The sequence below is a fragment of the Sipha flava genome, unplaced genomic scaffold, assembly GCF_003268045.1.
Source record: "Sipha flava isolate LNK unplaced genomic scaffold, YSA_version1 86_pilon_pilon, whole genome shotgun sequence".
NCBI lineage: Eukaryota > Metazoa > Arthropoda > Insecta > Hemiptera > Aphididae > Sipha > Sipha flava.
Genome location: NW_020273628.1, coordinates 162,608 through 214,004, shown reverse-complemented (window position 1 = coordinate 214,004; position 51,397 = coordinate 162,608). Strand labels below are relative to the sequence as shown.

The 51,397-nt window shown below is 28.1% G+C and overlaps 8 protein-coding genes across 9 annotated transcripts; 5 read left to right on the top strand and 3 right to left on the bottom strand.

Moving 5' to 3' along the window:
* The first annotated feature begins 2,427 nt into the window (after positions 1–2,427).
* On the top strand, positions 2,428–10,372 carry LOC112693418 (polycystic kidney disease and receptor for egg jelly-related protein-like). Its single transcript, XM_025568477.1, has 14 exons — positions 2,428–2,526; positions 2,583–2,723; positions 2,791–3,116; positions 3,563–3,666; positions 3,754–3,862; positions 4,878–4,942; positions 6,198–6,315; positions 6,371–6,554; positions 6,621–6,770; positions 7,230–7,435; positions 7,509–7,606; positions 7,859–8,068; positions 8,130–8,353; positions 9,507–10,372. The coding sequence occupies exons 1-14, from the start codon at positions 2,434–2,436 to the stop codon at positions 10,266–10,268; spliced, it is 2,790 nt and encodes a 929-aa protein (XP_025424262.1). The 5' UTR covers positions 2,428–2,433; the 3' UTR covers positions 10,269–10,372.
* Positions 10,373–11,708: 1,336 nt separating this feature from the next.
* Positions 11,709–12,996, top strand: LOC112693405 (metallo-beta-lactamase domain-containing protein 1). The gene has a single exon (XM_025568456.1). The coding sequence runs from the start codon at positions 12,050–12,052 to the stop codon at positions 12,644–12,646; it is 597 nt and encodes a 198-aa protein (XP_025424241.1). The 5' UTR covers positions 11,709–12,049; the 3' UTR covers positions 12,647–12,996.
* Positions 12,997–13,115: 119 nt separating this feature from the next.
* Positions 13,116–15,064, bottom strand: LOC112693411. Its single transcript, XM_025568466.1, has 3 exons — positions 14,800–15,064; positions 13,348–13,480; positions 13,116–13,264 (listed from the first exon to the last, which is right to left on the bottom strand). The coding sequence occupies exons 1-3, from the start codon at positions 14,936–14,938 to the stop codon at positions 13,129–13,131; spliced, it is 408 nt and encodes a 135-aa protein (XP_025424251.1). The 5' UTR covers positions 14,939–15,064; the 3' UTR covers positions 13,116–13,128.
* Positions 15,065–16,928: 1,864 nt separating this feature from the next.
* Positions 16,929–27,287, top strand: LOC112693387. The gene is made up of 5 exons (XM_025568426.1): positions 16,929–17,125; positions 18,289–18,372; positions 20,647–20,769; positions 20,922–21,156; positions 22,121–27,287. Exons 1-5 carry the CDS (start codon positions 17,033–17,035, stop codon positions 27,118–27,120), a joined length of 5,535 nt encoding a protein of 1,844 aa, XP_025424211.1. The 5' UTR covers positions 16,929–17,032; the 3' UTR covers positions 27,121–27,287.
* A 317-nt stretch (positions 27,288–27,604) lies between these two features.
* On the bottom strand, positions 27,605–30,700 carry LOC112693389 (coiled-coil domain-containing protein 102A). The gene is made up of 7 exons (XM_025568429.1): positions 30,145–30,700; positions 29,894–30,068; positions 29,434–29,825; positions 29,170–29,376; positions 28,904–29,100; positions 28,138–28,215; positions 27,605–27,786 (listed from the first exon to the last, which is right to left on the bottom strand). The coding sequence occupies exons 1-7, from the start codon at positions 30,319–30,321 to the stop codon at positions 27,696–27,698; spliced, it is 1,317 nt and encodes a 438-aa protein (XP_025424214.1). The 5' UTR covers positions 30,322–30,700; the 3' UTR covers positions 27,605–27,695.
* Positions 30,701–30,774: 74 nt separating this feature from the next.
* On the top strand, positions 30,775–33,035 carry LOC112693391 (ubiquitin-conjugating enzyme E2 G2). 2 transcript variants are annotated; one of them, XM_025568432.1, is made up of 5 exons: positions 30,776–30,994; positions 31,098–31,179; positions 31,239–31,357; positions 32,551–32,691; positions 32,761–33,013. In XM_025568432.1, the coding sequence occupies exons 1-5, from the start codon at positions 30,952–30,954 to the stop codon at positions 32,883–32,885; spliced, it is 510 nt and encodes a 169-aa protein (XP_025424217.1). In that variant the 5' UTR covers positions 30,776–30,951; the 3' UTR covers positions 32,886–33,013. The 2 variants fall into 2 exon arrangements, with proteins under 2 accessions (XP_025424216.1, XP_025424217.1); XM_025568431.1 differs by having other exon boundaries at positions 30,775–31,179; positions 32,761–33,035.
* A 1,218-nt stretch (positions 33,036–34,253) lies between these two features.
* Positions 34,254–37,997, bottom strand: LOC112693388. The gene is made up of 7 exons (XM_025568428.1): positions 37,484–37,997; positions 36,588–36,928; positions 36,223–36,525; positions 35,585–36,164; positions 35,353–35,521; positions 35,078–35,276; positions 34,254–34,803 (listed from the first exon to the last, which is right to left on the bottom strand). The coding sequence occupies exons 1-7, from the start codon at positions 37,604–37,606 to the stop codon at positions 34,626–34,628; spliced, it is 1,893 nt and encodes a 630-aa protein (XP_025424213.1). The 5' UTR covers positions 37,607–37,997; the 3' UTR covers positions 34,254–34,625.
* A 130-nt stretch (positions 37,998–38,127) lies between these two features.
* LOC112693390 (GDP-mannose 4,6 dehydratase) lies at positions 38,128–44,185 on the top strand. Its single transcript, XM_025568430.1, has 7 exons — positions 38,128–38,561; positions 38,628–38,870; positions 38,926–39,118; positions 39,229–39,461; positions 39,520–39,735; positions 43,667–43,735; positions 43,792–44,185. The coding sequence occupies exons 1-7, from the start codon at positions 38,493–38,495 to the stop codon at positions 43,852–43,854; spliced, it is 1,086 nt and encodes a 361-aa protein (XP_025424215.1). The 5' UTR covers positions 38,128–38,492; the 3' UTR covers positions 43,855–44,185.
* Positions 44,186–51,397: the final 7,212 nt, after the last annotated feature.

Sequence of the window (51,397 nt, the reverse complement as noted above, 5' to 3'; positions counted from 1 at the left end):
TAAATATATTTTTTCGTTAACCATTAATCATATTTAGATATCAGAATGTAATACACATTTAATGAGCAAATTATTTCATACATTAAAATCTTGTATGAAAAAGAAAAAGAATTCAAGTATTATTATTTATTTTATTAAAAAAATGTTTGGATACATTAATATTGATCATCAATTATTTTGTAATACAGGAGCTGTCTCGTTAATAGCAATTTTGAGTGACGTACTTCATGATAACCACATTAATAAATTTCATAAATTGTTTAAAACATTGAAAAATTTAAAATTCAACAAGGTATTTTAAGTTTAAAATTATGTATATCAATATCAAGAATACTTTATACTTATAATAATCAACTTACTTTTATATTTTTTAAATATTACACTTAATATTTCTAATATGAGTTAAAAGAGACCCTCATATGTAAAAAAATATTCTTCTAAACGCGATAGCTATAACAAATTAAAACATACATCTACACATTAACTACCTATCATCTGCAAAATAAATGTGCGCATTATACAGTGTTGTATTAATTAGATTTTACTTTATTACATTTTCAGATACCTCTTAACAATTATATTTTTTCTATTGAACAATTTGTACTAATTCTTCAAAAGGTTATAAATGATTACTATAAATTCAATGGCAATAAGTTTGAAGCAACTGATCTTTTAAAAATATCTAAACAATTGCTTAGAGCTTCCAGTGCATTATTTGATTATGTAATAACATCCAATGATGACGATAAATTTATAGAAATTAACAGAATTGAACGAATAAAGAAGTATACATTATTTCAATCAATAGTTAATGATATCCTTAAATGCTATTTTAAAATCGTTATTTCTTTATAACAGGGAACTTAAAAAAAATATGAATTTGGTACAAATTAATATGAACAACTATGAAAAGCCAATTATTGATAATACTAGTCGTTATTTTTGGTCGTCGTTTGACAAAGTAATATCATTATGTTTATATCATAACTATGTGTTATTAATTTTATTGTAATTTATTCATATGTATATAATCTGCACGTAGTTAAAGATAATGACACAAAATATAGAAGACTTCATTAAAACATTTGGCAAATCTATTATTAATGAACTATTGCCTTATGAAAGACCAATAGTATGCGATGATGAGATTAACGATTTCAAAGCATGCGTATAGAAACAAATAAAAAAGTATAAAATACACTCTATACAAGATAATTAATTACAGATTTTAACACCAAAATGGGTTATAAACCCGTCCTCTCAATGGAATTCACATCCAATTTTGTTTGATACTATCGGGGAATCGTTGTCGAATGAAATTCGATTAAAAGGAGGAAATTGGGGAATAACGGTACCAAACTTTATTTTTTCCAGTAACTAATGAGTTATTATTAGTTTTATTGATTATAAATATCAAACTGATAAATCTAGAAACATAATATAAAGAATAATTTAATGCAATCATTCTATCAAGTCAATGGAAGCCAGATCATCATGCCAATTATATCGTTGAATATTTTAAATGTCGATAATTCAAATTTAAAAAATATAGAAACATTCAATCAATTTGAAAACAATATAGATTTTATCTTAAAAACTAACAATACTATAAAAAGACCATATAAACACTATACAATATCAATTAATACCGGACAAAATAATAGTATTGAATTAGATAAATCAATATTGGTGTATAAAATAGATATGCAAAATATCGGAGAATTGTTTGTTACGCTAAGTGATTCTACACATGACTTACGCGCAAGTTATTATAATGAAAACAATTATTTCAAATCATTCATTAAACTAATTTTTTATTTTCATTATATAGTTTACGTGGATAAGAGATAGTAGACCAGATAAGGCAATAATGGAAAACGAAACCTATTCGATTAAATTAGAAGCCGGTTCGACGAATGAATTTACTTTAAAAACACTGGGTAAACATCGAGATGAAATACATTATATTGGTGTAGCAGCTAATATGGTAATAGAAATACAATTTAAAAACTAATTCAGCAACTAAAACAAAAAAAAAATATACATATATACATAAATATTTACAAAGAAAATATTTAAACTTTAATAGTTGTAATTTGAAAATATATTATATTGGTTTTAGAACGAACAAATGATACACAATTTTAGTGTAAATTTCTCAATGGATATAATTAGTCAAAAGTGCTTGTATTGGACTGGAGCAAAATGGGCCACAGTCGGGATAACTGTATAAGCATGCAAATTGTTATTTATAGTTGTACACGTTTTGTTTTTTATAAATTATGTTCCGTACAGGTTGGTCCCAAAACTACCGAAAATAATATTCAGTGTCTAGTTAACCACACGTCGTTGTTTAGTGGTTTGATATATACGTTACCCGATGTAGTAAATCCTATTGAGGAATTTTCTCAAGTCGGAGCTATTGAAAACAATATGGTTTGTCTATTAGTAGTTGCAACGGTCTTTTTAGCTTATGCGATATTACTCATTTGGTCAAAATATCAGGATAATAAAGACATTTTAAGGGTAAAATATAAGATATTATAATGACCTAAGGTTTACTCAAAATTGTCACATTTTAGGGTGAAATCATAATTCTCCAAGACAACTATCCCGGGGAAGATGAAGTATACCTAGTAACTGTCTATACAGGTCACTATTCTGAAGCGGGAACCACTGCTAATGTATGTATACAACTGCACGGAGATGTTAGTTCCAGTCGGGTGAATTTTAAATGAGTTGTTTCAACGACGACTTTTATAACTCATATTGAATTTTCAATCACTTTAGGCTCATTGGTTGTATAATTATAACTACAAAGCTTTGCAGCGTTTTAATGATGATTGGTTTATTATTTTTACAACGAAGAATCTTGGTGAATTACAATTTATTCGTATTTGGTCTGATAATTATGGAAATAATCCTAGCTGGTATTGTAAACGAATAGAAGTTATTGATGTGCGGAGAAATAAATCATGGAATTTCAATTTGGAAAGATGGTTTTCGTTAAAAAATATTGAAAATTCTATTATTCCTCAAAATTTGCAAAAAAGAGCTATAGATGATATAGAATTAACTATACGAGAAGAATATCTATGGGCAAGCGTATTTGTACGGTAATTAGTAATAACAAAATTAAAATATATATTTAGTAAAATTATAAACATTGAATATTAAAAATTAATATTATTTACAATTATTAATTAGTTAGTGAAATGTATAAGATTATGTTTAAATATTATAGATTAAGACAACTAAAAATAATAATTAAACCAAAATCATAAACAATTAATAGCATTCAATATAAAATAATTCGTAATTTGTAATTAGTTGGAATATTTTAAATGATTAAGTAATCAGTGATCGAAAATTCTATACTGAATATAAATATTTCCAAATTTGTATGGGTATTAAAAATAAATAAGTAGATTATAAAGTTTGAAAATATTTTGTTTTAATATCTTTGAAAAAAAAACACATATTTATGTACATTATAGGTCAATATATTTTTTAGATTTTCAAATTTTCAAGCTAATTAAAATGCTGTATTATTTGTTTTTAGGCATCCAAGATCTTTATTAACACGATGTCAAAGATTGAGCAAAATTTTATGTTTATTGTTATGTATCATGTTAATAAGTTTAATATTTTACGATTTTTTAGAAGGTAGATAATAAAAATATTATATTTCAAACTTCAAAACAATAAAAATATAAAATATAATTAATAAAAATCCTTTTAATTAATGAATAGATGAAGAAGATTTTTTAAACTTTGAAGTCACTTTAACCCAAGTTTCTATTGCTATACAAAGTTGTATAATAGAAACAATAATGACATTTGGAACTTCATATTGTTTTAAGTAAGTATTAATGTACATTTTATACTAAATAATGTAATAATGTACGTAGATATATTAAATTTGATTACTTAGGTATCTAAGTAATTTCATTTAAAACATAATTAATTAAATTTAGAAAAATATGGAATTTTGTTATTACGAATTTACCAAGATTTACAATCGAATTTAAATTTGTCAATTCATATAAGTATATAAGTATATTACATTTGGTGCCCTCCCCCCTTGTGAGATTTCTGACTACGCCACTGCGTATTAGTATTATTAGAATATATTAGTTGCGGACTGCGCACGCAAGCTGTCGTCCGTTGTGGCGTAGTGGTTAATTCTATAAACATCCAAATACACATATAAAAATTAATATTATGAGACGACGCGTTGCAGTGTCTCGTTTTTTAAGGCACGGTGTACAGGGGGAATAGGTTATTGAGTGGGGATTATCATTGCGCTATGAGACATGTCTCGCGTTCGTATTTATCATTTCATTATACATTATCGTAATCGTCATTGCTTTTCGCGTTGATGCGTTATCGTTCAACGCAATTTCGTTATCATAGTTATTGGTTGATTTTTATTTTATGATTTATTTATTTCTGGTGTGATATTCGTATCTAAATATGTATTAAAATATTGTTCTATTGTCATTCGCCACTATGCCTGATGATTTAATTAATGAAATGTTGAATGATGGAATAGTAAACTACTCATACGAAAAAAAATATGAAATAAAAAATAAAAGACCGTTTCTTTTTTATCATAAATGGGGGGGGGGGCTGTAACGTATTATTTTAATGTCTCCCCAGCTTAAATACTCGTGCTTCGCCACTGACAGAACCACTGTAAGGTTTATCTAATTAAAATATAGTTTTATTTTACGTTTGATACATTTTTCATTATTCATATTCTAAATATAAATGTATATAATAATTTTTCTATAAGATGCATGATACAAAATATTTATCAGAATAGAACTTATTGTTGCTAACTGTTTAATGGTTTGTTATTATATTTATTTTAGTAAAGGTGCAAAGTTTAAAAAATACATGTTAGTTCCAGATCCATTAGAAATACAGGAGCGCGAAAGTAATAATACAATAACAAAATAATATTAATAATAACAATAATAATGTTCTTATACGTTTCAATTATTACACAATAAAAAAAAAATAGTAAATAACTATTCTTAAACGTGTATTGATTGTTTTAATAAAAACCATGCAAATTGTTAATTATTAAAAAATGGTTATCTTCATATTATATTGATTTTATATAATTTAAAATTTTTCAAAAAAACAACAAGGTTTAAAATAAAATTTAATTGTGTTCAATCTATCATTAAACTAAGTGACAATTGATTTTTAAACATAATTTAATGATACTTTTGTAATAATAAACGTTATTATTAATAATTTTTATTTTATTGTGTTTGGATAGTATTATTTTATTTATAATTAAATAAACATAAACAAGTTATGAAAAATAACAGTATTTTAGTTGTGTCAATGTTTATGAACGGATTTATGTTTATAAATGTACGGTCGCCGGCAGTCAAATGGCGCGGTAATAATGATCAACCATGGTCGCCGGCGGGTATAAAAGTACAACATTTGAACATTTAAACATAACCGGTGGCGGCCATTGTGTTAATTTTTTTAGTATAAACTACTTATAGTTTGGGAGCACGAAAAATGATCGCTGCTCGTCATGTGCCGAGCGGCTGTTTTTCTAAAGTGGTTATCAAATCTACGCTCATCGTTCATGTTATCGCCATAGATACATAAAACTATATAAACTATATATACATATGCCTATATCTGTGGTTATCGTTCATTATTCGTGCCCGTGAATACGATACGTAACAGCAGCGTGACGGTACGAAGTTGAGAACCAATGGTTACAGTGGGTACAAACAACGGGTCGCGGGTACCAACGCTCATTTTTCGTGCTCCCGACTTTAGTTTGTAAATAATTTAGATCTATGCTGAAATCGTTTATTTTTTTTATTTCGACTAATAATCCATTCATAATCATTTGATGACTTATCTAACATTACAATTTATTCCGGTCCCTGTACAACTCACTATTATTATCCAAGTACCAAATAGATACAAAAAAAAAGACAAGTGAACCACTCAACTTTTGTATCAAACAAAAACTTCTAATTTAGCTTCCCTTTGAGATCAAATTCTAAATTTAAATACGTTATTATATCCATTTCAAAAAATGTATGAAATAGTTCATATTAATTCAGTAAAATTATAAATATGAGCATAAAAATAATAAAACACTGTTATAACTTCTTTAAATGTAACTCTATTGTATTATCTATGTGTCTTAGAAACATGGTGGAAAAAATTAGTTTTAATGATTGTGGAAAAAAAAACTTATTTACCTGCTCAGACCGAAAATAAAGTTAAGAAACACAAACAAATAAACTATTGGCTTATATTTGGATGGTATGTCCATTAATTATTTAATTATAATTATAGTATAAATTAAATTTGCCTACAGGACATTTTGCATTCTTATTTACATTTTTTCGGCTTCTTTTATTATTGCTTACGGACTGAAATTAGGACAAGTGAAGAGCTTACACTGGTTAATGACTATATTGATAACGATTATACAAAGTGCATTTTTAGCTGAACCTTTAAAAATAATTGTTTCTAGTTGTATATCGTTTAAATTAAATCAAGTAATACAAAAATATTTATCAATTTCAATTGATTTTATAATAAAATATAAACTTATTGATTGTTAGGAACAAAATATAATAACCAAGTATGAAATAAAATTAGAAGATTACCGTAAAAATACCAAAAATCGCTTACAAAATTTGAGTTTAATACGAGATATCCGAAAAAGTAGAATAAAATACGTATATAATCCATTGACAAGATCCGATGTTCAAGTAAAAACATTTATAATATTTATTATTTAATGAGTTATAATTTTTTAATGCTTTCGTACAGTTTTACAAATATTAATAATTTAAATTAAATGAAAACCCAACGCATCTACTAAAATTGTTGATCATCAACAAACATATAAATATTAAATGTAGTATAATTGGTACATATTTGTTTAAATATTTTAAGGCACATGATTAAATGTTCATATACGCCCAAATAACCACAGTAAATTAATATTATCACTCAGTATTACACATTATCTATATATTAGTATAAAGTAATACCTACTATTTCTTATCAAGAAAGTTATTGTATAATACATCTAGCACGTTCAGTTATTTTATGTCAACATAGTTTACACGAATCCAAAAAAAAAAATAAAAATATATAAAATAATTAACTAATCATAAATTCATAAATAATAATTTACTATGGTAAATTTTAATTGGTTATAACAGATTTTGGAACATAGACAAAGTGGTAAAATAAAGTTTGTACACTTTCGAGAAAATGCTATAACTTGTACATTAATAATATTAACATCATTGTGCTGTATTAGCGCTTTATATTCATTTAACAGTCCAAAGCATATAATACATGCCAATAATGTCAACAAGCTATTTCTCAAAAGTCTATTGCAAACGGATATAATGGATTTGGAAATGTAAGACCACACATTGGTTCTGGTAATGCATAATCACATAACCATTTAATCAATTCTATACTAATAATTTTAGGTTAAAAACATTTTTAACGGAATCACTTGTAAAATTTTTACACACTAAAGAATATTACAATGGAATACCAATAACCAACGAATCAATGAATTATTCCAGTAAGATCTTAAATTTGTATTTTAAAAATCATAATAATTTAATTTACATAATACATTTCTTTAGTTGAATTATTAAATGAACACTAATATGTTTCTCATTTATACCGTAGGTACCGTAGCAGGCGCGCTACTGTGTGTCTATATATGTTATATAAGTCGTGTTTCGCATTTTATATGACTATTTCAAATACCTATATTTTAATGGATAGAGGATAAATAAATTATTTTTAATACAAAATTATTTTTTGACAGATAACATGAGAGGTTGGTATAGTCTATACAACAGTAAAGTAATAAATGGAGGAATTAGACTGAAACAACTTCGTATTAAACGAGAAATCTTAGAATGGAAAAATGATGTGGGTAATTACGAAGAAGGTTGGATACAAACTGCAAAGACTAACGACGATATTACGGCTTGGACGTATAGATCCATACCCGTTGTTAAATATTTCGGTCTATGTATGTATAACAAACTTATTCCGAAATTCAATACCATATGTGAATTGTTTGAATATTTTAGGGTTTCCCGAAACGGACCACTCAGGGTTTATATTGGACCTTACTGGCGATGCATTTGAATACAAGAAAATTTTAAAAACTCACTTAGAAAATGGTTGGTTTGATAATAAAACAAGAAATGTCATCATAGAATTTCAAACTTACACACCGAACATAGATAGCATTACTGTATTCAATATAAAATTACATAGTGTATCAGGATTATTATACACTGTTACTACTGTGGTAAGTATGATAAAATTGAACTAAATAATAATTATAATATCATTCATATTATAACTGTGTAATAATACTGAGTGTGAATGAATTGTACTATAGTTCCCAAGGTGCCTATGGAGTATTAGCCGAGTAGAAACCAGATATCGTATTGACATATATTTTTTTTCAGAACCTTATTCATCCGTAGTTGTGAACATTTTTTTTTCTACTAATCAGACAAGCATAAAATTAAATAAATTATGAAATTAGTCCAAACTTTCATCATTTTTTTTAATTTCAAAGATTTATCGTCTTCTTAAAAATTTGTCCCAAATCGTATTTTAGTATATTTTTGTACTCACATGTGTAATGGAAATCAATATATTTTATAATATACCTGGTATATGCACCCATTTGATAATTTATAATTTAAAATATGCTGAAATCCAAAAATTCGCTTATACGTATTTATTTATCCTCTTAATTGACTAAAACGAACATTATTTAAATCAATACAAAAATGTATTGATAGTTTCGCCATAAATTCGTTCGCCTACTATGTTACATTATTATATAACTACGGGTTTTTAATTTTTGTTCTTAACACTAATAATAACGGGTGTTATCAGAAGCGGTTCCACAGTTAGAGAATTGTGGGTCAAGCTATTTTCAAGAAGTCACTTATTAGGCTTGAAACTGGATTATAAATGTATACCTTGTAAAAAAAAAAAAACACAATAATCTCGTATAATATGTGTTTTTAAGTCTATCCATATTTCTCATTGAAAACATTCCCATTTATTTTTTGTCATGCGAGCCATGGGGTCCGGTTTAGAGACGTTATACTGTACAAAACAATTAAACGAGTGGCGTCATTTTGGGAACGGTAACTGGGGCATTTGTTCCAATCTAGTGCTAACGTCGAACAATAGTCGGCACACATAAAAATTATAATAAAACTTCAATAGGCCAATTTTGTCAATAATTATTAACTGTGGGTCGACTAAACTCCTGACCCCCCTTCCATAGATCCGTCCCTAGGTGCTATACAAATTATGACCGTCGACATAAATAGAACCTGGAAATAAAGATAATCGGTCCGATCTTGTAGTACAACCATAGGTTTAAAAATTGATCAATCAACGTACGACTGATCGCGAGAACCGTTTGCGCAACGCAGGTGTGGACGGTACCTTCGAGTTCGGTGTTTGTCGACTGGACGACGTACGTGTTCACGCTGGTGTTCATGTCCGCGTACGCGGTGACGGCCGTACGGTTGACGAGCTCGGTGGTGCGCGTGACGGTCGGTCGCGGTGACGGCGGTACGACGCCGTACGATCGTTTTTGGACCGCGTACGAGTGCGCGCTGCTGGCGATCGTGGTGGCCACGTCGTTGGCGGTAACCGGCCGCTGGCGGCTAATGGACGAGGCCGGCGCGCAGTACTCGATGGCCAAGGAGACGGTGTACGTGGCCAGCGTGACGGACATGTGTCGGTCGCACGAGCACGTGGCCGCGCTGGCGTCCGTGGCCGTGGCCATGGCGCTGTTCCGGACGTTCCGACTGGTGACGCTCGCGGAACGCAAGCCGCACCTGCAACGAACGTTGGACGCATCCGGCGGCCCGGTGTTGATGGTGGCCGGGTTCTCGATGGTCGCCGCGTACGGCGCGTGGTACAGCACCGTGAGAACCGACGGCGGCGACGGCCACGGGTTCCTGAACGCGTTCGTCGTGGGTCAGCACGCGCTCGGCCGCGGCCGCCCGTCGCCGCCGTGCCTGGCCGTCACCGTGGTCGCCGTGTTCCTGTTCCTCAACGCCGCGGCCGTGGCGATCATTACCAAACGCTACGTCGTATCGAGACTGTACTCGCCGCGCGACCGAACACCCGCGACACCGGCCACCGCACGCGTGCTGACGACCAACACTGCGTCCCGGCCGGTGTAGCCGGTACGCGGCCGAATTCTCGTTCGGTTCGCACGCGTCGCGCGTTGCACTTGTTCACCGATTTTTTCACCTATTCTTAAACGTCTCGACGAGATTTGCCTCTGCATGCGAATAAGTTTCGAGAACTGTTTGTGTACCGTTTTTCTTTGTTTTTTTTCTTTTTCACGGCTTATTCTAATTAATAAAAAAATACTAAATGACAATATTCAATTTTATTTATTTTTTGTCTTTAAAAATATACCGGTTATGATAGTAACAGTGGTCAAAATAAAAATTGAGATTTAATTTAGTTTTAATATATTTAATATGTGTAGTCAGATCAAATTAAGTAATTAATAAAAAATATTTTAGCCCATTAAAGGCATTTTGGCATTTGGTACGTAACGTTTGCACAAGTCTGTTAAATGTGGTGAATGTTTTTATTTTTTACATCATACCATTGATTATAGAATAGATATATATTCTATAATCAATGATCATACCTACGTTATAATTCATGGATATATTTGAACACTTTGTTTTCAATCACTTAAAATATTCGACTAAACCATTAAAAACTTGAAATTTTAATTGCCAAAGGTAACCTGTTGAAAATTCGTCAAATAACCCCCTGAAAGTATTCATTAGATAAAATGTTCTATCAGAAATGTTTTATAACTGTGATGATTTGGGGAAACCTTAAGATCGAAATCGTGTACTCAGACACAAATAAAAAAACATACAAATAAAAAAAAAACCACATATCTTAGTAAAATCAATACATTCCTCGTTTGATATAAAATATAACATGCAGTTATGTAACAAACGGTGTATAATAATTGAGTGAACATTTCAAGTTATTAATTTTTGAGTTACGATGAAAACCAAAATTTGATTTAATAAGAAATTCTATGCCCAGAATTTCCTCAGGTCCCAGTTTAGAAAAATTCAAAGAGAGCTTCCTAAAAGTCTAGATTGATTAGAAATAATTGGAGTTGTCCAATAGAGATTATTGATCTATGTAGATAATTTTTTCGATGAAATATTAAGAAATTTAATTAAATAAAATTAACTTAAATTTATATTTAAGCGCTATGAAACAGGTTAAATTTTCAGTTATTCTAATTTATAAATAGTTATAATTGCAATTTATTATGGTTATTACCGGAGTGTGAAGAATGACAATTTTATCCAAATTTACGTAGAAATGCGTTATCGCAATTATCTATGCTATTACATCAAAGCTCTTATTTTCTACGGCGTTTATAATAATTTATAAACATAAATTATTTAGTAACAAATTTTAATTAAATATGGTGACTGGTAAGAAATCATAGTACGTATAGGAAATTATATAATGGCAAGTTTTGGCGCAAGTTTTCTTTTCTTCCAAGAACGGCCGGCTCTCGTTTTGGAATCATATCGACGTTATCTCGTTATTAGTGTTATCATTAAGCGCGATCAAACGAACATTTCATCAGTCCAAGACTTTTAAAACTTATATTTTCCATTGACTTTACTTAGTATAAGCACATATAAACTAATTATTTTGTGTATTAATGTATTAAGGTTTCTCCCGCCACTTTAAGTACTACTTCACGGTGTTCTCAGATGACGGGTGTATTGCCGAATAAAATAAAAATGGTATGAAGGTTTGAGATGTATCATGTTCTCACAGACTTGTTATCTATTTTGTTTTGCTGATTAAACCGTGAAAAATGTAATTATATCATTGTTTATTGAGTGTTAATGACGTTACGTCGTCTGTATATCCGATTTGGAATGTTATTCCCTCGTCTGATATGTACGAGGTTCACGTTCTTTTCGTTGGTTACTGTCGGCCAACCAATGATGGCATGTTGGCCAATTGTACGTGCACATTAGTTAAAGGCCCTAAAAACATCATTGTTGATACAATGACCCCTTGGGACAAAGCAGCTTTAGTAGAGGCCATCCATGATCACGGTCTTGAAGTTGATGATATTGATTATGTGGTCAGTACTCACGGCCACTCAGACCATATAGGTAACAATAACCTATTTTTAAAAGCCCAACATCTAGTTGGCCGATGTGTTAGTTACAAGCATATATACTACGATGACAGTAAGTTTTTCAACAGTGACGGTGTGTATGAAATCGACAATTGCATTCAGATTGTTTCAACCCCCGGACACACACTGGTAGACGTATCTGTTATTGTTCAGACAACTCAGGAAAGTTTTGGCATTGTAGGTGACTTGTTTGAAAATGAAGATGATTTAATGGATGAATCCATATGGCTAAATGCTGGTAGTGAAAACCCAGATTCACAGAGAAAAAATAGGAAAATGATCATGGAGAAAGTGGATTGGATTATACCAGGTCATGGACCTATGTTTTCTACTAACAAATACAAATGAAAAACTACTGATGTGGTACAAATCTGCATTTATTAAGTTATATTAAGTTTATCTTGTATCATTTCTTAAATAATATCATGTGTGAATAAAATTCAATATTTTAACATTTACATATTGTATAAATAAAAACATATTTTGTAGGAAAGTTATTGTTCATACATGATATCGGTTATGTAGAAATTTACAAGTTATGGCAAACAAGAAAAAACAAATCATTAATTACTTTTTCTTAAATTAATTTTAATCATTGGATTTCAATAAGTAATTCTTGAAAGTTATATTCCTGTTTTATTTATAAATATATGTATAAATATTTAAATATTATGAGTCAATATTTAATAATCAGTACAATAACTAGTTAGAAACATATTTTATAAGACTTCTACTATATTATAATAGTATAATTTTTTTCTGTATTTCAATGTACAGGATTTAATTTTATATGTATATTTTTAAGTAAAATTTGATGTATAAATTATAAACTAATACTTTTTAATGATTTTTTTTTTTTTCAATGGCTTTGGTAAACATAGTGGACAACATTTGGGATAATTTACTCCAACTTTAACTGGTTCGCAAACATTGGTAGATAAATCACAAGTAGTGCATTGTTCACACCTGAAACACATTAATATAGAAATAATTTCAATTAATAGTTTCAATTCTCTATGGTCATTACATTTTATTTTATTTGAACTTACTTCATAGTTTTGATAATAGGTGTTTTTGAATCTCTTTGTCTAGTACAAATTCGTCTTTCACACTTTTCATTTGATAACCAATTAGAGTCTACTTTGTAGGTTGATTTGGTTTCTTCATCATAACATTTATTTACTGTAACATAGTTTTATAAATATTATATAAGTTGTATTTAAATAATACTTAAAATGTTATCTAAAGTTCTCCCTCTTCCCATAGTCCAATGAAAAAAATTATTACTTTTTACTTTTTGTTTTTTATACAAATATTATTTCATAAAAATGTAATAGTACGAGTAAAATACTGACTTAGTACCAGAATTTTCAAAAATAAATATTTAAAAGCAGTCAATAAACTTTCCTTAAAATTTGATATAGTCAAATTTTTTTTTACCGGTGTCAAATTAGTAATTATTTTAATGCAAATAATTTATAAGCTCTCAGGTTTATATTTAACTATATCTTATGTCATCTGTACTTTAGGGTGTGGTAGTATTTTGTTTACATAAACAATTTTTCTTCTGCAAACTTAATCAAATAATCATTTAGTATTTATATGATGTAATAGTACGATTAGCTATATATAAATTTATAATATAAATTTATTAAAAAATGAATAAATATATAATGCTCTGAGTATTTACTCGTTTTTAATACCTAATTAATATTTCTTTATTTTTAGTATTTTAAGCAATTTCTTTAAAGCTAAAGTCTAAAAATTTACGTTTTCCTTTTGTTTGAGTTCGATATCAAAATTGATTAATGATCAGATAATACATTTACGCATATCGATAATTCACTTAATTATTCATTATATAATAATAACAATGATGCTTGAGAAATAATTTGTATTATACGTATGTATTAAATTATTATCAAAGTTGATATGTATAATGCCTATTGTTTTTTGTTCCAAACTTTTACATCAATTGATTGACAATTAAACTCGTATAATACTTACCTACTTTAAACGACCATTTTTTACGTTTTTAACATTCTACAAGATAAAATTATAAAAACTTTTTATTATTTCATTATGATTTGAAAATAATGTATACAACATAAAGTTGCCGACTGTTATTTATTGCAGTATTTTGCTCAATTTTGGAGTTATAGTCGGTTACATAAAAAATTATATTTTATATTGGATATTTAAAAAACTTTCTAAACTATTCTGAATTTACTACAACATTTGTACATAACTCGAAATTGTTTTATACTATTTAGATAAAAAAAAAAAAAAAAATGTTACAGTAAAAAATATAATAATAGCTACAAAGATAATTATTTTCAATCGACCTATTGCTATTAATTGTAGTGAAGCGAGAGTAAAATCAGTACACAAATCGGTATTGGACTAAAAATTCTGGTGGTACATGGATGATATCTTACCAAAACTACGTATGAGTCACGGGGTAAAAAGAAAATAACAAAACAAAAATAATCTTTACTCACGGAGATCATCCTCTTTGGTTTCTTCGTTTCGAAATCCGTCGACTTCCAACACGTTCTCGGAGTCGTGTTGCAGCAGAGCAGCTGCGGACAGAAAGAAGAACGCGGCTGTCAGAAATATGCATACTGTCGGTTTCGACATGATCGGACAGAGTAATATTCGGAGAAAGAACGAAAACTATAAAGGGTTGAACGAACAAAGCGCCTTGTCTACACGAAGGACGTAACGGATCACCGTGAACTGAGACGTTCAAAAAGTATAATATAAATAAACTACAGGTTTACGTATATTATAATATTTCAAATAGCCGAGGCCGTGACTATGATAACCTCGGCGAACTTTAAGGTCTTTGCTATTATTGATACAATACTGCCTAGGTATATTATAACCGTGTATTATACTTTAATTATACAAATACATGATTTATTCAGGAGAAGGAAGTATTATTGCGAGTACGAACTGTGCGTACATAATAATCGATCGAATGAAAACCAACATTATAATTATTTCTATTGCGTATACGCGATCGATTTTTATTAAATAATATAGCTAATAATCAAATAAGATATTAATAATATTATGCACATGTATTGAAACGGATTATAAGTTCACTGATCTTTGAAGTGAGCGCACGGGCGTGATTTATGATATTAACTCTGTGACTACTATTCTCGTAATCTACATGTCGTCGGCGGTAGAGGAGTTGTACAAAATATATGAGGCGAGACGAAAACGAAATTGTTCTTGTCCCTTTTCAGCGAGAACCTAAGCCGAATAATTAAATTCGCACAAGGCTGCAAACGTTATTCGTTTTCGTTCCCGGCTATTTAAATCTACGACAGCGATAATTTCATTTTTTTCGCTTCATTTATTCTTTATTTTATCGGATATACAATTTGGGTCACCTAATACCGTAGTGCAGCCGCATTTGATACGTATGATCAATTCGCCAGATATTTGTACGCGTCCTATAATCTCCGAAAATATTACTATATGTCTCGCTTAACTTATATAGTAAAGTCTGTATTTCCTATAGAGAATTTTGTTATTATACGTGTTAGAAAAACACAAACTTACTATAATAAATAAATGTCCGGCTATACGGTGGTGAACTATTGATGCAGCAAAGTATATTGTGCTTGGTTTTTTTTTTCACAAAATTGTATTGAATTCAAATGTTGAGAAACGACCTTTGATCTTAAACGATTTGACATCAGACTGCCAAAAAAAAATTAGGTTAACGTACGAAAGAACGTAATGATGCGATAAACAGATAAATATATCTATAGGGTGGTTTGAAACAAAATGCATTGTAAAGTTATTTGAATTAACAAATAATTTATTTAATACTGGTTATATTATTTATTACAATAGACTTAGTCGTTTTTTTTAATTTTATTGTAATAAGTTAGAATCCTTTGTTGGTACTCTCGATTGAAATACATTTGCGATAGTACAAATAGTTATACTTGTTCACACCACGGTCGTAAAGAATATCATTTTAAAACCGTATTTTCATTGTCACTATCCTATTTCACTGTTTTATCGACAAGTAAGCAAAACATTTGACCTTTATAGTTGAAAATTTAAGGGTCATATTGATACCATAGTATTACTAATATACCAATAAGTATATAACTTAAACCCTTCATGGGATGCTCAGAAAATTATTATTCACGGTATTACGATAAGAAGAATATATTTAACATTCAATTTTAATACTACGATACAATAATAATTTGCGACTATATTTTATACCCAAACTGATTGATTCGTTAAGGATGGATTTTAAAATTTTATATGCGATTGAATTTATTTATATTTTTGTACAAATTCTTACACAAACGATTAATAATCCATAATTTATATTTAAATCTAATTTTAATTTGTAATTATTTTAACTGATTTAAAACGCTTATAAGGAATAAGTGTCATTATAATTATTTTTTGTTACATTCGTTTTATGGGTTTTCACCAGGCCAAATTTCTACTACCAGTCTTAATTATTTGTTGCAAATAACATTCAAAACACCCTGTATCTACAAGTCTTACTCCCTTCTGCTGAAACTCGCAGATGTTTTAATCATTTTTGAAGACCTCATTTAACGAAAAAAAATCCATACAACTTACCGGACATTCGATCATTTGTCATTCGGTGAGCAAATGAGTCAATGATGATTATGTGGTTTTCGCACAGTTATTTAAGTTATATTTTTTGAAGTTTATTCGACTAACATGACAACATCAGGCTTCTTGTGCGTGTTCGTAACTTTTATCGCTCTTTCCCAGTGTTCTACTCACACTAATAATGATTTTATATCAGTCAAGGTAAGGTTTTAAATATATTGTTTATACTTTTTTATCGTTTTTAATAACTGATATAAATTCATAGTGAAACTGTTAAGTTGGAAAAGTTTATTTTGGTATTTAAATATATAATTTGTTATGTTATTTTCCTATAATATCAGTTTAATAAATTATCATAAACTATATTTTTTAAATTTTACAATACCTATTGAAAAAAATTTATTTTAAATATTTTAGATAATAAATAATTATTTATTGTAATTACATAAATATTTATAATTTGTTCATTTACTTTTTTTAACAACATTTTTGGAAATTTAAGAGCTTAAATAGTTGTTTAAAATAATATTAAAGGTTAATAACTAGAGCTTTCTAATAAATGAATAACGTATTCAAAATGTTAAGCGAAAGTTAATTTTAAAAACTGCAATAACAGCAAATTCGTTTTAGCCCAAGCTTAAATTCATCAATTGCTGAATTCTGTATTGAAATTTTACGTGATTTGATTTTTTTGCTACAAAAATTATAGTTCAAAATTTTAATTTTTATCTGGTTTTTAAATAGTAAAATTTGGAAAATTTTCAATTTTATTCGCCTACATTTTTTTTTCATTTAAGTAAAGGATTTTGGTGAGAAAAATTTTATTGTTATAACTTTTAACTCTATTATTGTTATTTTAAAAATGAAATTAGTGTTTTTTTCCCATTCTTAATAAATATATTTTATAGAATATAATAAGTACTTTTACGAAACAAGATTTATAATGGTAGTTTTAGTATCAAACTGAAAATTTTTAATATGAAATCAATGATAAACTTTATATTTGAAAATTTACTTTGTGCTCGATTTATCATAGTATTTATAGTCGTTATGCCTTCCTAACTAAAATTATAAATGTTATTAAAATAAATCGTTAAGACCACGAATAAGAATTTAAAACAACTATCAAAATGTGTTGAACTTCTTAGATATTTTATCATTTTAATAAATTTCTAACCAAATATTTTACTAAATCATTATTTGAATTATATAACTTAGAGCATATTTTACATTAAAAAGAAACCACTTAAATTAAGTCAAGTAATAATCAAAAATTAAATACAGTAATTAATTTGAATTTAAAATATTTGAATCATATAAATTGACTAAAGTTATCTTATATTTTTTATTCAATATTTTTTCAGAATGATTCAATGCTGCATTCAAATACAAATGATATCAAAGTATCTTCAAAAGTTAATATTACAGAATTTTTCGATCCGGAAAAAGTAAGTTTATCATTTTTTCCATAATGGATTAAAATATTTTCATAGACTGATTCTTGCTAACTATTGGTGTTGGTTAATAACGTTACGGAAACTAGCTAAACGTTATTGAAAAAAAATTAAATTTTTTTAAGCATTATAGTTGTAATCATGTTCTTGAAACAATGTCTTGAAATCACGTACTTTAAAATAGATTTTAAAATAAATAAAATAAATTCGTTATTGACAATAATAGCTATGTATAAAATTTTACCTACTTTATGTAAGTGCCCTTTAACCTACCCGGGTTGACTTATAACCTAGACAGCAGACGTCAAAAGAACAAGTATTAATTTGATAATTTATGTTCACGGATCCAACATCGTAAATCGATGTGTAACAAGCCTTAGATCATAAACTCACCAGTACTATGATGAAAATCAAATATCATAGTCCCGGCACATTTTTGTACACATAAATCATAATCTCAATTTTAAATTTTAATATTAAGATAATTTATCTCAGAATAATGATTCTTCTTATCTTAATCCGTATTTGAATACTACATAATGTATGAACAGTAAATTTAATTTTTAACTATCGTGTAATTTTGAACACTTTTTAACTCAGGCATTAAACCAGATCCTGGCCTAATTTACTTGGCCGATAGTTTTGTTTATGTATTTGAGTATACTCAGTAAGTTATTTTCGGGGATTTCCTAGGTCTAACCCCCCACCCCCTTCCCAAAATAAAATAAAAGATATGTATGAATGAGACATTTTTTTTTAGCTTTTTTCGTGAAATGTTGGTGAAAGTATTTTAGATTGACATAAGGTTTGGAAAATTTAATAGAAAATTCCTTATAAATAATTCTACTGAGTAATGAAAACCCATTGAGCTTTAAAATATATATAAATATATACATATATATTAGCGTTTGAAATTTGAATTTTAAATGTTAAAAAATTCTACAAAAATTTACAAAATGCTTGTATTTAAAAATTCACAAAACTTTTAATTTTAATACTTTCGATTAGTAAATTTGCATACACTGATATGATTATCTTTGGAGCTAGAAAAAATCGCATAAAGTTTAATAAGCGTTAAAAAATGAAATATTGACAATATCGGGTATTTCAACAAATTTTTATTAAATGTAATAAGTTATTAAGTTATTCTATATGTATTAATAGTAACGTCTTGAAAGATTTACTGAGTACTTATATTAGGATTTTATAGATATGTATTTCACAATTTTCGAAATATTGTATAATTTTATGTAATTTATGATGTTTATTAGCACTTGAAATTTCCGATTTTTGCTGAATAATAATCCGTTACATTTTATTAATGCAGAAGTAGTACCTCAATGTTACTTACCTAAACGCCTTTTTTATACAAAAGCTCATTTAAAGTTCAACTTACCCTATTAAGAAATTAAGTTCTTTTACTATTACTATACTATATAAACCATCTTTAGAAATATAAATTAATCCAACCGAACTCTTTCACTCAAAATCGTTTTTCATGAGCATTGATTTCAAATTCAAAATACTAATACAGTTATACCATTCATTCATTGCTGTGGATATCTTGCTTGATTATGGAATATCATTTGTTTTTAGGTCTACAATGTTTTTGTATTTTAAGTATCTACTCGTCATCTCATACTAGTTATATTTAGACGTAATGGATCACTCTACTGGTTGTTAAAATACAGTTAACTTTACTACACATGTTCATGAATGAAAATTGTATTACATATTATAAATATTAAATGATGAACATTAGAAAATATAATATTATTAATATTTGTAAGAAAATACAAATGTTTACATGAAATTTGATTATTAATTTTTAGATTAGGTTATGAACTAAAAAAAACTAAGGAGGTATGTGAATTTAAATCCCCTACGTCATAAACTTACAAAAATATTTGTAGTCACCCAAGGCTCGACTTGAAGGGGTACGTAGTACCCCTTCTAATTTTTAGAAATTTTAGCGTCCCCTACTATTAATATGTTATAATTATAATGCTTAACAAGTTTTAGGGACGCAATTTTTTTTAAGCAAACAGAGTCCCCCTTCTTTAATTTTGCCAAATCAAGTACTATAGCTACCTAATATTTTCAATAAATATACGCTCATGACGTAAACACCAATCATTCAAAAAATTATCATAATTTAATAAAAACCTCTATTCCATTTTCCAGTAATAATATCCACGACTTTGCAATAGCTTGAAAACTAATTTGTATTATTATTAAATATAATTTAATACATGAAAATAATTTCAGAAAATATTTGCACATAAAAATGAAATGGCTGGAGAATGTATTCTTACATATACAGATGATAATCTCAATATTTTAAAATTCAAACATAAATATGATTTAAACATGGAGTTTTCTGGTGATGAAGTAAGAAAATTATTTTAATTCAAAAAGTTATGCTTCTTATATAGGTTCATTCGCTTAATTTTTCTATCTGTTTAGAAATTATTTATTTCAATAACTATTCAATATCATTAATATATTAGGTACTGCTTATATTATATTAAAAATATTTGTAGGTGGTTGAAATAATTGGCGAAAATATAAGAAACTTTTGCAATTCGAAAATCATCATTCTTAACAACTTCGTTAGTAATAAAAAAATTAGATCAAAACGATCGACTAGTAAAAAACGATACCAAGGTCAAACACAAACCCAATTCGTTAGTTTTGGATCAAAAAATTCTAGTCAAGGAACAAAAACCGGACTAGCAGAAGCATTATCACAACCTGATTTATCAAGGGCTACAGTCAGTGAGTATATTAAGTATATATTTTTAACATGAATATAAAAAATATTTATTTATTTATATGTCTATGTAAGGCAAATATAATACAACACCCATAAGTATATAAAGAATGATGATTAATATTATTTTTTCAAAATATAATTAAATATATAATAATATAATAATAACTAAAAATAATACTAAATTCTGAAATAGGCCAACTAATTCGATTTTTTTCATCCATCGGTAAAACCTAAATGTTATACTATTTATTATAAGAATAATAACAGTCCTACATATAATTAATGTTAAAAATCAATGGCTTGCCTATTTGTTAATTTATCTATTTTATTATCGGGTTCTTTTGATTTTAATAACATCAAATTCTCTACATATTAGTTAATAACAAATTTATAGCCATAATAGATATATACTCATAAATAATTGTTATTATAAATCGATGGGTATAGTCAAGTGAATAATTTTGATAAAAACAATTAAATCTCATTGAATTATAATAAAGTTACTGCAGAAGATAGGAAACCACTAGTATTTTTTATATATAATAACTTATTATTAATAAGTTTAATCGTATAAATTATTGTTATATTTTATTATATAAAATATATAAATATTTTATATAAATTTAATAACAACTATTTTTGACCAGTTAAAATTATCGAATAAGTATAATACAATTATAATTATCTAAGAAAGAAAATCTATTGTTAAGTACTTATTATTTTCATGTTCACTTTTTAATAAGAAGATTTTAAAAGCCTGATTAATTATTATTAATGGAAAAAGTAAAGCAACTTTTATTACATTCTTAGAAATTGTACTTTCCAAAATTCGCAAAGGAAAAAAAAAATGTTGACAGGTTAGATTATTAACATTTCAGCTGTAAAAAATTAAAGCTTATAATTGTCGAGTACCACAAATACATTGAAAATTTATTAAAATTACATATTTTAAAAAACTTTTTTAAGGTGGTTTAAACGGAATGGGACAGGCTCAAAGTCAGTCAAGTTTTGGTGACTGCGATGATTGTTCTGGACAAGATAATCCAACACATTCAATGCATGAAGAAATTACAAATTCTAGGAATATTCCATTATTCCAACCTCAAGGTCCTAATTCTCAAAATCAAAATGGACAGTATCCAAGCGCATACCCTCGATTTGATTCAAATAATAGAAAACCTGGTAATGAAAACCAAGGTTCTGGTATAAAATTTTCTAACGGTAGGCAATATCCAAGTACATATCCAGGATCTGGGTCGACTAATAGAGTCCAGAGACCAGAAAATCAAGACCAAGGCTTTGGTATTGGATCTTCTTCCGCTGGACTATATCCAATTACTAATCCGGGATATGGATCAACCAATAGAATAATAGGAAAACAAGACCAAAGGTTTGATACCGGACCTTCTGCCACTGGACAAAATCCTAATTCATTTCCAATATCTGGATTGAACAATAAAGAACAAGAGAATCAAGATCAAGTTTTTGGTATTAAACCTTTAACCACTAGTCAATATCCTATTACACATTCAGAATCTGAATCGAACAATAGAGGAAATCAAGACCAAGGCTTAGGTGTTGGACCGTCTGCTGCTGAAAAATATCCAAGTTCATTTCCAGCATCTGGATCGACCAAAAGAGTACCAGGAAAACAAGATCAAGGTTTTGGTAACAGACCTTCTATCACTGAACAATATCCTAATTCATTTCAAGGATCTGGATTGAATAATAGAGAACAAGGGAAACAAGACCAAGGTTTTGGTGTTGTACCTTCTTCAGTCGCTGAACAATATCCTAATCTATATCCAGGATCTGGATCGAATAACAGAGAATCAGGAAATCAAGACCAAGGCGGAGGTGTTAGATCGTCTGCTGCTGCACAATATCCAAGTTCATATCCAAAATCTGGATCAAACAATGGAGAACCAGGAAATCAAGACCAAGGTTTTGCGGTTGATTCCTCTACCGTTGGACAATATCCTAATTCACTTCCAGGATCTGAATCAAAAAATAGAGAACCAGGAAATCAAGACTTTGGTATGGGATCCTCTACCGATGGACAATATCCAGGTACTCATACAGGATCTGAATCAAACAATAGAGTAATAGGAAAACAAGATCAAGGTTTTGGTATTGGACTCTCTACTGCTGGACAATATCCAGGATTTGGATCTACTAATAGAGTACGTGGAAAAGACAATCAAGGTTTTGGTAACGGACCTCTTATTACTGGACAATATCCTAATTCATTTCCAGGATCTGGATCGACCAATATAATTCCCAGAAAACAAGATCAAGGTTTTGGTATTGTACCTTCTGCTACTGGACAATATTTTAATTCATTTCCCGGTTTAGGAATACAGGGAAGTCCAGATTTCACTCATAAAAATCTACCTTCATTATGTAACTTCTTATATCAGACATGCTTAAATGTTAATAAAAATCCTAATGTAATACCTACATCTAGTTCACAAAGTATAGATACTACACAAAATAATGATTGGAATCAAGATAATGGAAAACCAATTAATAATCTATCACCATCTTATCCTTTATTTGAAGGAAAAATGTTTCCAAACCAAGTACCCAAGTATGGTCAGTCTGAAGATCTATTTGGATCAGGTATTAAACAACATGGATACACACCATTTGGTGGACACTTAAATCCAACACAAAGTCAACCTGGTTATGGACAACCGCAAGTTTCATTAGGACCCGTGAGATCTAATATTCATCGGACGGGAACTATTCAATCTGGAGAAAATGTAAATCCTAATCAGTATCAGCCTGGCTACGGACAGCAAAAAGGCTCATTGGGATCTGATGTTTCACAACCTGGATATGTTCAATCTGGTGGAAATATAAATTTAAATCAATTTCAGTCCGGTTATGGACAGCCACAAGGTTCATTAGGATCCGGTGAGTCTGGTTTTCAGCAACCTAGTGAAAATGTAAATCCAAATCAATTTCAATCAAATCATGGACTGCCACAGAGTTATATAGGATCTGCTGGATCTGGTGTTCAACAAACGGGATCGATTCTATCTAGTAGCAATGAAGACCCTAATCAATTTCAATCCAACTATAGGCAGCCACAAGATTCATTAGGATTCGATGGGTCTGGTTTTCAACAACCTGACAGAAATGTAAATCAAAATCAATATCAGTCCGGTTATGGACAGCCACAAGGTTCATTAGGATCTGTTGGATCTAACATTCAACAAACTGGTGGAAATGTACAACCAAATCAAATTCAACCCGGTTATAGACAGCCACACGATTCATTGGTGGGATCTAGTGTTTCACAACCGGAATCTGTTCAATCTGGTGGTAATATAAATTCAAATCAATTTCAACCAGGTTATAGACAGCTACAAGGTTCATTGGGATCTACTGGGTCTAATATTCAACAACCGGGATTCATTCAATCTAGTGGCAATGTAAGCCCTAATAGATTTCAGCCCAGCTATGGGCAGCCACAAGGTTCATTAGGATATGATGGGTCTGGTTTTCAACAAACTGACAGAAATGTAAATCAAAATCATTTTCAGTCCGGTTATGGACAGCCACAAGGCTCGTTGGGATCTAGTGGGTCTGGCATTCAACAAGCTGGTGGAAATGTAAATCCAAATCAATTTCAACCCGGTTATAGACAGCCACAAGGTTCATTGGGATCTAGTGTTTCACAACCGGCATCTGTTCAATCTGTTGGTAATACAAATTCAAATCAATTTCAACCAGGTTATAGACAGCCACAAAGTTCATTGGGATCTACTGGGTCTAATATTCAACAACCGGGATTCATTCAATCTAGTGGAAATGTAAACCCTAATAGATTTCAGCCCAGCTATGGGCAGCCACAAGGTTCATTAGGATATGATGAATCTGGTTTTCGACAACCTGACAGAAATGTAAATCAAAATCAATATCAGTCTGGTTATGGACAGCCACAAGGCTCATTGGGATCTAGTGGGTTTGGCATTCAACAACCTATTGGAAATACAAATCCAAATAAATTTCAACCGGATCGTGGACAACCACAAGGTTCATTAGGATATGATGGATCTAGTTTTCAACAACCTGACAGTAATGTAAATCAAAATCATTATCAGTCTGGTTATGGGCAGCCACAAGCTTCATTTGGATCTGGCGGGTCTAGTAATCAACAACCAGGAACTGTCCAACCTGAAGGAAATAAAAATTCAAATCAACTTCAACCCATACACAAGCAGCCACAAGCTTCATTAGGATCTGGTGTTCAACAACCTGGATCTATTCAATCTGGTGGAATCGTAAATCCTAATCAAATTTTACCTGGACCGTCTCAAAGTTCATTTGGCATTCATCAACCTGAGTTTACTCTATCTCCAGATGGAAAAGGGGTACTTGGAAACCCACAAATGAATAATGGTAATAATTATTTATCAAGAAATCCAATTATTGGTGGTCAATTTGGGACAGATATATCTTCAGGAAGTTCGGTAACACCTATTGATACTGAAGGAGGAGATGCACAATCAATGACAAATGTAAATGTTGATGGCAATGAAACTAGTGCATCAGCCTCTGCTCAAGGAAAATCAAAAACTGGAATGACACAAACCCAAGTATCTGGAACATATTCAGGAACAGGCCAATTTTCAGCTCAAGCACAAACAAGTGATAATGACAAAGGAGCTCAAAGTCAAATTTTAAGTAACACAAACGGCACAACAAGTACAGCTCAAGGAAAGGGTGGCAAAGGAAAAGCGCAATCCCAAGTTTTCTATAACTCTGAAGATGGAATTGCTTTAGGTGAATCACAAAGTTCAGGTGTTAATTACGGAACAAATACTCAATTACAGGCCGGTATTAGAGGAGGAATAGCTGATGCTCAATCAACAGGAACAGGAAGTACTTCCAGTCAGGCTCAAATAGGTTTCTTACCATACGATTCCAATAATGACTCAAATCAAAAGTCAATATACAAAGGCGGTGGAACAGCTTCTTCGCAAAGTGGATCATACAGTGGTCAATCTCAAAGTCAACTATTCGGTTCATACAAGCATGGTATTTCTTACAATGGTGCAGCTCAAGCAAGTTCTGGTAGTAAACTTCGTAACTTACCAAAATTAAATTTAGCCGACGCCCAGCTTAAGATAGGACAACTCAAGGTATTTAGTGATGAAACACATAATCAAAATAATGCGAATCAATCTCTTAAGTTAGTTTCAAAGCCATCAGAATATCAAACTCGTGAAGAAAATACCACTATCTACAATAAGAAATTAAATATTAATCAAACAAATATTTCTTCGACGACGACTTCGACAATTATACCAGAAGAAGTAAATCAAAATATTGACGAAGATCAAGAGTATGATAATAATGAAGAATATGATGACGAAAATGATACAATTATAAATACTAAAGCTGCACAATCTGAAGAAAAATCAAACCCTAAACAAGAACAAAATATTATTTTAAATCTGGATGACAAACATGATGCTCAAATTACTCGTGATTCTGATAGCCAGTTAAAAGCTGGACAAGTTTTGGATGCAGGTCAAATCATACCTGGTACTAATGGAGCTAAAATACCAGATGGATTTAGAGGAAGAGTCGCTTCAGTAGCTGGAGACCAAACCAAAGCTAAAGCTATCCCTGGTGGTCAAGCACAATCTCAAACTGTATTACTTACGCCAGGAGCAGGTGGTTTAACTGTGGTAGATAAAACTAAATTGAAGGCACTATTAGGTAAAGAATCTTATATTAGACCAACAGGTAGGTCGTTCAATACTTTTCAAACAAATATGGATGGTGAAACAGGCAAATTTGATCCTGATAATAAAAATGTCCAATATTTTACTAAATCATCAACTTGTGGTTACTTTTCTTTTTCTTGCAATTATGTAAATGGAGCAAAAAGTGGCCCTAAAATATGTAAACCTAACCCATCTCCTACCCCATGCCAGAGAAATAACTAATAATTATGATGAATATATTAAAATAACTGTTTTCATTTATTTTATTTCATATTTTAATACAATATTTTTAATAAGTTAACATAAAAAAATTGTATACTAATTTAAACCTAACTTTGTACTATGAAATATGTTTCTATTAATAAAACATGTAATATTTTATAAGCTAATTTGACTATTTTTATTTGTTTCCAATGAAAAATCCTAATCAAAAATATATTACAAAAATACAAAATATGTAACTACATTATAAAGAAAATAAAAAAAAGGTAAGAAGAATTAAGTTACTACTAGTGAACTTGACATAAACCCAAATTAATTATAAATAAATGTTCAAACCAACTATGAAGTATTACATTGAGTTTAGTTAAATATAATTTTAATTAATGACAAGAATCATAGAAAAGTACAAAATAGTTATTGAACACATACTTAGATCTATCTGTATTTTTATAATTAATTATATACAATGAAATACATAATATTTAAATATTAATACCAATTAATTGACAAGATAATTAAGTAAATAAAAAAAAAAAATTAAGATTATTTAAAGGAGATTTTCTTTGGAAGATTAGCTAACACAAAACAGATTTGTTACTTGGAATCCAGTCTTCATCACTATGACTGGAATCATCTGAAGAGGCTCGATTAGTCAAACGTGTCAATTTGAGAAGAAAAAATAATTATTAATTATTAAATAAAAAATGTTTTTCTGAATATAATATTATTCTTACTTCTTTTGTTTTCCAAAAGCAGCATTTTTTAAATAATGATAACATAATAGTTAAAAGGGAAATATGTATTATTCAATTTACTAATTTAAATAATTAAAAAATTAATTAATATAAAACAGTGGAAAGGAGTGAATCATTAGTATAGACCTCTGATTTCATAATTTAAAAGCATCGATATATTTTTCCTTTTTTTTTAAAAAAAATAATAATTTTGGGCTCATGTAGGTCAACTTATCATATAATGATTATAATGTTTATGAAAATTAAATCACTGAAACCTTACCTAATGTTTTGATGTTTTAACTCAGCCTGTAAACTATCCAACTGTTCTTGCAAATCTTCATTATACCTTTGAAGTTTCCTAAAAAAATAATTTTAAATTTACTTCTCTTTTATACTACTATGTATTAATTGTTCAGCAAAAAATATTTTAATAAGGTAATTTATATCATTATTATGATAAAATATTTTTATAATACAATTTTAAAAACTAATAGTTATCCAGGTTGCTATTTTATATTCTGGGAGTGGCCAACTTGCGACTATACATGTGGCTCTTTTCATTGTCAAAAAAGACAAATATTTTCTATATAAAATAAAAATTTACTTATTATTTTTTTTTATCAATTTATCGGTCCATTAAGGACCAATGCTGCTTTCAACAGGTCTCCTCACCTCTCATTTCTCCCATCTCATTATCTCGTAATAATAATAATGATTATTATTACAAATTTTAATTTTTTAGGTATAAATTTAAGAAAAATTACCAAATTATATAAGATATGTCTATAAACATTTTGGCATTGATATTATTGTATTTATTTGTATGGCCCGCAAACCTATTTATGTTGGCCATCAGAGGCATTATTCGAATAAAATTTTATTTAGATAACATTTTATTCAAATAAATTTTTATTCAAAGAATTGTAAAAAAATCATTTGAATAATTTTTTATTCGAATAATTATCTAGATAAAATTTTGCCCAACTCTATTGGCCATCCCTGTTATAAACATATATGCAGGAATAGTTCTAATAAAATAAATTTACTTTATAGTATTTAAAGCAGAATCATAATCTTCTTCAGTAGTAGCCAATTCTCTTTTGAGCTCTTCAACTCTGTTTCTTAAACGTTTAACTTCGCCATCGTATTGTTCACCACGACGCATTAAATGAGCCAACTCAGCACTTTGGTCAACAAACATTTTCTTTTGTTTGGATAGAGTATGTTTTAGATTAGCTAACTCCTTAAAAATGGAAGAAAATATGTTACCATTACAACATTACATATAAGTTAACTATGAAAAAATACTTACAATATTTTTATCAGCTAAATCCTGTTGCAACAGTCTGAATTTGATATCTGAAGATGATTCAGGTTTATTTTGTTTCTGCAATTTTTCAAGGGCGTCGTTTAGCTCAGACTTAATTTGTTTATTAATTCTTTCTACATTCATAATTTCACTTTCTAATTGTTCTCGTTTGCTCCATTCAACTTCATTTTCAGATTGTAACTGTTCCAACTAAAACCAACAGTTAAAATTATTTACATAAATATAGTAATAACTTCAGTATCTCACCTGTATTCTCAAGTCCTCTAATCGTTTGTTTGTTAAGACCTGATTTTCTTGACACATCAGACACTCTGATTTAACACTTTCAGTACCTGACAACTGATTATGCAAATTGTTCAAGTCTTGTTGAGTGCTTTCCAATAAGTTTTCTAAATTCTTCTCTAGTTTATCAGCTACTTCATCTGACATGGTTTTTATAGGAGTTGGTGATTTGATAGGAGAAGTTGTCTGATTAAACATTTCAACTGCATGCTTTGGGACTGCTTCTTGTAAAACATATTCTTCGATACCCGAATCGCTGACAATTGATGGTTGGGGTATAGATGAAGAACTACAACAAGTATCTGGTTCAGAAATACCATTTTCTAATGCATCAACCAACTGAGAATCCCATTGACCTATAATAAACAGTATTAATATGATAATAAAACAAATTCTGAATAACAAATGGGTTTCAATACTATACCTGCATGTTTTAACAGAATAAGATTGACTTTTTCTAATTCCTTGCGCAAACATTCATTTTGTTGTTCTAGATTTTGTTTTTCTCTTTTTATACTACTGTTTTCTTTTAGTACATGATCTAAATTGTCTTTTAACAACTTGGCTTCTTCTCTTGCTTTATTTCTTTCGTTTCTCACCTAGAGATAGAAATAAAAATTATAACGCTTGTACAATCACTCACACAGAATCAACAAATGTTGATATAAAAAATACCTTGCTCCATTTTTCACGCCAGTTGGCCGTACAATCGGACCACCATCTCATAGTCTTTTCCATTTGCGTCGCTCTAGCCCGGGCTTCATCTAGTTCGCGTTGGCGCATAGACTCTCTTGTGTCCCAATCCGACGAAGTAGCTGATGTGACAATTCCACCAGTCTCGGTCGCGGCCATTTCAACGATTTCAGGACTATTTTATTAGTTTTTCAAGTAAGAAGATATAGTTTTTTTTTATTCTTTCTTTAATTTTTTTTCACTATTAACGCGATTCAATTAGTGCAGTTGTAGATGGTAATACTAAACGAATTGACATAGCGAAAAACTATTGGACAACCACTGCGCGAAACAGCACTCAAAGGCAAAACGTTTGGATTTGCACACGACGATTCCGACATTACCACAAAACGACGAGGATTAGCGACTGGAAAATGTCAAAAATCAAAGAATATAATTGTAATCTAATTAAAAATCGAAATGCAACAAACCGAGAGCGCTAATCTCGGACTGTAACGATGACGACAACGGTGGTCGACGGAGTATGATAATAAATAAGACTTGTCGTCGTCGACCATCGTCATCAACTCTGGTTATCAATCGCGCACGCTTATCAAAGCTGTTATCGGATATATTTGGCCGCATAATACTATGCTGATATTCGTTGACTGAGTACGGTCAAATCTCGTTGCACAACAACTGCTGGTGCTGGTGTAGTCGTTCTAACCAGTTGACCTATGCTTTCACGTCGCGACCGCTGTCACTGCTGAAACGTGTCCATATTGTCTACTGCTCGCTGGATTATTCGCGATGGCCGGGTCCGCCCTGAGACGGCTGATGGCCGAGTACAAACGTACGTAGATCTGTGTGTGCAAAATAAATGCGGTACCGATACAATACCACGAACCTCAATGGTTGTGTAATACGAATTTTTTTTCCCCCTCCGCCCTATTTAGAACTGACGTTGAATCCTCCGGAAGGAATTATTGCTGGACCAATCACTGAGGAAAACTATTTCGAATGGGAAGCTCTGATCACGTATGTTACGCTGTCTTATCGGCTCTTTAGCACCTAAATAATTACATTTGTTTTTGCAGAGGTCCAGAAGGTACATGTTTCGAAGGTGGAGTGTTTCCAGCTAAACTTATTTTCCCATCAGACTACCCATTGAGTCCACCAAAAATGAGTTTTACTTGCGAGATGTTTCATCCAAACAGTAAGTGAAACAATATGTTAACATGGTGTATGTGTACTATAACATAGTTAATGGTGCACTATATAATAAATAAAAGGTATATATCTAAACATATGTTATTAGATCATCGTTATTGCTATTAAATTGTATTTTATACCTATATTTAAAGTTTCATATGTTGATTGATATTCTAATGAATAATACTTAATACTGAAATGAGACTTATTTTACTTACTATAAGCATTTATTCTAATCATTAATAATTATTTAGTTAAATGTCCAAATAATGTTTGTTTATTTTAAATATTTATTATAAAATAAAAACTGTCCATAGTAAACTTTTAAATTAACTTTAAAGTTTCATTATAAATAAATTTGAAAATAGATTAATGTAAAATTAATATAATATATACTTTATCGAGCAAATTTAAAAGTTGGTTAAAGTTAATATTATGTTAATTGTATGTTAAAATGATGAGGTGATTTATTAAATTATTAATTTAAGTTCATTAAGTTTTCAAAAGTAGAACACATCAGTAATCATATTTATTTAAAATTGTACCAATATTTTTATTTATTTAAGCAGAATTTAAATTTTTTAACATTAAAATTTGATCAAAATTATTTTTGAATTTGATTTTTTGCCATCATTCTCAAATCAGAGGTATCATTTGGTGGAGGGCAATGTGTGTGATAGCACCAATAACTTCATAGTGTTAATAATTGGCTTACCATTAATTTCTGTATATATATTTTACATAATATCAGTCTTCTTTTTACTATTTTATTATTAATATATCAATTTTTTAAGAATAATGGTGTTTAATTTGGAATTAAAGTGAATTCCTTTGTACCATATTTACCTTTTTCTCTCCAAATAGTAGTGAAATGGCTTCAGCTAGTAGCTATAGTTGCCTATAACTTATAATTATATTATTATAAGCATTTCAATGTATTAAAAGCTTATAAATTATAAGCTTTTAATACATTGAACTGCTTGCTTTTTGAAAAAACAATTTAATTTTAATTTTGATTATAATTTATAAAGAGATAATACTTACATAAATTTATATAATATATGGTATACACATATTTTTTTTAATAACCTGGTTAAATTTTAAAATTGGCCTGCCTAAAATCTTACGCTTTGGAAAAAAAACACCTACTGCCCTAATGTCAAACTTTATCTTATGACTTACATTATTATTTTTAAGTCTATTCGGATGGGCGTGTATGTATTTCAATTCTCCATGCACCTGGAGATGACCCTATGGGTTATGAATCCAGTAATGAAAGATGGAGTCCAGTACAAAGTGTTGAGAAAATCCTTTTATCTGTTATCAGTATGCTAGCCGGTAATTAATAATAGGCAGAATCCGTTTTTTTCCAAGTATCATTATTTATAATTATATCTTTATTTCTAGAACCAAATGATGAAAGTGGTGCAAATGTTGATGCTGCCAAAATGTGGCGCGAGAACCGAGATGAATTTAATAAAATAGCTGAAAAATTGGTAAGGAAAACATTAGGAATTCCAACCAATACATAAAATAGTTAAATGTTAATATGAAATAATGTTATTGGAATATTTTGCTTATAATGAACAATGACCTAGAAAAAACCACATGTATATAAACTAATTATGTTATCTTTTGAAAAATAAGTTACATATTTTATATTTTTTACATTTTATGTTAATTGAAATTGAATTATTATTTAAAATTTGGTTGGCTCTGAGACATTTATGTTAATTAAATAAATACAAAAACTCACCAATTTTATAGAGCTAATATATTGATTTATTCAAACCTTTTAATCTTAATCTTTATATCATACGATTCATAATATAATTTATGTCAAATGCACGTCATAATGATATTACAAATAAAATATTTTGTCATTAAAAATAAAACAAACAAATAATTAAATAAAATGTATATATTTTGTCTTTTTTTCCTTTAAATAATATCACTAAACACAATTCAATTCAGTATAGTAATACCTACTTTCTTACATATGATGAGTAATGGACATATACTTATTGCATAATAGCTAAAAAAAACTTGTATGTTGTAAAACATTTTTACAATAATTATAAAATAATAGAGTTAACTCTAAAATCACAATTAGTTACTTAAAAATAGGTAACAACAAAAAAAAAAGGAAAAAAGTTGAACAAACGACAAAACAAAGAAAATATTAATTTCTTTCTTCCAAATTATTATGTTAATTGTTTTACTATTAACACTGTCTTAAATAAAAGAAATATAATTGTAAGTGTGGATGAAAATGTTTTTAATCACTCAAAAAAGATATTTGTTAACATATTTGTTGTGAAATTAATAGAAAATAAATATATGTATTAAGATATTTTTCATAAGAGTTAATTGATAATTTACACATTCTAGTTATTATATCATGGGAGTTAGTGTTAAACACATTTATTTTTATAGATATAAGTATATGTATAAATTGAATTATTTTTCTTTTTAAATCGATAGTAAAAATATATATTTTAATTTAATTCAACTTGTTCTACAAGTAAAATAATATTTTAATACATTTAATATTTTACAGTTTATTGATGTGTATTTAAGGTTATTAAGGTTTAAATTTATAATGCCTATAAAATGTAAAATGTAGTTTAAAAAATAAATCCATTAGAAGACATATATGTTATTTTAGATATAAAAGCCAAAACTATATACTTATTTTTCTTTGGAAATCGTAAACATTAATTTTTTTTCATTCAAGTTTATAATTATTCAATCAAATTAAGATTTAAATTGAATAACAAGTAAAAAAAATAAATAATAATAATAATATAATTAAATACTAAGTTAATACTAAATAAGTCACAAAAAATATTGCAAATCAATAAAATGTCAGATACACCAAGTATAAAAATAAATAATCATCCAGTATAAACTAAACTAAAATGTCTTATAATAAAACCAACCATTTATCTGGTATAGAAAATGTTTTTTCTATAAATGATGATCAACAATAGTTTAAGCTCTTATGCTTTTACATTACATGTTATATTGAAAATGACTTCAGATTATAAAATAAAAAATTTCCGGGGTTTATTCTTTCTATTGATAACATTAATTTGAAATCTTTAGGTTTATTTACAAATGACATACAATTTTTGATGAATCTTGAAGAATACTTATGACTAAGATTAAATATTAGTTTGATCTATATATTGGTCTAGATATAATCAATTTATGCATTGAAAGTCTTATTTACCATTAATGTGTATATTTTTAATGAAGAATTAATAAATTTAAGGTGGTGTAAATGATATTAGATGTACGGCTGGAGTAGGAGTAGATGATTTACTACTATCAGTGCTGCCCAATTGTTCACAATAATAATGTGGGGTATTTAAATAATCAATCAGTCGTCTGGGTAATGGCAATTTATGGATCAAATCTCGACGTACCATCTTCAAAATGACAAACCTAAGTACATCAAATAAATTTATGAAAATTAATAATTTTTAATATTTTTTAATAATATTAGTATTTATCTTTCATAAATAATCCATACATTTAATAATAAAGCAAATATAATGATATAAAAATATAAAATATAAGAATCTCAAAATAAATCGAAAATAAGCTACTACAGTCAAGTATCTTAACCATATATTAATTAATATAACATTTAAAAAATATGCAAATGTAATATGAATGATAGATTTATTATTTATTCATAAAAATGTTTACAATTTACCTGCACATATGCTGCAAGCTTTGAATTTGTTTAAATCGAGACACTGGATGAAGTAACTGTACCCTCATTGGTCCTAGAATTGGCCTTCTATGCAAAAAAAACAAATATCTTCCACTACGAGAATGTTCTACAGCATTTTCAACAAACTCAACAATTGTATGACTTTTGAATTTAGTACAACTACCAAAGCTAAAATTACCTAAAATAATAAATTTGATTTCAATGTTTTATTTCATTTATAGAATGTTTTTTTTTCTTTTAGTTAATATTTTTACCTTGATCATGTTCAATTCTAACATGTCTAACAAAACCATTCAACTTAAATGTCAATGAAAATATATAATGATCATCACTACTATCACGTACAATAAACGATCCATCGGGTTCACTTGACAGTATTTTTTCAGCAGCTTCCCCTGATATTGGACCCCAATACCATCCATACTAAAATAAATATTAAAAATATCGTAAAACAAAATTGATAAATATTTAATAAATTTATCATACATCTTTAACTTTTTCAATGCTGGTAGCAAAATCCATACTAGTTTCACGTTCATATGTATCCCTATGTCCATCATCATTGGGCACTGGTGGCAATGCCCGTTTCTCAAAAGTGGTTTCTTTAGTTACATCTAAAAGCACTACAGTATCTGTTGGATTTGATCCCGGCTCCAATTCTATTGATGTATTTTTACGTGAACGAAAAATATTACAAAAAGTTTGTTTTAAACTAAAAGAAAAATTTGATTTTGTAGATGAGATGAATGGTGATGAACAAAAAATTTTTCTTGTTGAATGACTAGAACCATGACCACTTTTATCATCTGAAGTACTATTGTCTTTGGATTTTTTATGTTTTATGTTCACCAGAAGTGGATGTTTTCTGATCTTACATGTAGACGAAGCTAGTTTATTGACATTTTCTTTATTGTGAGCATTTTGTACATTGCTACATTTTGGTACATTAATAACTTGAGGTTTACTACTCTCAGTTGTATTGCTATAGATATTGTGAAGAATTGTTCGAACATCTTTAACAGTCATATGTATGGGCTCTTGAACACTGACACATTTTTCTCCAGATCTATTAAAAAATAATCATTAATACAATTTTTTTTTTTTCTTAAATGTATAATTCCTACTTTTTACTGAAAGGTATGGAATGACACTGATCTCGAAGTTTCCTCTTTTTCCTTAAAGGTCGCCGAAAAGCAACATTAAATGGGGAACTATCAATAGGTAATGTATATGTATCGCTATTAAGAGCATCATGTGAAACAGCAGAAGATATAAAATTAGAATCGTCTGAAGAAACTATATTAAATAAGGAATTATGAGATGATGAGATAGTTGATAATAAGGAATTGTTTGATCCATTTGGTAAGCGATAATTTGTTTTCCAATAAATACCTAAGTTATGATACAATTTTTGTTGCTTAAATTGCCTGAAATGAATGAAAATAAATGTTTATTATCATTAAATAAATGTATGTGTATAATATATTACCTAGTATCACTCAATGGATCTAAGTGTTTCAATGAGTCATTGATCAATGACTTAACAAAATCATCTGCATATTGTTCAACTCGAATCATACAATCATTAGTGTAAACAGGTGAACAAATATATCTACATTGATTGTCTTTAAATTCTAAAGGAGGAGAGTATACATTAAGAGAACAGCATGGTGAATCTTGAAATTCAATAGGAGGTTGAATTGGATTCTCTGATTTTTGAACACTAGGACACTTTTTCAATGTATTAAACTGTTGTGTATATGATGCATCAGAGTCATCGATTAAAGAATCCTCTTGACTTATTGATAACTCATCATCACTTTCTTTATACTAGATTTCAAACAAAATTATAACTATAAATTAAACATTTAATATATGATACATAAAAAATTTAAAATTTCCAATTAAAATATAAGCGATAAAAAATATCTAGTCTTAAAAATGATTGTATGTTTTATTTTAAGATAATAACTAACTTATAAGTACTCTACTTAAATAATCGAATAAGAAAACTATCAATTATTATTGTATCAACAATATAAGCTATCCACATTAGAAATGAATAATCAATGACAATTTAATTTCCATACAAAAGTAAATACTCAAATTTCACTTATCTTGGAAACACAATATCATGGGTTTTTTTTTTTTTAATAAATTATAATAGCACATATAAATATAATTGAATTGATTATTTGTTATGGATAATGAGTTCTGTGAATTTTTTTGTTGAGATAAGCAATAGTTAATAAGTTAATAGGAGAACAACACAACCCTGTTCATTTTAGTAACATTGGAATGCAATTAGTCATTTTTATTTATAAACATTTGAAACTTGAATAGCTGTGATTACAATATTACGTTAAAAGCAAACGGTAAGCTTACTTTGAATTGCAGCGAATGTTTATTGGAGTTGCTACTGGCAGAACTGTTTGAAAACGAACCATTGACCAACAAACCGCTGTCATCTTCACTGAGCAATAGCACTTCAGATGTCGGCGAATCCATCCCATAGTAAAACCCAACAGGATATCAACCATGCCACCAACAGCGTTTCAAGAGCCGAGACGTAACTTAGACTTGGCACAATGGTTGGACGAGTGGTTTATCGCAAACAACAATCAGTAGTGATTCCGATAACTCCATACTTGTCAGGGAGACAAACTAATGCTCGCATTTTTGGTCAGTAGCGCTAGCAAGACGTATTAAATCGGTATCGATGACGGTGATTTTGATTCTTAAAACCAGGCAGTTCTTCAGCGGTGACGAAAAAAACGTTTGTTGTTACTCCGCCAACCGAAAGAAAGGAATTATCGTAATAGTAATAATAACAATATAATGTATCTAAAGCTTATCACGCGAACTACAGAACTTTTGTGGATACAATACAGGGCTTCACAAAATGTAAGCACTTCCGGTGATACCATCAAACCTTTTGTGCTATCTATCGGTTCAATATTGGTAGACGTTTTGCGGTGTTGTTATCAGAGGGTATCCGCATTTCGGTGTTTTACACAGATATATAATATTGTTTTATATATGTCTGTGGTGTTTTACGATACTTGATGATACCGTGATACTGATAATACTCCATTTCCAATGGTTTTTAGATTTGCTGTGATTGTTCCCGACCGTATATAATACAATAAGCAAACAATACGATTTATGGTACGGTTCATGACGTATGCAATTATTAAAATTTAACCGTCGATCGGTTGGGCACTTGATACAATTCTGTAGCGCTCGTTTAATACACGCTTGATGCCGAAACAAATCATATCTCGTTCGAATGCAAACAGTCCTTTTGGTGCACGATTATTTGCTGCCCGCCCGTATTTAAGCAGTATTCTCCTATAACAGACAACATCACTATTCGTAATACGTGTATAGAAATATGGAAGATGGTAGCAATGAGTTAACCGGTGTTAGAAAAGTGGCGTTGATCACTGGAATCACTGGCCAGGTATATTATAATTTACCCATACGTATACATGGTAGTTGTGTGTTTATTATAAAATTTTAAATCTAGGACGGGTCATATTTAGCTGAACTGTTGCTAGATAAAGGATATGATGTTCATGGCATTATTAGACGCTCAAGTACGTTTAACACTGGTCGTATCAAACATCTTTATTTAGATCCCAAGTCTCATATGGAAGGCAAAATGAAACTACATTACGGTGATATGACGGACAGCAGTTGCTTAGTGAAAATTATAGGTTCTGTAAGGCCTACTGAAGTGTATAATTTGGCAGCTCAAAGCCATGTGAAGGTAGATCTGCAGATAATTATTTGTAATAATTCATTGAATAAATATTTTACCGTAGATTTCATTTGATCTAAGTGAGTATACAGCTGAAGTTGATGGAGTTGGAACACTTAGGTTACTAGATGCTATTAGGATTTGTCAGTTAGAAGACCATGTACGATTTTATCAAGCTTCTACGTCTGAATTGTATGGAAAAGTTGTGGAAATACCTCAAAAAGAAACTACTCCTTTTTATCCTAGATCTCCATATGGTATTAGTTTATATTGATAGAAATCAGTTATCTCTTAAAGTTATATTTGAATAAATTTCATAAATTTATTTCTGTTTGAATGTAACCACAGAGTTTTGTATTTTTTTTAGCATGTGCCAAATTATATGCTTATTGGATTGTAACAAATTATAGAGAAGCTTACAATATGTATGCCTGCAATGGAATTCTGTTCAACCATGAAAGTCCAAGAAGAGGTGAAAACTTTGTAACTAGAAAAATTACCAGATCAGTCGCTAAAATAGCAATGGGTTCATTAGATTGTATACAATTAGGAAATTTAGACTCTAAACGAGATTGGGGCCATGCCAAAGATTATGTTGAAGTATTAATTAAAATGTTTACATCAAAAAATGTTGACTAACTATTTTTTTCTTTCAAAGGCAATGTGGCTAATGTTACAACAGGATATGCCTCAAGATTTTGTGATTGCTACTGGAGAAATGCACAGTATTAGAGAATTTGTTGAAAAAGCATTTCAACATATTGGCAAAACAATTATATGGGAAGGAACAGGGTTAAATGAAGTTGGAAAAGAAGAATCTACCAATATTGTACGCGTCAAAGTGAATGCTAAGTATTTTCGTCCAACTGAAGTAGTGAGTACATTATTTATATTTAAATTTCTTTAAACTTTTTAAGCAAAATGTTTATTTACATACTATTTGTAGACTATTTAATTTATTGTGACTTTATGATTAGTCATATTAGTAAATTTGTTTCATTAAGTTATTACTCTTATCATATATATAAATCAATCATAAAAATGTATGATTCTGCTTAACAATTTTGGTGAATACTTTTAAAATCTACATTCAATTACTTACAGTCATCTATAGATTGTAAGCTATATGTGCAATAGTTATTAGTAATGAATAATGATTTAACTATTCATAATAATACTATGTTACTCAACATATTGAAAGATTGGTGGAAATCATTTTGAAATTTTATATTATTCCAATTGGAATGATTTGAATAACATTTGTTTTTCAACATTTAAAAATTAAAGATGTTGCGGTATGGAAGTTTTCTTGATCCTTAAATGGCCAGATTATTTCTTGGAAATATGTTGTATTCAACATTCATATTTTTTTATATTTTTAATTTATTTTTACTAATTGTATTTGATGATCAATCCTTATGATTGGACATTTGGTTAATCCTTAAAATCATTAATCCTTAGTGCTTAATGTTATTTTAAACAAATAAATAAATGCAATTGAAGTAGAACTGAAAGGGTGAAGCTGCGTAATATTGTGATATAATAATATATGATTTATTCAACGTTATAGAAAAATAATATCCAGAAAATTTTTTTTTTATAAATGTTTACTGATTTAATAGTAAATGCTTAAAATATAATATTTTCCAAGAGTAGTTTTTGTTATGAATACTTGTGTCATATTATAAAATATTAAAAAATGTTGATATTATTATTAACTTAAATTATTTTAAATATTTTTATATAATTTGAGTGGAAATAAAAATTATGAATTTTTTTTTCATTTAATATTATTATATTTAAATATGTTGTATACATTTTGTTTTATTAATTAATATTAATTATATTTTATCAGAGGTATAATTATATATTATTTATATTGGGTTTTTATAAGACTTCCAGAAAACAAATGCTTTTGGTCCAAAAAAGGATAGATATGTATCTATCATGGGTGGTTAAATGAAATATATGCAATATGCTTTTAATTACAAATTATAATTGATTTACAAGTTTATGTAATATTGTCTATAGCAGGAATAATAAATATTTTTAAGAAACCAGTGATAATACTATTATAATAGTTAGGTAAAAAAAAAAAATTAAGATGGCTAGGTGATTTTATAAAAAAAACCGCCTTGAGTTTTAAAAATTTAAATAGTCACTATATTGAACAGTTAAAAGGATAGAAATTCACCATAAAATATGTTTACAAAATATTTTTATCATGGATACTATTTTTCTTTTTACTACCTATCTACTTCATTATTAAAAACTTGACAATTTTGAATAAGAATGAATGATGTATTATCATATTTACAGATACTTAAAATGTACACAAATTAGTTTTTTTTTAAATATATTCCAACTTAAACTAAATTCCAATTTTAATAAAACCCAAAGCCCATATAACAAAAATACTCGAGGTGTTGTTAAAAGCTCATGGTTATTCACATTGTTTTTTCTCCATTTTGGTGAAAATTTCAAACAATTTACACCAGAAGATATGGTTATGTTAGATTTTCTATTTAAATAAATGTTCATAAAACTGTGCTTCTAATTTAGTATACATTTTTCTATTACTTTAATCAAAATCTAAATATATTTGAAAAATCATACTTATGTAATTTTTTAGAAAATTGAAATTTTTCTGTTTAGTTAGCTTATTTTCGAAAATGTTGATCAAATAATTTTTGGTTTCACTAAAAGTCTTGAAAATATTCAACAAAGTTTCTCATACCTACATATATATATATATATATATATATATATATATAACTGATAAAATGAAAAAAATTGTGCTTAATTTTAGCAATAAAATTTATAAAAGTTTTCATTTTTTCCGTGAAAATTGGATACAAGACTTACTTTTTACCAAAAAAAAATAAATAAATAAATAAATATATCTTTCTGGAAAGTCACAAAAAAGTTTTATAAGATCGGATGTCTCAACGAATTTCCATTAAACGATATTTGTTATTTAGTTGTTATTTTAAAAGTATTATTAGTTTTGATTCGAAACCCTTACTGATTACTTATATTAGTATTTTGAAGACATTTAATAGTTTCGAAAAATTTTAATGAAATATATGTTGTTTACAATTTACGGTTCTTTCAAATGTTATATGCCATTTTATTTCCGATCGTGGCGTCTCATTCGACTAGGAGTCTTGTTCTTGTTTTTTACATGATTTTTTTTTTATTTTTTGGTTTGTGTAAAATCCTATTTTATTCTGTGCTTTTTATTATTTTAAATAAATATGAGTACCTATCAATATTAAGTTTTTTTTACACTTGCCTAACTCATCTATTTTTCAAATACTCATTGTTCCGCTCTATTTAGTTTTAAGTATTAAAAATGAAAAATTGTACAGTGCTATTCGTATAGTTTCACAAAAATTTAAAATACAGCATTTTGATAACGAATAAATTTAAGTTTTTAAATAGTTTATTAAACTTGAAACACGTTTGTTACTTTCCGGAGTGTTATTTTATTAAATCACAATGATGTATTTATGTTCTCTCTCGTTTTTAAAATATTTTTAGTTTATTGGGTTTGATCAAGTAATATGATTTAAAGTAGTTGTCGGCAACCTTTTTATTTACGTGGGTCATATATTTTATCAGCTTTTTATCGAGAACCACACACACAATTAAAATAAACGTTATTAAAAATACAATTTTAACATATAATACTAATGTATGTACTTCTGTATAGCAACAATCATAATTTAAATTTCACATTGCGAGGTTGACCATATTAACTAATTTCGAATAAAATATATTATTAGGGTACATTTAAATATAATAATTATATAACTATATTAAAAATTATTTAATAATTAATTAATTCTTCAGTACCAAAAGATATAAATATATAATTTCTAGTCTGATTTTTAATGTTGAAATTTTCCCGCTATTTCATTTATATCAACTTTCATATTGAATGTTGATATTCTTAAAACTGCATTTACGTGTTCGTTGCTTAATCGTATATTTTGTGAGAACTTGAATACAATGTGAGATAAGCTCATAACTTATAATCGTATAAGTATAATAGTCACGATTTGATTTTATTTATTACCATTTAAGATATAAAATTAAAATTTTAAACACCATGGTATATATTTGGAAAACCGAAGAAAAAAGTTCCGTGGGTTGCCGGTGCTTGATTTAAAGAATCGCAACGCTGTTGAAATATGATTTTAAATTGTGATCATATCAATTATTATCAATGAATATTTGTTTGAATAACTAATGGCATTTTATATGAAGGGTTGGCGACGTGAGTAAGGGATGTATTGGATAAAATTGGAGGAAACTATATTGTTATTATCCATAATATTATTTTGTATTGGTTTTTTTTTTTATTTTTTTTTTTTTTGTTCTACAGTATGGTAGATTTTTTTTATATTACATGTTTCAATTTATATAATTGAACAAGAAAAAATGCATTGTTTGCAAAGGTGTTCATCTCGTTCATTGTCTGTCTGGCGTAGTATAGAATGTTTGTGTTTGGCATGTGTTTATTCAAATAACATAATCGTTCGGTTTCAACAGCACAACAAATGAATATAATGTATACTTGTTTATTATTCCCCGGCAATATAAAAGAACATTAGCTTTGTTTACAATTTCTGCAATGTGGGCCCCCGCTTGTCATTGTAGATATATTATAAAAAATACATCCGGCGGGCGTAAAATAACAAAGGCAATCATCATTGCACAAACACACATAATAATGTATTATATTGATTTGATAACAGTTTTGGATTATTACTATTTAAAAATTATAAAAAAACTTTCAGGAACTTTTGTTGGGTGATGCTACCAAAGCAAAAACCATACTAGGATGGTCACCCAAGGTGAACTTCGAGGTAAATATTAGGATTATATTTTAGTGGTGCGTATAATATTATTTGAATTTTTTCAGCAACTTGTACACGACATGATGGAAGCTGATTTAGAACTGATGAAAAAATATCCATCAGCCTAAACCCAATTCATTTAAATTGTATTCATAAAAAAAAATCCCGCTTAGTTTAATGGTATTTTTTATGATTGTGTGACAGTTATGATACTTTTTTAAACATTTATACAGTGCATTATTTTTTCTTATTGTATTTGAATTCTGTTTATTTAAAACATTTTTGATTGTATTAAGTAATTCAGAAAATCATGGAAGTGATTTGTGTTATAATTGTAATCGATGTACAATTGTTAGTACATAACTTGCACCTTTTGGTCATTTATTTTTCCTACTGATATAATTCAATTTAATATCATGCACAGTGCATTATTTATATTTATTTTAAAATACTGATAAATTTTAATTAAACTACAATATTTAAAGTATTATAAAGTTGTGTGACACGAACCTAAAGATAACTATTTTTATCAGAAAGATTTAATACATGTACTTTTATTATATTTATTATAATTTTATCTTTTATTAAAATTTGTAATTATGTTTTTTAAGTTACCATTTTGTTATATTAAGAAAAATAATAATGTAAAAACTGAAGAGAATATATTACATTCCATGTTTTCGTGACTAAATAACACAATACGTTTATATTATTTGATAACATACTGTTCAATAATAACTAATAACCATTTAATTAAACAACAACATAAAAATGATATACTATATTTTATTTCCACGTCAGGAAAAATAAAATACCTATCAGAAACATTCACGTTTATTATTTATTATTTTTTTTAATTCCTATTTTCGATTTATGTATTATAAATTTTATATATGTCAAAAAAAAAAAAAAAATCCCAATATGTAGGTATTTAATTGATGTTAGGTACCTATTTACATTTTAGTAAATAGTTTTAAACTTCAAATTATATATTATTTAAATCAAGGGAATAGGCACTATTGTATATTTTAATTGGTAATCATGTTAAAACAGGTGAGATTCAAGTCTTGCGTAAACATAATTTGTTTGAAAAATTCATTTTTTCTTTTTTTAGATAACTTCCATAAGTATTTGGATTTTGAAAATTATGTAATGTCAAAAATTAAACTCTGAAAAGAATATTTTCTCAGCTTCAGACTTAATTTGAATGAGTGAAATTGATGAAGTTTTATAAATACTTGGACCTCCAAGTTCTAACTGATTAATCGAAATATTCTTTTTAAATTGTTGGTGTTTTTGTATTTCAGTTTTAATAAAATACGTTAGGTTAAGTCAAGGATGATATTTTTAGAGGCATTAAAATCCAATGTTCGGAGCGTTCCTTAAAAATTTAACTCGCTTACGTTCACGTTCATGTTCGTTTTTTTAAAAGAATACGTTCAAGTTCTATGAAAAAATGAACGCGTTTGTTTTGCCGTTCACTTAAATTTTTTATTTTATATTTATAGAATTAAATGTGTATAAATGGAATTTTTACAAAATGTATTAAGTATATTTTATTTTATGTTTAAAACTTTTTCTTAAACGTATAGTCAATATTTATTTTCATATCATTTTAAAATGGTAAATAAATTTGAATGCCCTAAAAATCGTTAAAATTCATTAAAAATATTAACGTCGTTCAGGTTTACATTCTATTTGAAAAAAGCGAGTGTCGTTCACAAAATATGAATGTGAACGTGCGTCCACGAACGACGTTCTTTCCAAATACTGTTAAAATCTAATTCTTATATTTTTCATACCAAATAATGCAACTAATTGAAAAAAAGATGGTTACGGATTGTAATCGAAGAATACAAAGTTTAAGACCTTTCCCCCAATTTTGAATCTATGATTTTGTCAATATAAGTACCATACAAAGAATAGGCATGGTTAGTCATTGGGGTTTAAATTTACTTATGTGTACGTATCTATATTTCTTGTTTTATGTTTTTATTTTTCGTTTTTATTGAATACATTACAGCAATGCTATTACAAATTCGATACCTATACACATTTCTCTTCGTTTTAATACTAGTGTTTGTGGTTTTATGGATATTTATTATCATAGATAATTGCTGTGGTTATAATTAAATTTTGATAGCTGATTATTAAAAATATTTTTAAATTAGATTAGATAATTGTTTACCTCTGTATTATATATATATTCTATAGTTTACCTTGCCTTGGTGAGGGCTGATATTGTATTACGCTATTATTAGGCAATTGTTCCCATATGCATGCTCTATAAAATATTCTCGATTTGAGTATTCAGTTCGTGTTTGGTGGTGTATTCATTAACTCAATACCGATAAAGCTATACAAACCATATCAACAATTGGTCGGTAAATTTTGTGGCCATATCATACCCATTCTTTTTATTAATCGGTAACCACCCACTACTAGGAAACGCCGTTAAGCAATACTTTAGGTAGAATGGTTTGTTTGTACCTATCGTACTAATGAATGTTATTTAACAATGTTTGACGAGTTTATTTGAAAGTAGTTAGCAATTTCGAAAATCAGAAAAAAATTTTAACAAGTTTCAAAATGATTTAGTCTATTCTAAAATAGTCTAATTTTCCGTAGTCTATTTTTATCAAGTTTTATTTATTTATGTGTTCTGTCAACATTTAATATCTATATTATTTATGACTCTTTTAGAAAATTTTGTCTTGAGAGTAAAGTGGAAACGTAATATGCCCAAGTGATATTATTTAAAGTATTTATACTTTATTCTACATCTTTAATTTGTTTTTATATTTTACCGGCTTAAATCAAATACGAACTTCATTCGTGCCATTATTTAAAATTTCTAAAAATATAGCTGACCTGAATACTGATATTTTGGGGTTGATACTATATCTATACTTATGGAATTGAAATGGAGTGTTTTAATTCTTGTTCATTAAATCGTTATGTGTAATTATTCCGAGAATTCCTTGCAATCGATGATTCAACAACTTAATCTAGATACACCTTAATATTGCAGTACTCAGTAAATATTTTATAAATATTACTGTGAGGTCTGACAGTTACAAAAATTGCTAACTATATGTTACGTATAGATGTATCCATGAACAAGGGCAAGGCAATACACGTGGTCGTACTTTTTAAAGAAAATTTTAGTTCGAATCGAAATTAATACCGAAATTACCTACAAATATTTTGATTCGTGCAGAATATTGATTTATTATAGTCTTACAACATTATTCGACCTCTGGTGTAGACATTTATAACGGTTAAGGTTTTGAATTTTTACACTACTGGTTTTACGTATACACATTTCAGCATCTATCTCTGCTATAGTTTTTTGGTTTTCCAATATAAATATCCTAATATTTTATCGAGTAGAATTTTTTTTTTTTTTAGTCGAATGAATGTGTTACGTTTACATTTTTTGTCCTAAATTATTTGTTGTTGTTTTTTGTATCCGATTGTATCATAAACCGACAGGATTAAAAACAAAACGTGAGACCGATTAAATACCGGAAAACTAAAAAAGTAAAATATTGTACAACCTTGCACGTCCAATTGATAATTAAATATACAAAAAAATCACATAGTTGAGTTTCCATCGTTGACCTTATTTGCTGATTAAAAGTAACAAAAATGAAGCGTTGATATATATATATATATATCTTATACTATAATACGCGCACAAATTATTATTTTGCATATTATGTAATGCTTAAAAGTAAATTATGATTCACGTTAGATTGTGATTTTGCAATGAAATATTTTTTGTACCTATGTATCAAAATATGAGCCGTGGTATGTATAATATTGAATTATAAATAGTTAACAATTATTTGCCAAATGTGGTTTATTAAAATAGCTAATTACCAACGTGTATCACAAACAACAATTTAAATAAAAATAAAGAAAATTCAGTTTACTGTGTGTAACGCAACAGTTATTCAACTGAATTGTTAACCTTAGGTTTCTTGTGAGTTTCAGTCACCAAGACCACCTCTTCAAACAAACTTTCCGCCATCTCTCTTTGTTCCTTGAAACTTCTCCCCATCGTATATTCGGTTCCACTGCTTTTATATCCTTTCTGACAGTTTTTCCATCGTAAGCGTTGTTTATCTAATAATAACCTTGATATTACGTTATAAAAGTTAGCCGATATTGAAAAGCAGGTAGAAATTAAACCCTAAGAAAACCCATGGTCATTTTAATAATTTTAATATATAAAATGTGTCAAAATACATGCGTATACGATTAATTAACTTAATATCAAAACATTTTTTAATATATCACTATATAGATTTTAAAAAGTATTTTTTCAGATGACTAAGTGTTGATACCCTAAGTATGCCCCGGTCTTAATGTTCTATTGTTAGCGAAAAATAAAAAAGCTACATCACAGATAATTTTTTTCCCGTAAAAACAAAAAAAATGACTCTACTATGAATTGACATTGAATGGTTTTATCCCACTTATAATATAATTTTACGGTTAAATTACTGGTGTATTACACCCTCTTCAACATTGATTAGCACTAACAAATTATTTATATCCACGATGATTTCTATATAATTCATCATAAAACGTTTATTATTGTACCTAATTTGTTAAAATATTTATTTTTATTTTTTTAATATTATTATTCACAAATTGCTTCCCATTATATTCTAATTTTTATATATAGGTATAATACGTTTTTTACCTCTCCTTTATTTTAATAACCTCTAGACCTCTACACGAATCTTTTCAATGAGACTTAAATTTCTCAAAAAAAAAAAAAATTAAATAAATAAAACAAATAAATAAGCATTATTACGTTTTTGAACAAAACGAACGAATATAATTCCTTACAGCTGTACAAATTTAAATTCCAATATTATTTTGCTATACAAACAACAAATTACATATCTATTATGTACAATGACACACCTAGTTTAAACTTGAAAGAACGGTGTAAAGACATAAATTCGGTGTAATAAATATGAAGACATTTACCTGGATGCTATGTAAACATTACCTATGGTAACTATTAATGTTTTAAAACATCTTGAAAATCTATAATCTATGTGTTCAATGAAGTTCGAATTATGGAAAAATTACAAAATGAAATCATTTTCCAAGCATAGATGATATTTTAAACATTTTTTTACTTTCTAAGACTATCTTTGCTATTTTATTGGTATTTTTAATACAAAATTAAAAAATTGCCATAATCGATTTTTAGTAACACGTTTTGGTTTTCAAGTTATGTATTTTAATAAAACGCGAATTGTATCATCTAGAATTGATTTTTTATCGTCATTTGAATTTTTATTCATGTAATTTGTCGAACTCAAATGATACTTTCAAATATATTTATTTTACATAACAGTTTATTAATACATTTTTGTTTTTGTTTCTTATATATACAAAAAAAAGAATGTATTCTACATCCCATATCAATACTATCAATGTAATAAGTACATCAATAAATTAGAGGAGAATTAAAATAGTACTGTTTGTGTTGTTATGTATAGATTGAAAATGATAATTTATAAAGGAGATATAAAAACTTATACGGCCATGAGGGGAGACTGTACCATTTTTTCCCTGAAGACGTCTCTGAAGCTAACTACAATAGGTACATAATTTTATATTTATATTTTAATTATCTTTATTTTATACAATAATATACTATTATATTAATATCTATATGTTTATATATTTTTATGGTTGTGAAGTGTAATAATTTCCTATAATAATTGTTGAGCTGTTATAGTTTTATACTGTAAGTTAATATAAATAAAAATAAATAAATAAAAAAGAATTAAAATATAATAATATATAGCTTAAAAAGAATTTTCATAAAATATCAGGTGGATTAATATGTTTATCAAAGATTTAATATAAATCAATAAAAATTTTGAAAAAAAGTGTTTATTTTAAAGTGGAATACGGTAAAGAAATTTTCGGAAACATACACATAGCATTATATCAATATAAAATACTGAAGTTTTATATTATATGTGATCGATGATATAGCTTGTATTTCAATCGTTTCAAAACGATTTTTTGAATTAATCACAGTAACGGTAAAACGTACGATGTACTTAAACAGTACTAACATTTTTATTTGAAATTTATTTAATATAAATACACAGTAAACGTATTTAATATGAAAAGAATATAGTATTTATATAACAGAAATAAATAGCGGCAGTAAATTGGATTTCTAATGTAAGCTATTTCCGATGAACCTTATATTGTGTGCACTTCATTGATAAGATTTTTTTAAAACGATTATTCGTTAACACATGAATACTTAATACTCTTTTTTTTAAAAAAAAACCAAGAAAAAATATTGGAAATAAAACATTGTTTTCTTTTATCGCTGCTTGGCTATTGGTGTTTGTTATAAGGTGTACCTACAATAAAACCAACGAGAACACTGTAGTATGCATTGTTTGACACATATAATAAAGTCCATTTTAAAAGTTGCATTTTTAATGTACCTTTAAGTATAAATGTGCTCGTATTACATTACAAATATTTTGTCGTATTTGTAACCATATTATTTCTTTAATAAATTATCGTGTTTAAACCTATCACACACACATAGGTGTATGTATAGATAATAATATAATGGTTTTGACAGTATGTTTTTACTGTCGAAAATATAAATTTATTAAGGAATTTATTTTCACAGCAATTCATGTGAAAAAAAAACTCTATAACTAAGGCTCACTAGAAATGTTTAAGTCGATCATAATCTAATTACAAAATGCATTCTTTATTGTAAGATTATTTTTAAACAGATATTGAGATTTACTGTATGTAAATGAATTTAAAATCAGCCTCTTTAATTCATGTTATAAAGTGAATATTCGAATATCGAGTTTTTAATGTAATATTTGTGTGATAGATCTTTAAGAATAAGTTTAAAAAATAAATATAATTTCAAAAACCATTAAATTTTTTTAAATTTTAAGATGATCATTTTGTGAAGTTTTTTATTAATGACGTTTAAAAATATTTTGGAATTGACTGAGTTTTCAATAAATGAAAACAATTTAAGTTAAAAGAAAAGAATAAATCTTAAAATTTTACATTTTTCAAACTTTCAATGCATATCCAATAACGAACTCTCTACTGGTTGTTATTTTATGTCATTGTTATACATATTTTCATAATTATTCAAAATGTGTATCTTAAACTGCTATAAGCAATTTAATATTTTAGGTCTTTATTAGATCTTTGTAATGGAATTATTGTCATTTGATAAATATTAAGCACGCACATAATATTATAACCTCATAAAGTTTTTGAACAATTTAAGCGTACACAATATTTTTTATTAACCTCAATAGCAATTTAAATGCATAGGTGTTTGGTGATCGATCTATTCATTTTTTATATATTTTCAATGAAATGTTTATTTAATCTAGTCTACGAGCATAATGCGTGAGAACTAACCAACAATATTGTAAATATTTCTGTATTTTTTAAATTATTCATTGAAAATCGAACTAATAAAAAAAAATTATATTTTCAATTCTAAAATACACATAACTCAACCAAATGACATCTAAAAAATTTCACGCATTTTGAATTTTTTTTAAATTGTAAAATTTTCGGTCATTAATCAAATACATTATTAAAAAAACTCCACTCAAATATTCG

Bases quoted from the DNA above. Each gene is read 5' to 3' on its own strand.
- LOC112693390 (XM_025568430.1), top strand. From the start codon at position 38,493: ATGGAAGATGGTAGCAATGAGTTAACCGGTGTTAGAAAAGTGGCGTTG. The intron at 38,871-38,925 runs GTAGATCTGCAG...ATTTTACCGTAG, and splicing joins CAGCTCAAAGCCATGTGAAG to ATTTCATTTGATCTAAGTGA. The intron at 39,462-39,519 runs GTATTAATTAAA...TTTCTTTCAAAG, and splicing joins ATGCCAAAGATTATGTTGAA to GCAATGTGGCTAATGTTACA.
- LOC112693391 (XM_025568431.1), top strand. From the start codon at position 31,022: ATGCGGTACCGATACAATACCACGAACCTCAATGGTTGTGTAATACGA. The intron at 31,180-31,238 runs GTATGTTACGCT...TTGTTTTTGCAG, and splicing joins GAATGGGAAGCTCTGATCAC to AGGTCCAGAAGGTACATGTT. The intron at 31,358-32,550 runs GTAAGTGAAACA...ATTATTTTTAAG, and splicing joins CGAGATGTTTCATCCAAACA to TCTATTCGGATGGGCGTGTA.
- LOC112693389 (XM_025568429.1), bottom strand. From the start codon at position 30,321: ATGGCCGCGACCGAGACTGGTGGAATTGTCACATCAGCTACTTCGTCG. The intron at 30,069-30,144 runs GTATTTTTTATA...TTCTATCTCTAG, and splicing joins GGCGTGAAAAATGGAGCAAG to GTGAGAAACGAAAGAAATAA. The intron at 28,216-28,903 runs GTAAATTTATTT...TTATTTTTTTAG, and splicing joins TCTGCTTTAAATACTATAAA to GAAACTTCAAAGGTATAATG.
- LOC112693418 (XM_025568477.1), top strand. From the start codon at position 2,434: ATGGTTTGTCTATTAGTAGTTGCAACGGTCTTTTTAGCTTATGCGATA. The intron at 3,863-4,877 runs GTAAGTATTAAT...TATTTATTTTAG, and splicing joins GGAACTTCATATTGTTTTAA to TAAAGGTGCAAAGTTTAAAA. The intron at 4,943-6,197 runs GTAATAATACAA...TATGTGTCTTAG, and splicing joins AGAAATACAGGAGCGCGAAA to AAACATGGTGGAAAAAATTA.
- LOC112693387 (XM_025568426.1), top strand. From the start codon at position 17,033: ATGACAACATCAGGCTTCTTGTGCGTGTTCGTAACTTTTATCGCTCTT. The intron at 17,126-18,288 runs GTAAGGTTTTAA...ATATTTTTTCAG, and splicing joins ATGATTTTATATCAGTCAAG to AATGATTCAATGCTGCATTC. The intron at 18,373-20,646 runs GTAAGTTTATCA...AAATAATTTCAG, and splicing joins AATTTTTCGATCCGGAAAAA to AAAATATTTGCACATAAAAA.
- LOC112693388 (XM_025568428.1), bottom strand. From the start codon at position 37,606: ATGGATTCGCCGACATCTGAAGTGCTATTGCTCAGTGAAGATGACAGC. The intron at 36,929-37,483 runs GTAAGCTTACCG...TTTGAAATCTAG, and splicing joins AACATTCGCTGCAATTCAAA to TATAAAGAAAGTGATGATGA. The intron at 36,165-36,222 runs GTAGGAATTATA...ATTTTTTAATAG, and splicing joins TCCATACCTTTCAGTAAAAA to ATCTGGAGAAAAATGTGTCA.
- LOC112693411 (XM_025568466.1), bottom strand. From the start codon at position 14,938: ATGTCGAAACCGACAGTATGCATATTTCTGACAGCCGCGTTCTTCTTT. The intron at 13,481-14,799 runs GTGAGTAAAGAT...ACTATGTTACAG, and splicing joins AACCAAAGAGGATGATCTCC to TAAATAAATGTTATGATGAA. The intron at 13,265-13,347 runs GTAAGTTCAAAT...AATGTGTTTCAG, and splicing joins CCTATTATCAAAACTATGAA to GTGTGAACAATGCACTACTT.
- LOC112693405 (XM_025568456.1), top strand. From the start codon at position 12,050: ATGTACGAGGTTCACGTTCTTTTCGTTGGTTACTGTCGGCCAACCAAT.